The sequence below is a fragment of the Oryza sativa genome, chromosome 1 (assembly GCF_034140825.1).
Source record: "Oryza sativa Japonica Group chromosome 1, ASM3414082v1".
In the NCBI taxonomy this organism is placed as follows: domain Eukaryota; kingdom Viridiplantae; phylum Streptophyta; class Magnoliopsida; order Poales; family Poaceae; genus Oryza; species Oryza sativa.
In genome coordinates this window covers 23,177,153-23,238,320 of record NC_089035.1, presented here as the reverse complement: position 1 = coordinate 23,238,320, position 61,168 = coordinate 23,177,153, and the positions used below count along the sequence as shown (strand labels likewise).

General features: G+C 45.0%; 5 protein-coding genes, 1 long non-coding RNA gene and 3 pseudogenes across 7 annotated transcripts; 4 read left to right on the top strand and 5 right to left on the bottom strand.

The window, feature by feature from the left end:
- Positions 1 to 2,265: 2,265 nt before the first annotated feature.
- On the bottom strand, positions 2,266 to 8,222 carry LOC107277592 (eukaryotic translation initiation factor 5B-like; annotated as a pseudogene).
- Positions 8,223 to 10,812: 2,590 nt separating this feature from the next.
- Positions 10,813 to 13,668, top strand: LOC112937947 (putative FBD-associated F-box protein At5g56390). Its single transcript, XM_066306963.1, has 4 exons — positions 10,813 to 10,860; positions 10,980 to 11,927; positions 12,644 to 12,796; positions 13,082 to 13,668. Exons 1-4 carry the CDS (start codon positions 10,813 to 10,815, stop codon positions 13,445 to 13,447), a joined length of 1,515 nt encoding a protein of 504 aa, XP_066163060.1. The 3' UTR covers positions 13,448 to 13,668.
- Positions 13,669 to 14,034: 366 nt separating this feature from the next.
- On the bottom strand, positions 14,035 to 19,344 carry LOC107280887 (eukaryotic translation initiation factor 5B-like; annotated as a pseudogene).
- A 2,526-nt stretch (positions 19,345 to 21,870) lies between these two features.
- LOC112939551 (AAA-ATPase At5g17760-like) lies at positions 21,871 to 23,083 on the top strand (annotated as a pseudogene).
- A 648-nt stretch (positions 23,084 to 23,731) lies between these two features.
- On the bottom strand, positions 23,732 to 25,735 carry LOC112939552 (uncharacterized). Its single transcript, XR_010738980.1, has 2 exons — positions 24,104 to 25,735; positions 23,732 to 24,030 (listed from the first exon to the last, which is right to left on the bottom strand). It is a non-coding gene; the product is annotated as an uncharacterized lncRNA (long non-coding RNA).
- A 1,587-nt stretch (positions 25,736 to 27,322) lies between these two features.
- LOC9271063 (uncharacterized) lies at positions 27,323 to 31,825 on the top strand. 2 transcript variants are annotated; one of them, XM_066309014.1, is made up of 5 exons: positions 27,323 to 27,524; positions 27,643 to 27,717; positions 28,509 to 28,882; positions 29,132 to 29,755; positions 31,318 to 31,825. In XM_066309014.1, exons 1-3 carry the CDS (start codon positions 27,325 to 27,327, stop codon positions 28,756 to 28,758), a joined length of 525 nt encoding a protein of 174 aa, XP_066165111.1. In that variant the 5' UTR covers positions 27,323 to 27,324; the 3' UTR covers positions 28,759 to 28,882; positions 29,132 to 29,755; positions 31,318 to 31,825. The 2 variants fall into 2 exon arrangements, with proteins under 2 accessions (XP_066165111.1, XP_015634199.2); XM_015778713.3 differs by having other exon boundaries at positions 28,509 to 29,755.
- A 4,669-nt stretch (positions 31,826 to 36,494) lies between these two features.
- Positions 36,495 to 39,312, top strand: LOC4324202 (UBP1-associated proteins 1C). The gene is made up of 6 exons (NM_001428071.1): positions 36,495 to 36,689; positions 36,822 to 36,896; positions 37,464 to 37,591; positions 38,190 to 38,637; positions 38,732 to 38,845; positions 38,967 to 39,312. Exons 1-6 carry the CDS (start codon positions 36,603 to 36,605, stop codon positions 39,027 to 39,029), a joined length of 915 nt encoding a protein of 304 aa, NP_001415000.1. The 5' UTR covers positions 36,495 to 36,602; the 3' UTR covers positions 39,030 to 39,312.
- Positions 39,313 to 40,402: 1,090 nt separating this feature from the next.
- LOC4324201 (probable protein phosphatase 2C 6) lies at positions 40,403 to 46,335 on the bottom strand. Its single transcript, NM_001428072.1, has 4 exons — positions 45,914 to 46,335; positions 45,461 to 45,784; positions 45,247 to 45,352; positions 40,403 to 41,149 (listed from the first exon to the last, which is right to left on the bottom strand). Exons 1-4 carry the CDS (start codon positions 46,199 to 46,201, stop codon positions 40,809 to 40,811), a joined length of 1,059 nt encoding a protein of 352 aa, NP_001415001.1. The 5' UTR covers positions 46,202 to 46,335; the 3' UTR covers positions 40,403 to 40,808.
- Positions 46,336 to 57,961: 11,626 nt separating this feature from the next.
- LOC4324200 (protein ANTAGONIST OF LIKE HETEROCHROMATIN PROTEIN 1) lies at positions 57,962 to 60,014 on the bottom strand. Its single transcript, XM_015766812.3, has one exon. It carries the CDS (start codon positions 59,818 to 59,820, stop codon positions 58,165 to 58,167), a length of 1,656 nt encoding a protein of 551 aa, XP_015622298.1. The 5' UTR covers positions 59,821 to 60,014; the 3' UTR covers positions 57,962 to 58,164.
- Between the last annotated feature and the right edge of the window lie 1,154 nt (positions 60,015 to 61,168).

Sequence of the window (61,168 nt, the reverse complement as noted above, 5' to 3'; positions counted from 1 at the left end):
GGAGTAGCCTCCTCTTGGTTTCATCTTCAACTCTTCATCAAAGTAGCATGAATGCTTCTGGACCTATAATCAACCACACCACAGCTAGCTTATGTCAGGAAATGAAGTATATGATAACCTATTTGGACAATAAATTAAAAGAACATAGTATCCATTTTGTGAACTAGATTGCCCAATTAAAATATTTTTATATCGTACGTCCCAAACTAAAAAGACATGGATGCATCATATAAGAAGACCGCATTACCCAATACCAGATAATGTATATGTAGAGGAGAGGTTTTACGGTGTTTGCATTCCAAAAATAGTAAAAATCCAACGGTTCTTAATAAAAGGTACTATCTAAAAGGTATTTAAGTATTCACATAGGTACTTAGGTAGAGAGGGTAAATAGATAATTTTGCTAGGAGATGAAAAGGGATAGAATTGTCTTTACTGTTAGCTGTAGGTACATAGGCATCGTGTCGGTAGTTTATCTCTATCTCTAATTTTGTTTTACGCTATTTGCATAGTTTCTCTTATATTTACAATTTGTTCATAACAAACATGATCGGTTAAAATATCACCGGATGTTTGCATGGTTGTTTGAAGATTTATATTTTATCCAAACAACGTGAAATCTTGATAAAATATCACTTCTTGAAAAACCATAATTAATAAACTGAAATAAGAAAAATATCACTTCTTTAAAAACCATAATTAATAAACTGAAATAAGAATATTTTTGTGTTGGACGGCAAGACCGTTTTTAATCCTCAATAAAGCCATCTTGCCATCTTTCCGCACATAAATACGGAAACAACCCCCTAATTAAGGCCTATTTTATCGGCTGCTATTTGCATGCATACAATGGTTGAGAAGATTTACATTGTTTGCTGTGCTATCCGACCTCGCATGGCAGCTCTCCGCGCTCAGCAAGCTCGTCCTTGCCATCCTTCTCGGCGCCGGCAAACAAGTAAAACCCGCAAATCAAATATTCGATTAGTCATATACAACTTGTCTCTCATGGTGCATTCGCGTACATCTACCTTGGTATTAGTTGGTTCAATCCATGGCTGGATATCCTAAGTGCCACGATGACGATGACATTATACAGCGCGTGATTCCGTCGGTGATCAAACATGCCTGGTGATATGACGAAGTAGAGCGATTTAGCTTTGTGTCAAGTGTAATCTGATCCAATTCCAATCAATGCCTACTTTTTACTAGCTAATTACTCCACCGCCATCGGTTACAATAATTTTATTCCGTACCTTACCCCTCTCTCGATCAACGGTCCACAGAACTCTACCTCTCAATACCTCTACGTACCTCGTAAACACTATAAAACTTCTCTATGTAGAGAGAACAAAACTGGGTCTCAAATTGGAACTCTTCAGACGCAATATAATTTCGAATGATCGATGGCTGAACATAGAAACCTATATGAAATTTCTATGTCTGAACATAGAGGACGGTGGTTGCTACTGCTTGCTGCGTGTCTTCCAGCTTGTGCAGGATGGGTACCAGGACGTCGTCAGCCTCAGGTAACGAGCTTAACATAACCTCATCTGCAATTTCCTGTGACAATATTCAGATAAGTGAATACAATCAAAATTCAAAAAAATAATGTTATTTTTTAACGTGAATAAAATTTATACATTTTTAAATTGAATTAAAAAAAGAAAACATATTTTTAGGATGCTTCGTCCCTTATAAATATTTATATATTTTCTTTTTTTTTAATAAAACGAGTGATCAAAGTTTAAAGGTGATAGTATGTGGCGCCAAGTATTCAAAGATGAAGGGAGTATAAATTGATCTGCCATTTCGCTCCGCTTTATCCCCGTCACCAACACCAGCCTACCACCCGTTGGTGCCCCCGCGGCTCCGGTGATGCTGCTGCCGCCGCCTCCTCGTCCGCCACTTCCCAACCATCCCTCTTCAGCCTACGAATCCCTCCGCCTCCCTCTCCGGCCCTCCCCAGCACCCCATGCCCGAACCCTAACCCAACAGCTTTGTCACGGAGCGGAGTGGTCGTGTGCGTGTTCGTGAATTAGCCTTCTTGGACCTATCCTAAACCGAAGCCACCTCGCTAAGCTCGCTCCTCCCCTCACCGGTCCGTGAAAAGTACAGAGGAACAATTGGAAAACTACAAGGACATGGGATCGGCTATTCTGGCGGCGGCATTGAAAAACAGCCAACAATAGTACATACAGTACTTGCTTCTCAACAGAACTGGTACCATAAACATGTTTTCAGCGTAGAATGGATAAACTTAAAACATTTAAGGAGCAATCATGGGTCATCCAGATTAAGATTGCAAGTAGACATGGCCATACTTCGTCTCATACATACTTCTTCCAAAGTTTAATCGCAAGGGCGCACTGTGTTCTGCAAGTACAACTAAACACAACCGTAAACACAATGGGAGCTCATGTAGCATTCGCACAAGACTAAAGGTGTTCCATGCCAAATCGTCAACACCTTACCAACGTTACATGTAGTTATGTGAAATAACAAAGATATTGCTGGCGTAACCCTCACGGTATCTTGAACATGCTCTTCAGTGCTCGTAAAACAGCCCAGTCTTTCGTTGTCAGGTCATGCTACACAAATCGAAATTACAGATCAGTGGCAAGTTATAGCAGCACACAGGTAAAACAAAATTAATGATACAACATAAGCTACCAACTTACCCGATGATGTTCTTTAAGAACATCAATCGACTCCTTTGTTATGTAGCTAACAAGCTCATCATCAAGTCCAAATGTTCTACCAAAACTATTGTTTGCCTCGTCTTGGTTGCTCCCTACAATCTGTTCCGATACTTAAGACAATACTCTAGCATTTCTTCAAACACGTATTAGTTGCTTTCAAACATAGATGTCACCATACCTTTATCGCAACCTTCTCTCCCTCTCTTGCCACATCAACTTGCTTATGGCTATTCTGGATTGAAGCAATTTTCCCAATGCGGATGAAGCCTTTGGAAGGGATGCAAAGAGGGGTTCCGACCTGGAATAAAGGAAACAATCAAATAGTTTTTATAGTGAGATTGATGGAAATCAAGCTACTTCATACCAAAAAAATCTGGATGACAACTTCTAAACAAATCCACAACTACTGCGCTTCATGTGAAAGACATGAGCAAACATTACCCACTGAACTGCATGCAGGTAACACTTCAAATCTACTGAAAGAAAAAAAAATGGGAAACAAACATTTTCGCAATCAGCTGCAAGTAAATACCTTGGCTACTCCATACAGCATGTCGACACCTAGAACAATTGGGCCTTTTCTGTTGAATACGCAGTCTGGAATGATCTTCAGAACACAGGGGAATACAACTTCTTCAGTTTTCTCATTTCTTGGGAAAATGTATTTTCTGAATTGCTCGAATAAATGATCGATTACATCTGCAAGAATGATCTTCACACCATCTTGACTGGCCAATTTTTGGGCATCAGGAGATACTTTTACGTTGAAAGCCAAAATAGTAGCATATTGTGTCTTCTTTCTGACCATAAATCTGGCCTTCATGACATCTTTCCGAAGGACTGGCCCAAGCCTGAAGTCACAGACAGGTATGTTCATAGCAGGGCTCTTCAGAAATTCAGTTATAGCTTTCAATGATCCAAGGGAAGAAGCTTGCACATAAACACCCTCCTTGCTCTTGTCAATCCAGTTCGATGATGTAGCAATATCTGACAATACATTGTTCACTACATCTTGCTGATCATCACCAGGCCGTACAACATAGAGACAAGTACCTGCAATCGAATACTCTAGCCCCTAAAAGTACATGTTCATTAGTTTATTCATATAGAGTTCTGAAACATGCAAGATGGAATTGAGTCTCACCGGTGCAGATATTGTTATGCCTCGAGCACACTTGATCTCCTTATGATGTTGGTATGGGCTCTGAGACATTAATAATAGAAGTACATCAGTTACATGGTTCAGATAACACAAGGTAACCAAGCCATCCGCATATTTAGTAGATGAGGAATCTTCAGTATTTGCCTATCTGGTAAACCAGCCAAACTAGTTAAGAGTTGATGATGATGAGATTTATTATCCTATTCACTACTGGGTCGCTGACTTCAATATATGTACGTAGCAATCTAAGAATAAAACCAGAACTAATATCACTCATAAATCATAATCAGTAATACAATGTTATCTGATCTCAAAGTAGAAACACAGTTAAAAGTAAAAAAAGAGATGTGCTTCTATACTTCTAAAAAAAAAAGGTTGCACGAAAATCAAAGCACATAAGTGGCTGAGATTAAAAGAGAGATTAACACTCTAATCCTCATTAGCGAGGGGTATTTTCGTCCATGGAATTTTGAGCCCCGGTCCAACTCTGCAGCGATACCAAATTACCAATGGCGACGCCGATTCCTCCACGACTACGACCGCTAGTCCGGGATGTTCTCTCCTTGGGTAGCGCCGCTCCTCAGCCTCGCAAGCACCGCCCGCGCTTCCCTTGCCTCGCCACCTCCCCTCCCTCTTCCTCCCCTCGTTGCCCGGCTTCCTCTTGCAAACAGCGCCGCCGCTCCGCCCTCTTCTTCCTCTCGACGCGCGGTGCAACACGACGCTCCATTTTGTCCATCTCACAGCCAGTAGTCATAAAACAAGTATCTGCATGCCATTATGTCAACCCCGTTCATTTACAACTCACCACCATCACAAGTCACATCGAACTTGCCGTTGCAGATTGCAGACAGACAAATATCAAACAAGCCAAAGCACGAAGGGCACAAGCTTATTTTGTGTTATTTCTTATGTTTAAACTTTGGTTCAATCGAATTGCGACTTGGCCTTAAATGAGGTATAGATCATGGCACTGGAGAAGCTGCTGCAGCTGTCGCTGGGGTGGCCTGACTACTGCCGGCACGGCGGCATGCTCAATGTGGCAGTGGCGGCGGCACGAGGTGGTGGCCCTTGATGAGGACGTCGACGTTGCTATATATAGTCCTCGTGCTCGAGGCTGATCATGTTGAGCATGGCGGCGACGATCTTCATTGTGGGGCAGCATATTATTCACTGGAGCTCCCGCTCATCGTGTTGCGAGCGAACTACCGACTCAAATCACCGCAAATCCATCGATCCATTGATGGGATCTAGTTAGGGTGGTCTAGCAGGGCAGGGAGGGGAAGCGGGTGGCGCTTACGTTGCAGAGGAAACCAGCGGGCAGTGGCGTTGCCTGACGAGGAGAGAACGATATCATTGTGGGCTGAAATTTCTATGGACGAAAATACCCCTCACTAATGAGGATTAAACTGTTAACCCACTTTTAATCACAGCCACTGATGTGCTTCGATTTTTGTGCAACTTTTTTTTAAGAACTAATATCACTCATAAATCATAATCAGTAATACAATGTTATCTGATCTCAAAGTAGAAACACAGTTAAAAGTAAAAAAAATAAAAAGATAATTATATGCTGCGAGTGCAAAGGAACAGATGAATAAGTCATACTAGAATAAAAGATATACTACTGCCAAAACATAACATACAACTTCCACTATTCCGATTAGGAGTTTTTCGTCTTTAACATGAGAAAGGGACTATAGTTTATTCCAATGAATCAAAGGGTTAATTAAGCATACGAAGTTCAGAACCTCGGTGACACACCTTAACTTGAAGTTCTTTCATCTTATTGGGTGTTAACAAAGCCCTGATATGAGTCTTAATGGGCCCCTACAAAGAATAAAATGTTTCAAGCATCAAAAACACAATAGACATTTCACAAACAATTGGAAAAGGGAGTGAAATAGCTCAGACCTGTGAGCCACACATAATTATTTGATCTCTTAGATGAAGAACACCACTAGACAACACAACATCAATGGTAGTGCCATGACCTTCAATGAACTTAACATCCAGAATGGTACACTGAAATAAAAACAAGATAAAAGTATTTCACAACAATGATTGCAAATTTTAGCTGAAAACATAAGGTAAGAAGGTAAGATTAGGTATTTAGCTCCATGTTACCTCAATTTTGTCCCGTATGGTAAGCCGTTCATTCATCTTTTGTGCCCTATCTGATAACAAGAGCAACAAATCTGAAATGCCTTCACAACTGGGGAAGGGAATTGCGTATGTGTCAGGGAAGGCATGCATAATATTAATGTAATTGGCAGAAATCAAAATTTATACACAGCAGTCTAGGGATGTATTATACCTGATTGAACTGGTAGGCACAATGTTCTTAAATTTGTCATCCTTGTCCTTGTTGATGTAGTATAGACCAGAAACAATGCCTTGAGCATTGAGTTGGCTCACAATCTATAGGGGCATAGTCATGGAGATATCAAGTTGGCATACCAGAAAAGTGGAATAAACAAAATCTAAAGAATTGTGCTCACATACATCAGACAATCTCTTCTCAAATCCCATCCTAACAGATTCACTTTGAAGTGCAAGAGCCTTCTCGAAAGATGCATTTGGATATTGTTTCCAGCCATCGATATTATCAACCTTCAGAAAGAAGGGGCAAGAATATTGAAACTTGAGAAGGAGGAACTCAGGACAATAAGCAAGTTAGTGCAGGTTTAGGAGCATATTTTTCATGAATGCAAATCAAACCTTATTTAAAGCAATGATGAAATCAATCTTATGCTTCTTCAGAAGATCCAATGACTCTAATGTCTGCATTTGAAGCCCAAGGATAACATCAACCACCAGGATAGCAATATCACAGAGGCGAGAACCTATACAACGAAAGTTCCTGAAGGTCTCATGACCAGGAGTATCAATTAACAGCAATCCTGGAATATGAAAGAACTGCATCAGCTTTCAACTCCTTGATTCTCTCTCTGATGTTTTCCATGGGAAAAAATGTTACTCCGAACTGTTGGGTGATCCCCCCAGCTTCTGATTCTGGTACATTGGTGCGCAAAATACAATCCAACAGTTTAGTCTTCCCAGTACCACTGTGGCCAAGAAAGCAGCAGACTGGTGAGCGGAGGCCCATATCTTTCCTAGCCTGTTCCACTTTAGCAGGATGAGCTAAACCTCTGGTACCCATATCGTTTTTATCACTGGCCTCCACGCCTTCCACTTCACACTTGTTTTCTACAGTCAGAAATTTACTTCCACCATCATCAAAGAACAGATCATCCCACTCATATTGATCTTCGTTGGCAAGTATTGCTCCTTTGGTCAGCTGATCAATTTCACTTTTCTCCTTGGTATTCACATCCGACAACTTGGGTACCTTTTCAGCACTGGAACATTCTTTGATCTTATCATTGTTAAGTCTGTGGAATCGATCATTGCTGCTGGATTGCACTCTATTCTTTTCCTTAGCGGCCTCAGAATTATACATTGGTCTCTTCTTCCTCTCATGATTACTACTGCTGATAAGAACATGATTGTTGCCAACTGAATCTCCGCTCTGATCAAGCAAACCATGCCCCTTCTGATTTCCAGGCCTCTTCACCTCCACCTCCGATGCTTCCACTGCCGCCTTCCTCTCCTTCCTCCTCCAACCATTGGCTCTTTCAGCTTGCATTTCGACATTCTCCCGATGGAAATTACCATCCTCCGACAGACACGAAGGAGCCAACGCTGGCGACGAAACGCCCGATGTGGGCGAAACGCCCGATGGGTCTTGCTTACCCAAATCCACCGCGTCGGGCCGGGCAGCCCTCCCGCTCTTCTCCTTCCTCGGATTCCTTCCCGCGACATCCACCGAACGGGCGCCGGTGGCCGCAGCAGCATCCCTCGCAATCCGATGCCCCGCTTCGTCGTGGCCATCGCCGCGGATGTCATCCTTGGGTGGCGGCCAAGTGAGGCTCAGATTGTGGCCTTGGGTGTGCGTGCCATCTTCTCTTCCCTTGTTATCGTTCTCCGTGAAGACCATCACCACCTGCGGCGTGTACGAGAGCACGGCATCCAGACCGAACGCAGAGCGAACCCTGCCCGAGTCCTCCTCGTACGGCGCCTCCCTCCCGCTCGTCCCCTTCCTCCTCCATTTGCTCCCTGCCGCACCCACCGCGCGTGCCGCGGCGCAGCCGGGGATGACGGTGGTTGCCGCAGGAGCCCCCGTACTCCCATCCTCCGCAACCCCGTCCTCTCGGCCGGCGTCTCTGCGGCTGGGCGGCACCCGCGGGACGCCCTGACGGTGGCCTCCTCCGGCGCCGGCGTTCGCGTTCGTCGTGCGGGCCATCGCCGGGGAGGGGAATTTTGAGGGAGGGTTTTGGCTTGGGGTTTTGGACGAACACCTTGAGAGGAGAAGCGTGAGTGGTTAGCGTGGTAAAGAAGAAGGGAAGGGAGGCGTGTCTTCTTGTCTTTTTCCACGAACACTTTGGGAATGACCCAGAAAAAGGTTGCTAATTCGAAATAAGTGCTCGCTGGGTAGGAGAATAGGAGATTGAATCGCAGCGATGAAATAAAAAAGGGAATAGCAGCGATGAAAAAAAAAAGGGAATAAGTTCACTTTAGTTCCCTCAATTTGTCTTCGAGTCTAAAATTCATCCGCCTAGTTCAACATGAGCGCCGGCCAGCGGGTGTGGCTAATGGGCGATCGATCGCCGATCCCCATCCCCCTATATGCTCTCTCCCCTCTTCCTCCTCCACTTCTTCTCTTCCTACTACACCATAAATTTAAAAAAATATATATATAAAACAAAATTGAAAAAAATATGTATAGAAATACTATATATAAAAAAAAATAAATTTAAATCTAAATTTGAAATGGGTACATAAACTTTTGAATTAGGCTGCCATCGGAGGGCTTGCTTGGGCCTTTTCTTTTCAGCCGAAGTCCAGCCGAAGCCCATCGTTTGGCTTATAAGGCTGTGGCTTTTCAGCCAAAATTGTGGGTCCAGCACTACATGCATATTTGTCCGTGGAAACTAATCATGTGACCTTTCCTTCTGCATCCCTAATTCCTAAACCCATTATAAGTGTATGCTACTATCAATTGAGAGCTACAATTATGTAAGCCACAGAAGATCCTGCTTCCAGCAATAAGCCAATCCATGGAAATTCTTTGGCTGAAATAGGAAGTTCTAGTTTGGCCGATAAGCCAAATCACTTGCTTTCGGATGGCAACCTTATAAACTTTGGGTTTATAAAATAATATTTGAATTCAAATTTAAATTTGAATCGGTATGTAAACTTTTGACTTATAAACTTTGGGTCTATACACTAATATTTGAATTCAAATTTAAATTTGAATCGAGTATGTAAACTTTTGATTTATAAACTTTAGGTCTATAAACTTTAGGTGTATAAACTTTAGATGTATAGAAATACTATATTAAAAAATATTTGAATTCAAATTTAAATTTAAATCGGATATAATTCAAATTCAAATTTGAATCGGGTATGTAAACTTTTGACTTATAAACTTTGGGTCTATAAACTTTAGGTCTATAAACTTTAGATGTATAGAAATACTATATATAAAAAATTTGAATTCAAATTCAAATTTGAATCGGGTATATAAACTTTTGACTTGTAAACTTTGGGTCTCTAAACTTTAGGTGTATAAACTTTAGATTTGTAAACGTGAGGTGTACAAACTTTAGGTGTATAAATATACTAAAATAGAAAAATAATGCGGTGCCAAAAAAGAAAACCAGGTGGAAGGAGGAGGGAGAGGGATCTGTTACCTGATCGCTAGGGGTGATCGATCGCCCCTTAGCAATCTCACCCGCCAGCCGGCCGCTGGATGCTGGGAAGGAGAAGCAAGATAAGATAAAAGAGAAAGAAAAAAAGTAGAATCCGCTGCATTTTTTTTACTTTTAACCACACACTCCCTAATAGGTGGGTTCCACGGTTTTTTTCTCACTTTTAAGTGCCACGTCAATGCCACGTATGCGCCACGTCAGCCGAAACCACTACCCAAACCGTCTTGGGACTTTATTTACGCTGGTTTTGAAAGTTGGGGGATGCGTCATATTTGGTATTGCGTTCGGGGACGAATTTTAAACTCGGCGACGAATTAAGGGACCCCAACTGAACTTATTCCAAAATAATAAATAGAGAGCAAAACATAGGATTTCCAACAATAATGTAACGACTATTTAACACGACTCCAATTCTACTGCAACTAAATACCAGCCAAATGGTTTCAACTCCACCTAAAATAAGAGTGGAGCTAACTGAAACTCTCTCATAAAATAAACCAGAGTGGTGAAGTTGGGTTTAGGCTGCTCCACGACACCACTCTAGAATAAACTCCTTAAGTTAAATTTAAGAGTTGGAACTCTACCAAACAGGTGGTAAAATAAATGATTGCAAAACACAAAGAAAATACACAAAAACACACTGATAGGATGAGAGAGATAGATTTAAAGGAAATTAGGATTATTCTCTATGTTCCTTCTTACTTCTTCCTCTTCAATAGATAACCCTAGCCTGGTAGGATTAGGATTTCTGAAACTAAGCTAAGCGGTATGGGAGTAGTAATTTGTTCCTAATCCGAATAAGTCGCGGAAATCATTAGCGTTCTCCGATTTTATTTCAGTTACCCTTCCGTTCATGTTTCCTCATTATTAGTAACTAGAAAAAATGTGTTATTTTAATTTTATCATTGTTATACGGTTTAACTAGGTCGAAATTTATCGTGGGAATTCACCTAGATAATTAGGAGTCCGACTCTCGTCCCAAGTTAACGTGCGAGTTTTTAAAATTGATTCCTTATTCGACTCCTTTTGTATTTCCAAAAGTGAAGGGACTTAAAAATCGACTCAAATATGGATGTATCAAAATACCGATATAAATATCTTTAATTGTCAACGAAGAGATAAATATTTATTTACACAGATGATGCAAGCTTGGGTGCAGCCGCGCAGGTGACGATTAACGATGTTGCATCCAATGGAGCTCCTTCCACGCCCAAGCAATCAACGAGTGGTAATTAATCCTCACTTAATTAAGCGCTTTAACTCTCTCTTTTTTTGTCACATATATACTCTTATTAATTCCTTCACTAAAATAAGGTTAATTAATTATAATTATTCATGATGCTGCAGGCGATTGCAGGGGAGGATAGAATCAGCGAGTTGCCGGACGATGTGCTGGTGTCCATCTTGGAGAAGCTGGGCAACACGCGCCAAGCGGTGGCAACCAGCGTGCTGTCGAGGCGATGGCTGCACCTCCCATGGTGGATACGCCGGCCCTTCCTCAGCATCTTCCAGTTCCTCCCCAGATCAGCCAGAGCCGGAGGAGAAGACGGTTTCAAGAACTTGCAGCAGCGAGACCTCGACCGAGCCATACCTCCCTTCGTCAGGGCAGCCATGGCGTTCTTGGCCTCCCCCACGGCCACCCACTGCCTCGCGCTGAGGTTCCTCCTCACGGACGAGGAGGACGACGAGCTCGTCTACGCCGTGCGCCACCTCCTTCTCGCCGCGGGCGCGGCGGCTGACGCCGGCGGCGGCGGCGCACGATGCAGCTCGGTGCAGCTCGATGTCCGCGCGACGGCGGACACCACCGAGGCGCAGATGCGCGACGGCGCGCGGCGGCGCCTCCTCCTCACCGGCCTCGTGGCGCGGCCGCGCGGCCTGCTGATCACGAAGCTCCGGCTGGAGAGGCTATGGCTCACCGCGGCGGACGTGGCCGCTGTGCTGGGCGCGTGCGCGCGGCTGGTCCACCTCACGCTGCACGGCTGCCGCGCCGGCCGAGGCGAGGGCGCGGCGCTGGCGATCGACGGCGCGCCGGAGCTGCGGGAGCTGGTGGTCAGGGGGTGCGGCTACCGGCGGGTCGAGCTGCGACGCGCGCCGAAGCTTGTCCGGCTCACCCTTGAGAGCTGGAGCTCGACGACCACGACTGCTCCGCTCCGCCTCGCCGCGGCTCCGTGCCTCCGCGAGATTTCTCTCGTCAATTCTTGTACACGGCGTTCTTCACAAAGATTCAGGCTGAGCGAGCTCTTGGCTAGCGCCACCAACCTGGATTGCCTATCTCTCAATTTCAGAAATGAGGAGGTAAGTTGGGTGGACATCTTGGAAAAAAACTTCAGTTAGTTCCTACTACCTCCATCCCAAATTACTCCCTCCGTTTCGAAATGTTTAACACCGTTAACTTTTTAGCACATGTTTGACCGTTTGTCTTATTCAAAAACTTTTGTGAAATATGTAAAATTATATGCCTATATAAAAATATATTTAACAATGAATCAAATGATAGGAAAAGAATTAATAATTACTTAAATTTTTTGAATAAGATGAACAGTCAAACATGTGCTAAAAAGTCAATGGCGTCAAACATTTCGAAACGAAGGGAGTACTTGTTTTCTAGATTGTTTGGTATATGCTAAAGTTTAAAATAAAAGACAAAACTACTCTTATCGAATAATGCATGATTGAGAATAGAAGGGTGTTTGAGGGTAGAATGAGGATAAATTCAAATGATACGTGATTAATGGGTCAAGTAGTATTTTGGAGCGACAACTACTGTGAGAAAAAATTTAAATGATAAAGAGAGAACTAATTTGGGACAGATGGAGTACTGTAATTTTATATAAAATATAACAATCAGTATCGGCTAAGGGATATTCTAGTTTTATCCAAATTTATGTTGTACTAATATGTGACTCTTCTGATATTAGATTGCTATATTTTAAGATAGAACTTGTAGTCCCATAGATTTATGTTTGATACTGTTGATGCCTAATTGTTTCTCTTTTTTGTTTTCTCCTTAGATTTGGATACAACCTGAGGATTCAAACCGATTTGTTGCTGCGTTTGGCAGGCTGACTACCTTGTCTCTCTGCCGGATATTTGACGAGTGTGACCTTCTATGGACGTTGTACCTCCTTAAAGCTGCACCGTCCCTCCGAAAATTTAGTATTGGGGTAAGTGGCTCAACACAAATTAATCCATTTTTGTATTTTTCTAGCAATTCGCGTAACTGTTAACTTTGAAATCTTCCAATGGCACAAAGGGTTTAGCTGTCTCTACTCCATGCTTCATACTGAGATGGATTAGATATTTAGATTCTTTGTCCTTGACGCATGTAGTAGTCCTCAAACTATAGTTATAAATGTGGATTAGATCTCTCTCTCTCTCTCTCTCTCTCTCTCTCTCTCTCTCTAAATTTATTGATTCCCACCATTTTGACAAGGTATGTTTGATTACAGGTCCAGAAACATTCTTGCCAGTATGGAGGAAGTGAAGTCAAGCAGAGGCAAATCCTCTTCCCAGAGAAAAGGAACATGTTCTGGATAGATTTTAATTTCCAGCACTACCATTTGGCACAACTAGAGATTTGTGGATTTGAGGCAAATGACAAATATATGATATTTACAAGATTAATCATGGAGCAAGCTAAAAATCTAAAGGTTGTCATTCTGTCAGATGAGAAGACTTGTGATGAGTGTGATTTTCAGGATGATGGAACCTCCTCAACAGGATCAAGTTACCCGAAGAACAAAGAAGAGAAACGTTTGATACAGAAGCAACTGACAGAAGGAATTTCTTCACCTGTCAGAGTATTGGTACTATGATAGTAGTAGAATGTTTCACAGAGTGAACAGAAAGATCTTGAACCATACATTTTGTATTTTCACCACTTCGATGTTAAATCACTACTTTAGCGGTTTTGAGAAAAAAATGTAGTTTTCTAACTCATTATAAGTATTTGTTTTAATATTTCTAAGTACCTCACAATCACTGTAAAAGCTCATGCTTTATGTGGGCCTTGGTACGTACATATAAGAACAACACTTGCCCATCATCTCTTTGGGCAAATGAGTTAAAAGCTAGAACTTCTACGGTATTGAGAGATGGAGCAATATAGATCAATATAGATCAAGAGAGGGGCAAGGTATGAAATAAAAATTATCGTAACCAATGGTTGTATGGAATAAAAATTATCATAACCAATGGTTGTGGAGTATGGGCATTTAAAAAATTATAATATGGGCATTTTGAATAGATCGAGTACCTGTCTCTGTCTACATTGATCGGTATTGTTCAGTAGGAAACATGTAAACCAGGCGTTGATTTAGGCATCCAATAGATCTCAAGATCCATTTCCAAGAGGAACAGAGCATTTCCAGCCTTCTAACCCAGGCCGGCAGACAATGACGAGTGTAGCCACGCAGGCCAAATTCAGCACTTCTTTGGGCAACCAGATACACATAAACTCTGCGTATAGACTAGCATACCAAAGTATTAACCCAACAAAGTTCACAAGGTATACTTCAGCCAAAACATGAAAAACCTTGAACACCTTAAGCTACCCTAAATAGGAACAGCCAACAGGCCAACAACAATGGGCCATCAAGATTCAAGATAGAAGCTGCAGCTGTGCATGGTCATTAGCCATTATCAGTTTCACCGAGAAGAGTAGCAGCCGAGTAAACAGAGGTCATGGGCATACACCCCATGCCTGGCAAGTAGCAACAGCGTATGGTACTATGTACAAATATGGGAGTTTAATCCTCAAGGTATACGGAAGATGTGCTTTAGCGTCCTCACAAGCTCCCACTCTTTCAACGTGAGGTCACCCTGCATGAATCAGTAAACAAAACCATTTTACAATTTCCGTAATCAGTATACAAAGTGAACACAAAATGGTAACAAAACTGAAGTTACCCGATGATTTTCTTTAAGAAGGTCGATCGATTTCCTTGTCATAAAACTAACCAGTTCATCGTCAATTCCAAAGTTCCTACCGAAACATTTCTTTTGCTCATCTGGAGTGCTTCCTGTGATCTGTCGAAAACGCCCAAGACTATATTCTGTGATTTCATCAAAATCATACAAGTTTAATTCAAATATAGAAGTCATTATACCTTTATAGCAACCTTCTCTCCTTTTCTTGCCACATCAACTTGCTTACTGCTATTCTGGATAGAGGCAATGTTCCCAATACGAGCGAAACCATTGGAAGGGAGACACAGAGGAGTTCCCACCTAAATTGGAGACATTTAGATAAGGTTCCGTTCAACTGATAATGATTGAGACAGAGCTAGTGCAGACCACAAAATCAGAATGAAAGCTCCTAAATGAATATCATAGAAGTATTTCACAAGAATGACAGAACTGAAAGTCAATTGGTTAAACAAATGATTCCAACATTTGAAAAACTTGCAGCAGAAAGGAGAGCAAAAAGCAGGCATATGCTAGAGTGGTAGGTTAGTACAATACCTTAGCTACTCCTTCAAGGACATCAACGCCTAAGACAATTGGGTCCTTCAAGTTGAACACATAGTCTGGAATGATCTTGAGAACACAAGGGAACACAGCCTCTACAATCTTTTCATCCTTCTCTATTTCCCTCAAACCCTCAATGTATGTGGTAAATTGGTCGAAAAGGTGATATATTACATCTGCCACAAAGATTTTTACACCAGATTCATTGGCAATCTCACGGGCATCAGGCATCACTTTGACATCAAAAGCAAAGATAGCTGCATATTCTTTCTTCTTCTCAAGCATCACACTGGCTTTCATAACATCTTTTCTGTGGACAGGCCCTATATTGAAATCATAAATAGGGATATTGACAGCTGGGCTCTTTAGAAACTCTATGAGAGCTTCCAATGACCCGAGAGAAGAAGCTTACACATAAACACCATCACTGTTCTTGTCAATCCTGTTCATTAAAACAACCATCTCTGCCATGGCTTTGTTCACTGACTTTTCCTGATCATCACCTGGCTGCACTACAAAGAGACTTGTGCCTGCAACCGAATGTTCTAGGCCCTAAAAGGGAGAGGATGTTCATCAGTTTGTTGTGCCAAATTTCAAATGCAGAAATGTGGAATTGAGACTCACTGGCGCAGATATCTTGATGCCTTGAGAAGCTTTGATCTCCTTATGATGTTGATATGGGCACTGAAACATTATCATGGCAGTACATTAGTTGCATGCATCAGAAAAAGATCATAAACAGGCAATCACTACATTCAACAGTACTTTGATTAGCAAACCCACAGAAAAATTGACTTCATCCCGATTTTTATTATATAGCCTTTGTTGTTGCAATATTGGTTAGTTTGCTTTGTCTACTCAAACCTACCAAATAGGCTGTCTATATTTCCTGATTCCTTTATTACTAGATTACCCAGTCCATTGAGCTGTCTATCATTGGATTAGAAACCTGCCCACTTCACACCTCCCTACACCTACATAGAGCGACAGCCTTGCTCTTCCCACTCATTCACATGACTGCCTGTCCCTCTCTTCCACTCTCCCCCCTCAGCCCGTCTTGTTTCGATTGAATTTCAGGCTAATCATTTTGGTGTTACCTATAAGTTAGTAGTTTAGAATAGATTAAACCAACTGAACCAACCGCATCTCGTTTGGACTTGCACACAGCTTCTCAGATGGGATTGGTTTTAGTGATCATATCTACTGAAGCAAAGTTTGTTTATCAGCTGATATATTCCCTAAAACCAACAGAGCCAGCGAGCAATCAACCTCACATATAATGGTAGGTAGTGGTTAAAGAGTTCAAGCAGGGAAGGGAAACAAATTCTCACTCCTTTTGTTACTTAAACACCCAATAGACTAGAGTAGTACTTCCTCCGTTTCACAATGTAAGTCATTCTATCATTTCCCACATTCATATTGATGTTAATGAATCTAGATAGATATATATGTCTAGATTCATTAACATCAATATAAATGTGGGAAATACTAGAATGACTTACATTGTGAAACGGAGGGAGTACTGTCTAAACATAATGAATCCAATTGCTCGAACAAATTCATACTAGAGGTATTTCATCCTTAAAACGGTGAAAAGATATTATGGCTCACTTAATGAATCCAGGATTCCAGGTGTTAACAAATAATAATAACAAGAAACTAAGAAAGCATCAAAAATCACCACTTACACACCTTAATTCGAAGCTCTTTCATAGGATGAGGTGTTAACAGAGCCCTGATATGAGTCACAATGGGTCCCTAGGAAGCACAAAAGCAATATGATCAGTAATGTATCGGAAAGACCATAAACATTTTAAATTAGTTAATAAAGGAATGGAATAACTCATACCTGCATGCCACATGTAACTATTTGATCTCCTTCACGGAGGAAACCATTGGCCAACACAACATCAATTGTAGTGCAGTGGCCTTCAGTAACCTTAACCTCTAGGACAGTACACTGAAAACATAACGTGGCATAGCTATTTCATCACAAGTGAAATGGACCCATGCAGTAAATTATCTATTAGAACATGATAGAAATGCAACATCATGGATGGTCTATGAAGATTAGCTCTAGATGTGTACCTCAATGTTGTTAGAAAAGATAAGCCGCTCTTTCATCTTCTTTTGGGCCCATTGCATTGATAGTAGCAACAGATCTGGAATACCTTCACCACTGGAGAAGGTGTTGCATTACATGTCAAGAAAAGCAAATAAAGTTCTAACACTACTTACAGAAACCAAAATAATGAAGCAGAAAGGTTGGTGACAGATTATACCTTATTGCACAGGTAGGTACAATGTTCTTATAAGTACAATCCATTTCCTTATTTCTGTAGTACAAAATAGTATTGATGCCTTGCATCTTGAACTACATCACAATCTACAAGGCAAAGTTATGGAGAAACAAAGCCAACTTGAGCCACAAGAATATTCACATAAATAACATGCAAATTTCAATTTCACATACATCTGTTAGCCTTGCATCAAACTCCATCTTCACACCTTCAGCTTGCTGTTTAAGAGCCTTCTTTATTGGAGCATTCGGACATCTTTTCCAGCCAAAGAGTCGATCAACCTGTTGGACAACAGGAAAAAGAAAGAAAACTGAGGACAATAAGCAAGCTAAGACAAGACATCAGCAGAAATTCTTCAATGTTAATGCAAAGCTTAACCTTATTTAAAACAATGATGAAGTCTGCCTTATGTCTCTTCAAAATATTCAAAGACTCAATTGTTTGTGCTTGAATACCACGCATGATGTCAACAACTAAAATCGCGATATCACACAAACTGGAACCTCTAGTACGCAAGTTAGAGAAGGACTGATGACCAGGAGTATCAATAACAAGAAATCCTGGAACATGAAGAGCAGCACCAGCTTTCAACTCCTTGGTTCTTTCTCTAATGTTTTCAATTGGAAAGAATGTTGCACCAATCTGTTGGGTAATACCCCCCGCTTCCCCTCCTTGCACGTTGGTGCATCGAATACAATCCAACAATTTAGTCTTTCCAGTATCAACATGACCAAGAATGCAGCAGATCGGTGAGCGGAGGTCCGTATATTTCTCAGCTTTGTCCACCTTAGCAGGATCTCTCTTTGGAGTAAGTTTTCTAGTGTCCTTATCATTTTCATCAACATCAACATCCCATTCTTCAATTCTATTCTTCCAGCCTGTGACTAGAGAAACAACCTCCTCATTGGAGGATTTCATAGCTTCATTCTTCTCTTCCTTTGTGATTCTCTCCTCAAAGTTAATTCTCTCAAACAAATTCACATCAGCATTGACATCGTTACTAAATATCTTATCATCCCATTGATACTCCTAGCTTTCTTCATCATCTTCTTTGCTCACTTCTACTGATTCAGCCCCTTTAATCTCCTCAAGTTTGATTTTCTCCCCATCCTCCTCCACACGGTAGTGGGGTTGCTCTTCCATAATGGCACATTCTTCTTCTTCCTTGTTAACCTTATGAAGCTCCTGCATGTGACCGCCATCTCCATTAGCAGCCTCATCAGCCTTTGATTGCACTTTCTTTCTCTTGGAATCATATATGGGCCTCTTCTTTCTCTCATTGGCACCACCATCATTGCCAAGGTCGCTGCGAGCAAGAATTCTACTCTGCCCAAGGAACTGTCGCCTCATGGCATCAAGCCTCCTAGCCTCCTCCTTCTGCTTCCCAGTCAAGGTCTTCCCATCCTGCCTCTTCTTCATCGTTTTGCCCTTATCTCTCTCCTTCTGCTGCATCTTCATCTCTTCCACCATCCTCTCGTCCTCCTCCCTCTGTAGCCGCTCCTCCTCTGCCTTCCTCTTCCTCAGCTCCTCCTCGCGCTTCCTCAGCTCCTCCGCCTCTTTCCTCTTGGCGAGCACCTCCAGCATCACCCGCACGTGCCTAGGTGGCTTCTTCGCGTCGGCCTCCGCCACCTTCGAGGTAGTTTTCCTCTCCTTCTCCTTCTCCTTCTTCCGCTTCCTCCTCTTAGGAGCGGCCGACTCCGCCTCCATTTCGTCATCCTTCACCTCGGCACCAACATCGTTCACGGTAGCAGCCACATCCATCGCCGTGGACGCCGAAGCCTGGGCCAGATTCATCTCCGGCATGGAATCGAGCGCCGCACTGGCCATATTTTGGTCGATCTCGGCGAGGATCGTGTCGAGGTCCTCTTCGTCTGGCGCGGCCGCTCTCCTGCCCGCCTTCCTCCTCCTCCTCGATCCCCTCCCCGCGGCACCCACCGCGCCGGCGGTTGGATCCTCGTCGGCGGCGGCCGCAGGAACACCCACATTCCCGCCCCCCGCCTCCTCACCGCCGTCGCCGTCATTTTTGGGCGGCCGCTGGACGCCGGCCTGATGGTGGGGTTCGGGCGGCGGCTCGTCGCCACCGGTGGCGGCACTCGCCGTGCGGGCCATCGCCGGAGACATCGGGAGAAGAATTTGGGGGAGGGTTTGGTTAGGGTTTTGCCGTTTTGGAGGAAGCAGGTGAGGAGAGAGAGAGAGAGAGAGAGAGGCGGGAGAAGAACACAGCGACGGAACGTGCAAAAGAAGGAAGAAGAGGGTTTTGTGCCGTCTTGTCTTCTTCATTCCCGGAACATTTTCTAGATGACCCAGAAAATTGCTACTAATTCGAAGAAAACCCTCTCAAATGATGTACTGTGATCACAAATTGCCTAGTATTATTTGATTTTGGAGATTAATAAAATACTTTAGAAAATGAACTTGCCAGCGGTAGCTTAAAAGGAGGAGTCTAAACAATGCAGTACAATAGATTCTTTACAAAAATGTTTTTAGAATATTTCAAATCATAGTCAAGGGCAGAGTAATTGTTTTATTTAGTTTATTAATTTCGTCACTTTGCGGTTACTTGTTCACCTGGACACCTGGTCCTTTGAAGACTTAATTTGAAGCACATATCAATCTTTAAAAAAAAACCATCTATTGTGGTCCCGAAAATAAACTGCAATCGATGACAAGCACGAATATTACAACATTTAGTTGCCGATAATTCTTCGTGTCGGTCGCTTGGGGGAGGGAAAAAAATCGGGCGCTCCCTACCCTCACGGCGCGCACTGCCTTTTGGGCCCCCTACGTGCCCCTGCCCATCTGCTACGCGTCTTTACCACATACTCCATTGCAACAAATCACACATATATTATAGAAACTCTCTATTAAGGTAATGCGTTTTACTTTTTTTTCAAAAAAAATGTTTCACCTAGTGTACTCGTGACGTTTTACTATGTATAGATTAAATGTTGCAGTGAATTGAAACATTACTTCGCTATTTGCTGAAACATTGTTTTTATATAAAGTGAAACAACGTCCGATTTAAATGATTGATTCAATCTACTCAGTGAAACAATTCTGATATATTTAGTGGAACAACGTACAGCATTTAAAAATAATTCAATAATGAGCTTAAAAAATTCATTGGAATATATCCATGTGTGATCTTATTTTAAAGATTTAATTGCAATGAATATAATGGTGCAATCGGATCATGATTTAGATAAATAATTTAAGAAAAAATTGTTTAAAGTAGTTTTGCATGCATGTATGCTGAAGTCAGCTGACGTGGGTGCCCGACGTGTAGTGCCCTCCTTTAGTTGCAGAAACGGTGGTGTTCGGGAGGACCTCACCTCCCGCATATACAAAACAGAGTGACGTATTTTCTTATGATTAATTAAGTATTTATTATTTTTTTAAAAAAAGGATTAATATAGTTTTTTAAAGATACTTTCGTATAGCAAAATTTTTGAAAAATATAAACAGTTTAGCTGTTTGAAAGCGTGTGCACGAAAAACGAGAAAGGTAAGTAGCGAACTCAACAGAAAGAACTCGCTAGTAAAGATTTACTAGTTTACAAGTGATAACAAAACCTTCAAAAGTATAAGCCATAAAAAGATTTGGGCATTGGCCCTGTTTGGAAAACTAGTCAAGAGTTATTTTGAGAGCTATTTTTTAGCACAAGGAAGTAGCCCTCTAATAAAATAGCCCTAAATTATTTGGATCCAAGGGTTATTTTGAGAGCTATTTGTCATTTAGTGTACCTTTCCATAGAGAGAGATATAGAGAAAAGACACTTTTCAGTGGGCCTCACCTGAAATAGCCCCAATTAGCACCCCTTGGGTGGGATAGTTTTTTTGGGTGGGTTATTTCCAAATAGCCCTCAAATAGTTCACCCTTTTGGATTTTTTAGGCTATTTTAACTATTTTAGCTATTTGAGGGAGGGCGAAAAAATATCCCTTGGATCCAAAAAGGGAGGTCTACATTTAGTAAGTAGTAGTATGTCGTTTTGGATTTGTCCGCCAAAATGAAGTGTTGTTCTTCCTTTATTTTAACAAAGAAAAAAAGCATAATATAAATCTATATTTTCTATATAATTGGTACCCACTAACAATTATTAGAAGCTAAACCTCAACATACAAGAATGTCATATCATCACCACTAACAATTACTATTCGAGCCCATTCAAAATCTCATGCAAGCATGCCACATCTTCACTCACTAGCAATTACTATTCTGGCCTATTTTAAATCACATGCAAGCATGACACATCATCTACAATATTATATTATAGAGATCAACAAGTATATGTCAAATCATCTTTCTCGTATTATTTTCTCAACATTTCAACTTTCATCATTCCGATAATATTTAGCATATACTCATCAATGAATACCAAAGTAAAACGCGGGGTATCACCTAGTGGAATCTATATATTCCTCCCCTCTATGGTTCGGTCCCACCTCCGTAAAAGGAATCTACCTCCAATTCTGTGGCGACGCCACGCCTACGTCATGTAGCCCTCAAGCCGAACAGTTGGTGGGCATGGACCTCTCGTCGGCGGCGGGGGTGTCGCCGTCGTACGCCAAGGCGGTGGAGACCTACAGGCTACAGGAGGGCGGTGGCCACGGCTACCACGATGACCGCCTACGCGGTGCTGGCGCGCGGCATGGCGAGGGAGCTCGTCGTGCCGCACGACCTATGCGCGGTGGTGAGCTGGGCCACGACACTCGTCCACGCCCGCCTCGGGCCTCGCCCGGCGGAGCGCCGCACCGCCATCATCAACCGCGTCGATGAGGACGGCCGCCACGACAGCTGCTTCGCGGACGCCCACGCGTACCTCGCCACCAAGATCGATCCCCGTGCCCTGGGCCGGTTCCGCCTCAGCGGCGTCGGGGGCGGGGGCGAGCGCGGCCGATGGAATTCGCTGTCCATGGTGCCGGCTACTCGATGTCCGACGTCTTCGAGGGCGTGGAGTTCAGGTGGACTTCCGTCCCCGCGGAAGGCGGTGGGAGGTTGCGCGAATCGTGGTCGCTGGAGCTCAGCTTCGACGCGGAGCACACGGACATGGCGCTGGGCAGGCGCGGCGGCGGGAGCGCGAGCTCAAGATCTACATGAACGAGAGCTGGTCGTGGCGCGGCATCGTCCACCACCACCCCGCCACGTTCGACACGGTCGCCATGGACCCGGGGCTGAAGCGATCCATCGTCGCCGACCTCGACCCGGGGCAGGGCGTGGAAGCGAGGGTACCTCCTCTACGGCCCGCCCGGGACAGGCAAGTCCAGCCTCGTCGCCGCCATTGCCAACCACCTCCGCTTCAACCTCTACGACCTCGACCTCTTCCAGGTGCACGACAACTCTGTTCTCCATCCTCGTCGTCGAGGACATCGATTGCTGCTTCACCTCCAGGTCGAGGGAAGACGATGGCAAAGAGCACAACATGATTTGTCAGACAAGATACAACTGCCACATCCGACCAATAACGCAATCTTTCTTGTTCTTGATCGAATATTATTATTGTTTTTTTTGTGATTTCAGATTGAGCAGCAGAGCCTGACGCTGTCCGGGCTGCTCAACTTCATCGACGGGCTGTGGTCGACGAGCGGCGAGGAGCGGGTGGTCGTCTTCACTCTTCACCACCAACTACAAGGAACGCCTCGACGCGGCGCTGCTCCGGCCGGGGCGGATGGACATGCATGCTCGCCGGCGTGGACGCCACGCCGGCCGAGGTGTCGGAGATGCTGCTGCGCAGCTAGCGACGACGTCGACGCCGCGCTCAGGGCCCTCGTGGAGTTCCTCCAGGAGAAGAAGCGAGCCATGTGTCGATCGCATCAAGAACAGTCAAGTTTGAAAGTCCAATCCTTAAGATGATTCAGTTTCTTGTTCCTAATTTCGTGTCAAGTGCCACTGCTTTGTGAATCTCTGATTGTTCTAGTACTCTCATGGAATCATAGGAACTGATCTCGGATGATTGGTTTGTTTCTACTCCGTAGATGATTTGATTCACATTTTTTTGGGGCCGGTGATTGGGGATAATCTAGTCCTAACTTGTTACTCTTCTGTTCCTTCACTTGAGGGCATCATGTTTCAATTTTTCATGGTGATGTTCGTTAAGTACTTCCTGATATCACAAGTTCAGAATAGGCAAGTCTAGTCCAGGTCGATACTACATCTTAAATGGTCCTTTTCTTTTTCGTGAGCAAACTGGCCGAACAGTAATCATTAATCAATCTTGTGTTATTGGGCCAGCAGTCAAGTCTGAGGTTGTTTTTGTAACTGTGTTGTGATGGTCTGGCATGCCAAATTGTCAACATCCACTCGGGCTGGTTTCTAAAGTTGGGACTGGGATTTGAACTGAAAAATATTCATCATGAGCAGGCGATTGTCACTCTATTTTGTTGCCAATAACTATGCCATTGCAAGACAAACAGGAAGAACCATGAGGACCTGGCATATTTGCAACAGAATTAATATAGAGAGGATGCATCCTAATTAACATAGAGAGGATTGAACATGCATGTCACAAAATGATGACTCCGCTATCTGTTTTTATGGCTGAAACTTGATTGAGAACAGCAGAAAGAGGTACTCATTTTGTCTGACAAAGTGCAGTGCCGGTGACATTAGAGTGGTTTCAGTCTTTAGTTATCTGGAATGCATAGTAGTTTCATTATTGATAACAAACCGAATGAACGTGTTGCAGGTAAGAATAAAAGGCATACCGAAAGGTCGAATTCCGGGAGGAGGAAGATCGTCCAAGAGAGCTCACGCCCGGCTAAGATTCCACCAAAATTAAGCACGGTCAGCTTGCTGAAGGCACCCTGCTATGTCCTTGGATCCTCATGTTCTATCCAAATCTGAACCCAAAAAAAAAAACTGTCAGTCAACACCCGCGCGGGCATCACCGTTCAACCAAAGCACGTCCGGGCCATCAGCAGCGTGGGCTCGTCGTCGTCCTCCGCTGCGATGTGGCCTTCGGCATTCTTGGCCTTTGAGCGACAATCTTTAGCCCAGTGGCCTATCTTATTGCAATTCCGACACTTGTCATCAGGGTGCTCCTGGTGCCGCACCCGCATCCGCACCGATTCCTACGTTTCTAGTCGTTGTATTTGCTTTAATATTTAAGTTCCTAGTACAATCATAAAAGCTGCCAAGTTGTTAGCAGCAAAAACACCCTCTCGCAAACTCTGTTCTTGATTGGAATTTCGTCGAACACCTTGCGGTAGCTAGGTTGTTCGCCAACAATTGGTATACGAGCCTCGTTGGCTCGCTGGTGCCATGTCGCAGCGCTCGCCACCGCTGCGGCTGTCGCGTACACCGCCGCACCGGCCGTCGTGCACGCCACCACGCGCCGACCTGCAGAATCCCCGCCGCGCCATGGGCGCGGGCGTGGCGAGCGATAGCCTCAAGGCGTCCAGCCACGCGTTGTCAGGGAGTCGAGCGCCTCCGTCTACTACCCGGTTCTGACGAGGACCAACTACGAGGAATGGGCGCTCCTCATAACCGTCAACCTCGGCATTGGAGGCAATCGAGACGGTGCGCGTCGGCACACGACTCGTGCAGGTGGGGAACGAGCAGCTGTTTCGCTGGGAGTTCGCCGATGCAAGGTTCAAGGATGGTGAAAACGTGGAAGATTTCTCCGTTCGCCTCACCGGTCTCACCAACAGCAGAGTCACGCAACATCTACCTCAGGGAGATCACCTCCAAAGCCGCGAATGCTGTTGGCGAGACCGGTGAGGCGAACGGAGAAATCTTCCACGTTTTCACCATCCTTGAACCTTGCATCGGCGAACTCCTGGCGAAACAGCTGCTCGTTCACCTCCTGCACGTGCCGTGTGCCGATGCGCACCGTCTTGATTGCTTCCCATGCCGACTGCCCCGTGCGCTTGGAGGAGAGGGGGCGCAGCATCTCTGGCGGCACTGTGTGTAAAATTGGGCCAACGCCAGCCTGTCATCGCGGTACTCGATCCCCTCGTCGTCGAAGGGCTCCACGGCATGCCAGAGACCCTGTGCCTGCAGGTTGATGGTTATGAGGAGCGCCCATTCCTCATAGTTGGCCCTCGTCGGAACCGGGTAGTAGACGGAGGCGCTCTACTCCTTGGCGTCGCGTGGCTGGACGGCCAGAGGTTGTCGATCAACACCCCGTGCCCACGGCGCGACAGGGATTTTGCAAGTCGGCGGCGTGGTGGCGTGCGTGACGACCGGTGCGGCGGTGTGCGCAATGGCCGTAGCAGTGGGGGCGAGCGTTGCGACATGGCACCAGCAAGCCAATGAGGTTCTGATACCAATTGTTGGCGAACAACCTAGCTACCACAAGGTGTTTGACGAAATTCCAATCAAGAACAGAGTTTGCGAGACAGTGTTTTTGTGTTGCTAAGAACTTGGCAGCTTTTCTAATTGTATTAGGAACTTAAATAGCAAGCAAATACACGGTTGTTGATAACCTCCGACTGGATCATGACATCCCACGATCGAGGTCGTCCACCATGCGTTCCTACAACCCCGGCGTTCACCATGCGTGCATGCGTTCCCGACTGGGCCGCGCCATCCTAAGACCGAAAGCATGCAAACGCACGCACTCCCCAAGACTCGACGTGCTCCCGCATGAACACAGCATGCGTCGGAGCGCTACATGCGCACGACCTCCACAAACAACCACAAACTCGAAGACATGTGTAGCGGCCCGCCTCTCCCGGGCCGGGCCCTCTTACATCTGGCAGCTTTTATAGGTCATAGACTGCCCTCACAAACCAACACAAGTCTTTTCTGCACACTTTGTCCTCACTCATGCGCACTCGGGAAGAATTTCCCGATCAGGCCAAGCACGCTTAACCTCAGAGTTCGCCCTCTTACATCTGGCAGCTTTGTGAGGGCAGGCAGCTTTTATAGGTCATAGACTGCCCTCACAAAGCAATACAAGTCTTTTCTGCACACTTTGTCCTCACTCATGCGCACTCGGGAAGAATTTCCCGATCAGGCCAAGCACGCCTAACCTCAGAGTTCTTTAGAGATCGGAGTTCTTTAGAGATCGGCTTCCGGAAAAGAAGTTGCAATTTGTTGATACGAGTATTCTATTAATCCTATTAAGTAGGCCGGGATGTTACATCCTCACCCTAATCCTATTAAGTAGGCCGGGATGTTACATCCTCACCCCCTTAAGAGAGATGTGTCCAGTGCGCTGACCCTCACAAAGCAATACAAGTCTTTTCTGGAACTCACAAAGCAATACAAGTCTTTTCTACACACTTTTTCCTCACTCAGCGCATGTGCCATGCTGTGGACCATCGGTCACTCACGCACTCGGGAACTCACAAAGCAATACAAGTCTTTTCTGCACACTTTGTCCTCACTCAGCGCATGTGCCATGCTGTGGACCATCGGTCACTCACGCACTCGGGAAGAATTTCCCGATCAGTCACTCATCCCTAAATTACTCCAGGCCAAGCACGCTTAACCTTAGAATTCTTTAGAGATCGGCTTCCGAAAAAGAAGTTACAACTTGTTGATATGAGTATTCTATTAATTCTATTAAGCTCTAGGTCGGGACGTTACAACATGCGCGTAGAGGAATGAGTGGAGCGGAAATAGAAGATGGCGCTAGGATTATCTTCAACACAGCTCCCTGAGCGCCGACGACGACCCCGGCGCGACGTCGATCACCAGCGCCTCGCCGGGGACGGCGGCGTCGCAGTCGTACATCGCCAGGTGCTCCAGCCGCGTGCACGCGCCGAGGACTCGTGGTGCCGTTGCCGAATCGGGCTGCAGCGCGCATGGGCTGGATGCAACCTGAGAAACACTGGGCCGAAATCTCTATTGCAACTTATCAACATGGGCCGCAATCAGGTCACGTGGCTAGGCCTTGGGCCTCAAGTTTTAGCAATTCTTTCTCCCCTCGGGCCTCCGCTCCACTACGGCAAGTCGGCAACCATTCCACGGGCCTTGCATGCAGAAGCTTCCGCCTTCCAGTCCTTCGCCTCGCCGACCCGCAGCCAAAAACCCTAGCGAGAGACGCGTCGGAGGTGAAGCAAGAGAGCTCGCGGCGGCGTCGACAATGGCGCGGTTCCAGTGCGAGGACTGCGGCGGCGACGACCTCAAGAAGCCCAAGCTCGCCGGCCACTTCCGCTCCTGCGCTCAGCCTACAGGGTTTGCTCTTCCCTCCCCCCTCTCTGTAGCTTCGGTTAATTTGGTCTTGCTCGTCTCGAGGTGAGAGAAAGTGGTGGATTGTGATTGATTTGTTTCGGTTTTTGTGTTGCGGCGGCAGCTCTCCTGCATCGACTGCGGCGAGTCCTTCAGCCAGGAGACCGTCCAGGGCCACGCCCAGTGCATCTCCGGGGCTGTGAGTACACCTGCCCCCTCCACCCATATCTTGATTGCTCGTGCAGTTCTAGTGAAATGTGATTCGTTTGTTTTTCCCATGTAACCTGTGTTTGAATTGGCGTCGAATCGAATGGTATTGGATGGAAATGTTTCGTGCTTGTATGGTGAGGCCAGGTCGAATTGCTTTCAGTTTTTCGTTCATTTTAGTTGATAGGGATTAGGGTGGAATTCGTAAGTTTTCATTATGTTCTTATTAGTGAACCAACTGCAGAGATGGGGATGATTTGGTGATCTGATTATTGTGAAACTGACCAGTGAAGCGCTTTCAAAGCCTTAAAGTAATCCACTGAATAGGGTGAAACGCTTTCAAAGCCTTAAAGTAATCCACTAAATAGGTCTCTACTGCGTTCATTAGCCTGTGTTCCCTACACTAACCGTGCGCACGGAAAACGGAACAGTCCATTAGCACGTGATTAATTAAGTATTAGATATTTGTTTTTAAAAATGGATCAATATGATTTTTGTAAGCAACTTTTGTATATAAAATTTTTGTAAAAAACGCACAGTTTAGCAGTTTAGGAAGCGTGCGCGCGGAAAACAAGGCGGAGGGAGCTGGAACGAAGGAAGCCTATGTTCCATCAAAATTTACTGAGCAGTCGAACTCCACATAACATAGGTCTTCTCTGAATTCTTTGAGGGATGTTTAACTCTCTAAGGTTATTCTATTCGTTTAGGTTGGCTATAGATTCATGGTAAATTGTGGTTTGAATCTTATTATCTTAATCATTACCATGCTGCATCCCTTTTCAGGAGAAGTATGGTCCTCCCAAGGGACAGAACAAAGCATCCATGGAGATCTTCCCTTCGTGCGCAGGCAACCACCTTGCATCTGCAGCTACATCCAGGCAAGCTGAAGGGGAAGACAGGATTAGCCCTCTCCCGGACGACATCCTTCTGCTCATCTTGCAGGAGTTGGCAGCACGCGTGGAGGCGATCAGGACGTGCAGCCTGTCGAGGCGGTGGCGGTGGCTCCCATGGCTGCTGCTGGAGCCAAGGATAAGCGTCAAGAAGTTCATCCCGAGTGGAGTCGAGCTATGGATGGTGGACAAACGCGCGCTGGACCGGGTTGCGGGTCGCTTCTGCCGCGCGGTATCCAGGTTCTTGGCGATCTCCGACGCAACCAGGTGGTTGAAGCTCATGTTAGAATTTTTCAAAAATTGCATGGTTTTGAGCTAATCCAAAGGAAATTCATATGATTTTTTTATAGTTATTCTTTTGATTCAAATGACCACATAACAAAATGTTTTATAAGATTGAATTCCTCTAAAATTACTCTAAAGAATCCTTTGTTCGAAACCCTTTCGTTTGGAATTGCGGTGGACTCGCCACGCGTGTTCGGCGCGCTTACCAAGCTCGAGCTGCGGCACCTGCAGCTGAGAAGCGCCGACGTCGCCGTCCTCCTCAGCGCGTGCACGCGCGCGGCTGGAGCACCTGGCGGTGTTCGACTGCGACGGGCGTCGTCCCCGGCGAGGAGCTGGTGATCGACGTCGCACCGGGGTCGTCGGCGCTCAGGGTGCTGGAGCTTGAGTGCTGGTTGTGCTGCGCAGCATCCCCAAGCTCACGCGGCTCTCCGTCGACAGCTGGTTCCCCGATGGTGCTCCGGTGTCCCTCGGCTCTGTACCGATCCTTGCCGACCTCAGCCTCATCCACGGGGCAGACATCCGTACGCGCCCGGGGGGGGGGGGGGGGTAAGCTCTTGGTCAATGCCAGAAGCGTCAGCCAACTTTCTCTGCGTTTCTTGAACGGCGGAAAATCGATCTTTATTCTTTAATCCATCTTGCTCATGTTCGTAAGCGAGGAGTGGCAGTTGACTGACAGTTTCTTGTTTTTGAATTTTTTTTTTCGTTCAGATTTGGATAGAACTTGAGGATCCAAGGCCATTGCAGGGTTCCTTCAGCAAGCTGACCGTGCTTAATCTTGGTGATGGCCAATATGAGTTGTTATGGATGATCTTCTTCCTTCAGGCAGCACCATTCCTCCAGAACTTCAACCTTTCGGTATGCCTTTTTTTAATTCTTACCTGCAAGTTCATTCAGTTTGTTATCAATGAAACTAATACGCATTCCACAGAACTAAAAACTGAAACCACTCTAATAGTGTCACCTAGTCTTTAGGGCACTGCATTTTGTCTGACACAAAATGAGTACCTCTTTCTCTTGATCTCCATCAAGTTTCAGCCTCAAAAACATATTTTTTTTAGATAATGGAATATAATATCCCGGCCTTTGTTCAAAAAGAACTACAACCAATTATTACAAAGATCCACTCCAGAAGAGAGTGTAGTTCAAGACAAGTTAAACACACCAAACAAGAGAAGAGAGGACCCAAACTGAGAAAAGCAAAACAAAATGTGAAGCTAGAAGGCCTCGACAAAGCCTAGGACTGAAGTTCGAAGCCAATGCATAGACCAATGACAATATCCTTGCACGAAGAGGTTTCTCTAAAGCGGTGCCCCCAAGGAGGATGCGACGTGGATCACCGCCACCGCTCGTTCGGAACCGAGGCAAGGTTTTCACCCGGAGAATATGGTAGGGAAAGGAAAGGGGTATGCTAAAACAACGTCTCTAAGGAGGGGAACGATGCCAAACGGCGTCGCCGTTATCAGCCAGCCAAATGGCTCGGCAAGGCTTTCGCTCGCGATTCCCTGTCCAAACCCACACCACCAATCCGCACAAGAAGGATCGTCATCGGTCAACAACATTGTCCCTTCAGCGATTTGGCCAAGGCCACCGCCCACAGTTGTTCCCGCCGTCGACGGCGCGCCCGCACCTGGACTCCTCCTTCCCCGCCGCCAGACCCCTTCCCCGCCTCCACATACCGCCGCCGCCGACGATGCACCGTCAGCCGGATGATGGCCTTCAACCATCGCCGCCATAGGTACCATCGTCGACAGCCGCCACCGCCACTGCCACAGCGACCACCGTCGCCAGCCGCCACCGTCAACCACCATCGCCACCGCCACCGCCACGGACACCCCCGTCCAGCCACCACCGTCTAGCCGCCACCGTCAGCCGCCACTGTCGCTAGCCAGCGCCGCCAGACGCCAGCCGTCCAGATCCGGCCGGGGTGGCGCGGATCGGAGGTGCAGCGCGGAGCGCGGGTCGCCGGCATCGTGGAGGAAGGCGTCACGGGAACGGCGTTCACAGCCGGAGCATTGACGAGGGCGCCACGCCTCCCTCGTGGCAACGAGGTTCTTGACGAGGGCCGGCGTCACGGCACGCGCCGCAGTCCGCCGCCGTCGTCGCCAACTTCATCGCCGCCACACCCGCCACCATCGCCGCCGCTAGCCACCCCCCTGCCAGGTCCGTGGAGCGGCGCCGGCGACGACCGAGCCCGTCGCCGGTCACCCCGGCCAAGCGGGGAGACCAGATCTGGCGACGCCGTCGCCCGTCGCTGGAGCCGCGGAGAGCCGACACCGTGGCGCCCCACCGCCACGCCCAACTCCGCGCCGTCGCCGTGCCGTCCCCGTCGCCACGGCCTCAAAAACATATATAGCAGAGTCATCGTTTTGTGACATGCGTGTTCAATCCTAACAAAGTTATGACCTTGCTGATCACAGATACAGAAGGACATGCGCAGTCGACACGGTAGGCAGCAAGAGACGCCGTATTGCGAGACGACCTGTTCAGAATTCAAGCACAAGCATCTGAAGAGCCTGAAGATTGCTGGCTTCAAAGTAGAGGAGAAATACATGGAGTTTGTAAGAATGGTCATGGAGCTAGCTATGGCTTTACAGACGATCATTTTGACTGACGAAGAGAGTTGCAATTACTATCGACCCACCCCGACAGGATCAAGGTATCCCAAGGGCGACAGGGAGAAATCCTCCATAGTCAAGCAACTCATGGATGGGATCACCTCAAAAGTGCAAATATTCATAGAGTGATTTTGGATAATATTGTGCACAATGTTTTAGTAGCTCTTTATGCTGAAATTTAGATTATGAAATATCCGGATATGCACAGCAGTTTCACAGTGTAGTGGTGTGCTGAGAGGCTGTTACGCTAATAAAATTCATTACTAAACGTATATTACGTGATGTCAGAAATTGTTATTCCTGACCGATCGATCTAAATTGCGCCGAAGTTGTAATTGCCCACGTATACTGATTGAGATTATTGGTTCAGAATCAGAGAGTTAAATTCGTCAATGAATAAAAGTTCAGCAAATCCTTCACAATGGTAGTTCAGATTTAAAATCCACATCATTTAGCCTTTAACTTATAAGCATAAACAAAAATTTTAATTTTGAGTTGACTTTAGGATTTTTTTTTCCATCTTAGTTTATTTTTAAGCATTTGCTTTTAACAGTACAATCGTTTACAAGCGAAACGATGAGTCCACTAGATATGTCTCTTACAAGAGCAACTAGATGGGTGACCCGCGCAATTGCGTGGCTAGCACCCAAACAAAATCATATATTTTTTATAGTATGATTTTACTTAAAATTTATTAAATAGCTATCTTATTGTCTTAAGACTTTGAAAGACCAAACTTTATCATCCCCGTGTTTCTAATTATATAATTTTTTAAAAGTCATACCAGTTGCTACCCCTTATGTCATCTCCTTCTTTATTTGCTTGCTTGATCTACCACTATTTCTATTCATTCTCCTTGGAACCTTTAAAAATTGGATTTTGTTTATTGTCACGTTGGGTTTTGTTTTTATAATTTCTAGACGTCCCGTCAAACGTTTCCATTATACTCCTCTATGGCTCGTCCACTGTCTCTTCTCTTTATTGTCATTGAGATTTTAAAAATCGAGCATAATTATCGTTTGAGTTCATTTTTACTTTCGAAAAGTCCTGCCAAACCGTCAGCGGCTTTGCAATTGTACTTCTCTACGGCTCGTCCGCTGCCTCCCTTCTTTATTATCATTGAGATTTTAAAATCGAACATGATTATCATTGTTTTTTTTTACTTTTTAGAAGTCCCGAACCTTTAAAATTTGGACCTAGTAGTTTTTAGAGTTTATTGTCTTGTTATGTTTTATTTTTTATAATTTTCAGAAGTCTCGTCAAACGATGACATTATACTCCTCTACGGCCCATCCGCCGCCTACTCTTTTATTGTCATTGTGATTCTAAAAATCGAACATAACTATCGTTGGAATTCATTTTTTATTTTCTAGAAGTTCTGTCAACCGTCGGTGGCTCTGCAACTATACTCTTATACACCCCGCCCGCTGCTTCTCCTTTTCATTGTCATTGAGATTTTAAAAATCGAATATAATTATCAATGGGGGGTTACTTTCTAGAAGTCCCGGCAACCGCCTTGCTCGTTTGCTTCACGGTCTGTCTGTCGTCCCTCCTTTTAATCGTAATTAAGATTCTATTTGGTGTTTCATTAACAGTTTTTATATGTCGTATCAACCGCCACCACTCTATTCCTTTATAGGCCTATTACTTAATTTATCTTGTCATGTGTTTTAGATGATCTTTCCTTTCAATAGTCTTTATTTTTATCACAAATTTTAGTTATTTATAAATTGCATTCCTAATTGAAATCTTATTTTTCTTTTTCTAATTTCAGAATTTTTTTTTCAAATTTTAATTAATATTTTATTGTATTCTTTTAGTATTTTTATTTTTTATTTTCAATTTCAGTTGTTTCAATATTATATTCCTATATGAACTCTCTTTTAATATTTCTAATATTTAATAATATTTTATTTTTTAATTCTTCTTTCAATATTATTTATTTTTTTATTCTGAATTTCAGCTAATTTTAAATTGTATTCTTACTTGAACTCTTCTTCTTCTTTTTTTTTTGCTAATTTCCGATTTTATTTTTATTCCCAATTTTAATTAATCTCGTATTGGGTTCTTATATGGACTCTTCTTTTAATATTTCTTATTTTTAATTTAGAATTTCAGATATTTTACAATTGTATTCCTACTTGGACTATCATTTTCTTTTCAAATTTTGGATTTTATTTTATTTTTATTTTGAATTTTTTATTAATCTTGTATTGGGTTCTTATATGGAAACTTCTTTCAATATTTCTTATTTTTAGTTCCGAATTTCAGCTATTTTAAAATTGAATTTCTACTTGGACTCTCTTTTTTTTCTAATTTTGGATTTTATTTTATTTTTATTTCGAATTTTGATTAATCTCGTATTGGGTTCTTATACGGAAACTTCTTTCAATATTGCTTATTTTTAATTCTGAATTTCAGCTATTTTTAGATTGTATTTCTACTTGGACTCTCCTTTTCTTTTTTTTTCTTTTTCGCCGATTAATGTAGAAATTTCTAGCCCCCACAACAAACGTGGTGCCTCCTTTCAAAGCTGTTTTAATAATATAACTAGCATGGTGGCCCGCGCAGATTGCGCGGCTGGCATCATTATATTTTCTCTCATATAATAGCATATATGTTTTCTCATTATATTATTCAAATATATTAAAATGACAACATAATTTTAAATTTTTCAATAACTTTACAAAACTACTAATGTGTAATATTTATATTGTATTTTATATACGTGTTAGTTATTAATTATTTTAATATCAAATTTTAGTTATTTGTAAATTATATATATTCCTATATGGACTCTAGACTCATCTTTTAATATTTCTTTTTTCTAATTCCGAATTTTCTGTAAATTGTATTTCTATATAGACTCTATGCTCTTCTTCCAATATTATTTATTCTTATTTTTGAATTTTTATTATTTATAATTGTATTTCTATGTGGACTCTAAACTCATCTATCAATATTCTTTAATTTTTAATTTTAAATTTCAGTTACTTCTAAATTGTATTCCTATATTGACTTTAAACTCTTATTCCCATGTTTTTCTTAATTTCGAATTTTAGTTATTTATAAATTGTATTTTTATACGGACTTTAAACTCTACTTTTAATTTTATTTTGTTTATTCCAAATTTTAGTTAGTTTTAAATTCCTATATGGACTCTATACTCTACTTCTAATATTCCTTATTTTTTAATTCCGAATTTCTTTTTTTTTCTTAATTGTATTTCCATATGGAATCTATACTCTACTTCTAACATTCCTTATTTTTAATTCCGAATTTCCATTATTTCCTAATTGTATTTCTATATGGACTCTATAGTCTACTTCTAATATTCCTTATTTTTAATTCTGAATTTCAGTTATTTCCTAATTGTATTTCTATATGGACTCTATACTCTACTTCTAATATTCCTTATTTTTTAATTCTGAATTTCAATTATTTCCTAATTGTATTTCTATATGGACTCTATACTTTACTTCTAATATTCCTTATTTTTAATTCCGAATTTCAATTATTTCCTAATTGTATTTCTATATGGACTCTAGTCTCCTCTTCTAATATTCTTTATTTTTTAATTCCGAATTTCAAGTATTTCTTTTTTTAGAACAGAATTTCAACTATTTCTAAATTGTATTTCTATATGAACTCTAGTCTCCTCTTCTAATATTCCTTATTTTTTTAATTTCGAATTTCAGCTATTTCTAAATTGTAATTCTATATGGACTCTGTTTTTTCTTTTTCTCCGATTAATGTGAGAATTTCTAGGCTATGAGAGCGAACGTGGAGGCTTCTTTTTCTATTCCTTTAATAATATCTATACCTAATTAAAAAATAAGTAAGATTTCCGGTTAATCTTTTTGTCCGTCATTAAGCGTGGGCCCACACGAAATTTTATCGCTAATCCACAATCTAAAAGCGTGACCGCGAGATCTCTTACGCCTGCAAATGAAAGAGAAAAGAAAAAAAAAAGAGAAAGCCTTATTTGTGGAGCAGCCCATCCAAAGCAGCCCGGATTCGTTGATTAATGACAATCGCAGCCCATCCAAAGCAACAGCAGGCCGGCCCAGAAAAAAGAAGCCGCAGCCCACCAGCGACCCCACAGAGCAGAGGAGCAGCAACCCAACACAGTACCGCGCGACACTGTAGCACAGTACCGCGCGACACTGTAGCACAGAGCAGGAATGAAGTTTGGAGTCATGCCTACCAGGAACCGGATAAAAAAATCAATTTTATTACTTAAAAGCATGTAATAACCAACAAAATGAATTATTTACCAACAAAAAAATCTTTTTAAAAAAACATGTAATCACCGATAGAATGAATCGTGTTTATATCCGGCTTTTTTACCCTCGTCAATTTCTCATTCGCCGTAGGACACCTAAGCACATCACTTTTTTTTCCATTCATTGTATGATTTCTTCTATTATTTAAAGTGCAAGTTATTCTGCGATACACCACCTTTTTTTTCTTTCCATTCATTTACCATTTCCTTCTAATTTTTTGAGTGAGCGATTATGCAATTGGATTGCAGTGAGGTTGATCTGATAGCTAGCGAAAAATATTTCTTGTACTATGGCTACTCTTTACAATATGAAAAATATGTGTTTATCAATATCGAGTACCAAAAAATAACCATGTATTGCAATTGACTCATAATAATACATGACAAAAAAAGTATTTTTTTGTGGTTTCAAACTTTAGTATTCATGTAAGTGGATTTGTGGCTTTATGCTCCCACACACTAATTACTATTTTTTTTTGCTTCACCCATTGCAACGCATGGGCATTTTGCTAGTAATAGATAGATTTTAAGATGAACAAATCTTGTTCGTTTCTGGCTTTTTCGTCGTGTTCCGATTTCAATCTCAAAGGGAGCCACCATGTGGGTAGTGGGCCGTATGGTGCGATGGCCCATGCAAAAGAGGTCAAATGGGCTTGGGCCTCCGTTAAGTCCACGGTCGCGTGTCTTGCGAGGGACAAATCCCAATTGCCGCTGCGTCCTTCGCCTCGCCTCGCACCCAAAACCCTAGCGCCGCCCGCTCGTCGGAGGTGAAGAGGCGGCGGCGGCGGCGGCAGCGTCGACAATGGTGTGGTTCCAGTGCGAGGACTGCGGGGACGACCTCAAGAAGCCCAAGCTCGCCGGCCACTTCCGCTCCTGCTCCGCCTACAGGGTTTGCTCTCCCTCCCCCCCTCTCTCTGATCTTGCTCGTCTCCGAAGTGAGCAGAGTCTCTTGATCGTCTCGAGGTGAGAGAAGTGGTGGATTGTGATTGATTTGTTTGCGATTTTTGTGTTGCGGCGGCAGCTCTCCTGCATCGACTGCGGCGAGTTCTTCACCCAGGAGACCGTCCAGGGCCACACCCAGTGCATCTCCGAGGCTGTGAGTACACCTTCCCCATATGCCCGTTTCTTGATTGCTCATTAAGTACTAGTGAAACGTGATTCGTTTGGTTTGCACATGTAACCTGTGTTTGAATTAGTGTCGAATTGAATGGTATTGGATTGGAAATGTTTCATGCTATTGCTTATATGGTGAGGCCAGGTCGAATTGCTTTCATTTCTTTCATTCGATTTAGTGGATAGTAGGGATTAAGGTGGAATTTGTGAATTCTGACAATTTCATTATGTTCTAATTAGTAAACTACAGAGATCAGGGTGATTTGGTTCTATTTGGTTGGGATTGGATCTGATTATTGTGAAATCGATCGGTCAAACACTGTCTTATGCTTTGAAAGTCTATTAATGTAATCCACTCAGACACTGAGTAGGTCTGTACTAAGAGTATGTTCCGTCAAAATTTACTGAGCAGTTGAGCTCCACATCACACAGGTCTTATCTGAATTCTTTGAGGGATGTTTAACTCTCGGAGATGATTCTATTTGTTCAGATTGGCTATAGATTCATGTGTAAATTGTGCTTTGAATCTTAATGCTGCATTCCCTTTCAGGAGAAGTATGGTCCCAAGGGACAGAACAAAGCATCCAACAATGCACAGGGCAAGCAAGACAAGCCAAAGCCAAATGCTGATGTTGATATCAATGTCGGGCTGTCGACATATCCCCCTTGGTTCTGCAGGTTTGCTAATTTCACCGTGCAACATATTAATAGTTACATTTGCAGATGGTTCTGTAGTGGAACTGTGGAAACAGCGGAAGCCATGTCCCATCATGTTAGCTCTGGACATTCTATATTTTAAAATGTTAAGGTGTAGAGTATGATTAATGTTTGTACCTTGTGTTTTACGTGCATTGGTGCAACCATAGAGAAACACCTTGCTTTGTTATTAAGGTGATTCTTTAGTATGTGAGGTGTGATTGTGTCTATAACACTAATGAAACAAATGTGATGTTTTTTTAAGCTGCAATTGTCTACGCTTAACATCATTTTTGTCCTTGTTTTTTCTACTGGTTGTAGCTACAACCGTATAACACTTACTCTTAGAGCTAGTATTGGTCATCCAATTATTTTGGAAAGACAATGTCAGAGTTACAAAAAAAATAGGTCATCATTCTTTAGATAAACAATCTCGTGTTTGTCCTTGTAGCCAGGCCATATCAGCTGAAGCAGCATTCACTAGTATTCATTGTTCTGGGTCGATATTTATTAGGTCTTAATTCAAATACTCTGTGGAAACGTTTAAAAACTTTGCACTTATTGTGGATTTGTATCACAGCCTTTGCAAGACGACAACCACTAGCAAGCAAACACTCTTATCACATGCAGATGGCAAGAAGCACAGGGCAAAAGCAAAAGCCTATCATGCTTCTCAGAAGCAAGCAAATGGAGTTGAACAAACTCCCAAGGAAACTGTTGGTGCACCTGTGACAGAATCAGCACAAGTAAACAATGAGAGGAGTACTGAAAATGAAAGAGGTGTGGACAACGATGCAGCAAAGAGAAAGAGAGCAAATGATACGACCTCAGAAGAGCCAGATAACACGAAAAGACAGAACAACTTGAGCGTGAACAGTGGAGAAGTGGTACAATCTTCAAATGAAGAGGCAGAAACCAAAGCAAAGAGCAAGGGTACTAAAGATGAATTAGTTAGTAGTGCCAACCTTAAAGGCAGTAAAAAGCAGAAAATCAAGTGGAAGAAAATTATTACCAAAGTACTTCAGACGGTAGGACTTCTATACAACAAACACTGCTCTATTTTTGTTTTGTGTTTGTGCTTAAATTATCCGGCGGTTGACAGTTCTCCTTTTACCCTTTCAGAATCCAGATGGAGTTCTGAAGTTAAAGAAGCTACAAAAGCTAGTAACTAAGGAACTTCTGGAATGTGGTCTGACAGAAGATAAGGAGCAGATGCACGCTATCTTGATGGATAAGGTAGTACAATGTCAAAAAAATTGTAGCTTACTTGCCTGTAATTAACTTGTTCTCCTTCAGTATTTGTCAAGATGTGCTGTTGATAAGTGACAGAAAATGATGAACTATTACTATGTCGCAGATTTCTTCAAGCTCCAGGTTTTCTGTTGATGGCAAGCGCATTAGATTGGTTGCAAAGGATTGAGAGTAATGGATCATGCCCCCTGACAGCTGATTCCTTGTCGACAGATCAATGATGGTCTTACAGTTTGTTATGGCGTAAAGCCGAGTTTTGGTTCTATTATTTATACACTGTACTGCCTGGATCATCCATACGATCCGTGGAACTGATGTGAATTTTGCATTTGATTGTTTTGGGAGCAACAGCCGATCTGATCGCAAACTGATCTTGGCAACACGGCTTGCTATCAATGACATCAATATTTCATGGCCTTGTTTTGTGTATTTTAAATTAAATAAGCTGATACATCTTTCATCCGTAAGCAAATGAAAGCAATGGTGGCATCGCACAACTCTGAACAAATGGGAGGAGCCGATGTGGGCATAAACAATGGTAAGATGTCAAGATAATCTAAGCATGTACTTTCTCTGTTTTTTAATATATGTCACTATTGATTTTTCCAGATACATTTGATCATTCATCTTATTAAAAAAATGTAATTATCATTTATTTCATTGTGATTTTATTTATTATCAAATGTTTTTTAAGCATGATTTTTTTTATATATTTACATAAAAATTTTGAATAAGTCAAATGGCCAAACGTTTGTCGAAAAATCAATGGCATCATCATATATTACAAAACGAAGATTGTACTTGTTTTGAGAATAAGGTGGGACGGAATAAGTCCACCCCTGATTTTTTGGGTTATGGTGATTTTATTTGTTTGTTTGGTTTATGGGGTAGGATGATTTTAATTTTTTTTGTTTGGTTGATGAAGGATGGAATAGACAGCTCTTGTATCTCCCCGGTGGCCAGCCTCAAGGCTCAAGCTACCGCGGCTTCGCGTTCCCGTCATCCTCTGTCCTGCCCTCACGCTGATTCATCGATTCATCCGAGTGACTATTTGGATCGAGGGACTAAATTATCCTATCATATCGGATATTTGACACTAATTAGAAATATTAAAAGTAGACTAATGATAAAACTCATTTCATAACTCTAGACTAATTCGCGAAACGAATCTATTCATTCTTAATTAGTCGAAACTAAAACATAAAAGGAATTAGGATCGGATCGTATATGATTTGTGTTGATTATCCCTTATCCTTCTGCTGCTGTACATTTCGACATGTAAAAGAAAAAAGGAACGATGGAATTGCCTGAACCGCATCTAGAGCTTTCTAGGCGGTATATCTCCTGCTCGTCATTGTTCGGCATTGCGCGTGATATACGATCATTTAGCGGTGATACTGAAGGGAATAATATACTTTTTGGCGTGCCGTTGCTTCACATTTTTGCTATGCCCAATGATATGACGGCAAGACATCGCGGAACTATCATTAGAGGGGTATTTTAGTTGTGTTTGTGTACAAATTAATTGTTGCTTCTTCTTAGTTTGGAAACAGAAGTTAATCCGGACCCCAGTTCATAGTTGAGAAGGCAGTACATCATCCTTTATACCACTCAGTTTCTTTGTACCTTACAGGCTCAAATATACATTTGCCAGATACATGATGGCCCAGCTTAACAAAAAGAATAAGGGGGCAACAACGAAAGAAGAACAGAAAACGGGGATGATCCACCGCCATCAGGAAACATAGACCCCGGTGCGGATTTTGCAATCTGTACCGTATACATGAATACAGCCCTTGGGAGGGTCAAATGGTAAAAGAAAATAAGAGGGAGAACTGGGCTAAGTAATGTACTAAAAAGGAGTCCTCTAAATCGATCGAATTTGGATTCTCCAAATCTCTGTAGATCCCTAGAAATTCTGTCACTGTTGCTGTTCATCAAGAAGATGTTAGCTTTTGCTCTTGAACTTCCTATGTGCCTTGAGGTCAACGACAATGACGCTAATGTTGTCCTTGCTCCCCTTCTGGAGAGCAAGCTTCGACAAGCACTCAGCAGCTGCTTCAGCTGCCGGATCTGACGAGTCACCGCTTCGCGGGGCTGATGCTGGGTTTGTGCCATTCTTCTTGTGCCACAGCAGTATTCGCTTGCGAGCAACATCGCATACCTCTTCGTTTGACATGACGTCCCAGAGACCATCACTAGCAAGAACGAGACATTCGTCATCCTTTGCTCGAGGAACAATAGTGATCTCGGGGACTGGAATTATCCATGGCTTGAGATATCTGTCACCTGTAACAGACACAGCGCAGGAAGTGAGGCTGAAATGTTTTTGTATCGTGTATTCTTGATCAGAGAAAAATATTGCATGATAAAAGCTATTGGCTGATGTAAGAGCAGAATGAACAGTGACTGTTATTCTATAACAAGAAATTGTATTTCCTAAAAAAATAGCGGACAAAAGCTCTTAGCAGTTATTGCATGCTCGATAACAGAGGTGCATCAACCATCATTAGATGCAAAGGAGGAGGTATGTAGGTTCAGAAGGTGAATCTTTAATTGAACTGGTCAGGTAGACCACAGATCCAAAGAGGTTAATGAAAAATATCCTACAAAATCACAAAATAAGAGAATATCATGGGGCACATGATTTCCATTTATTTACCCAGTCTAATCATATATTGTTCAACTTAGCAGTTCTTGTGCCTCTAGGAACAAATAAGTATCTGATTTGCGCATGCGTGAGGCTTATAGTTGTTACAGAGTACCATTAAGTCCTAACAATTGCATCCCCATTTTTTTCTCTCGGATATGCAGGAGAAACACATATTAGCCCCCCCCAAAACACACACACACACACACACACACACACACAAACCACCACCACTTCCTCACAACGATTTTTTAAAAATCCACCACAAAGAAACAACATAACGGAAATTCCCAACAAAAGAAATTCTGTTGTCATGTTCTTATGTTCATACCTGAATTGCTTGCACTAACTCCCAATACATTTTAGTCCATTTTCATTAACATTTGTTCAAAGTTAGAAGAGCTGTGTATCATTATATTAAGAAGAAAGGGTAGAAAACCCTGAGCATACACAGTTGGTGAATTTTCTTTTCTGATTAAGATATATATTCTATCTCTGCTTCCGTTAGCACCCTTTTTAAACTGCTAAACAATATGTTTCGTGCGAAAACTTTCTATATAGAAGTTGCTTTAAAATATCAAATAAATATATTTTTCAAGTCTGTAATAATTAAAACTTAATCAATCACATGCTAATGGCTTTCTTATTTTCCGTGCCCTAACTTCATCTTCATTAGAAGAGCATACATGCGTGCTTATAATAGATTAAATTGGACCACGACCTGGATCTAACCACCAAGCTCTATGGCTGTCAAGAAGGGAAACCCTCTAACCCCCAGCCAAACACCAAATCACGCCTCTTCCTGACAAGTTTGGGACAACACAATCAAAAAACAGATTTCGATGTTTCCAAAGCGTCCAAGCACCAAGAGTGACGAGAGAGTTGAGGCCCTGTTGTACTTGGCCACTAGTTACCTCATTGTGAATAAGAACACATTCGTTCAAAGTGAATAAGAACCTGACCATTTGTGTTGTGATTTCTCCTCTCCTTTTTTTTTGTACAAAAGCGGGTGTCGTTCTTGTGTAGTTCTACAGTTTCTAGTAATGGAAAACGAAAAGTTATGAGCATCCTCATGTACATCGTATTGTTTTAGCCAACTGCGAAAACAGTGTTTTTATAATATAGAACATGACTAATTATCCTTTTCTGTGTGTTTTGTCAACCTTGTATTGAGCAGGAGAGTTGCTGGAAAATCAGACCAGCTAATGCAAACGGAAGTGAAAACTCAAACTAAGGTTTTTGCTTAGCAGTTTTTGATTTCTCTTGTGTTAAGTGCAACTTACCTGGTTGAATATGAATTTTGTTTGGTCTCCATACAGCATAATTTTGCCTTATTATTGGTACTATTCTTGCACCAATTGGTGATTATTGTGCAAGGTGTATTTCATACAGGTGATATAATGCGGTTTTGATTATATGTAGCAAATTTTAATTATGACCTACTTACCTAGTCATTTGTTCATGATCTATTGCATTGGAATGACACAGCTAGTGAGATATCCCCTGTGTCGAGAAATGCAAGTCACCGTGGGATCAGTAGTCAATATTTCCAAACTTTATTCATAACTATATATTTCCAGTAATAAACGTGGACTGAGAATATATATTTCCATAAGATTTATCTCTTGTTATCTTTTGGTAGAGTAAAATGATAAAGAAGCACAAATATGTGGAGGACGGGGTTGTACAAATGATGAACAGGAGCTTTTGGCAAAAAAAAAAAAGGCACTCTATAGTGGTAACAAGTACAATTTTACAAAAGCAACTAGAAAGTGTCAAGAAACATGTACTGGTTGTGACTTGTCTCTTAAAATGCAATAGTGACAGCTGTAAAACACAAGACTGCTTTGGTATGACATACAAAACCATATAGGCTACGTGGATTAGGAAAAAACATGTTGTGGATGAAACAAAACTTGGCATACCAAAGTAGCCATCTCATAGGAGTATAGGGTCGTATGATTGGTTACTACATGCATGTGCAACGCTCAGTACTTAGCATTGCAATAGAAAGGAAACAAACAGCAAAAACACATGATGCTCACCCAAAAAGAACAAAAGAAAGGTTGGCAGGAACTTTACAAATAGACAAGCTTTTTTTTATGAAAAAGATTCAACATGAACACTTCAGGAAAGAATACCAGAAGATCGATACACATGACAATGAGTTGTTACAAGGACAAAGTGTTGATATTTCTACCTCGCTCCTACACTCCCTAACAAGCCTCATCCACCCAAACAAAAAACAAACAAAATGATTAACTAATTAAAAAGCAAACAGTTACATAGAAATCAAAAGCTCACAGCCTCAAGGAACATCAGAGAGCAAGGAAAATGCTCCAAACACATGCTGCTACTCTTTGACATCCAAGGAAAATCAGACACCAAAACTTGCACTATTAATTACAGATCTAGCAAAATGCTTCTAAAACATGTTGCTACCTTTTGGCTTGTAAGGGAAGTCGAATAACAAACCCATATATTGTCAATTAGAGATCTAGGAAATGTTCCTAACACATGCTGCTAATCTTTGTCATCTAAGGAAAGTGAGTGCCAAATATCTACACAATTACTGCTGGAACTGCTCCAAATATAAATTTTTAAATGGCAGATGGGCCACAAGACCTTGAAACCTCACTTTAATGTATACTGTTGAATACACACAACTGTTTGAGCAGGCACTTGGGATTTGGAAGGTATATTTAACTTATGCACCTGAAAATAAAGGGCTAAACCAAAATTAAAAAATCGATTTGTAATGCAGTGACTTTTTTTCTCCGTTTGCTTATTAAATATCAGGGCAATCCTCATAGTCAAATAATGTTTCCTTGAAACAGAAGTTCCACATGCTATTAGGTTAATTAGCTTTTTAAAATTATGTTAGTGCTACAATAATAGGCAACAAAATATCGACAGTGGGACCACTATCTTTCTTAGACAGCAGAAGCTTGTGATGGAACCGAATAAGTGGTACAAGAATAAGAATCACTTAAGCACAAGCAACTTTGTGAATTGAAGTTTTTTAACAAGACCGTTTCTTGGACGCTTAAGAAATTATGACTATCTTTATGGGATGCTTATTCCATAATCAATAGAAAGTTCTAGCATACAGTAAACAGTGCAATTCTCTTGTGGTCCATCCTGATGGTGTTGAATTCCAAGAATACCAGGTCATGTGGAGCATCAGACATGATCAAGACCATATGGTACATAAATGACAAGGTGGCCAGTAAAATTGTTCAGTCCTGAAGAACAAACACAAGTGGTGTCTAATCCAAAAACCGTGAAAGCTGTTTGGTAAAGAAATCACTTTTCATGAACTAGTCCTTATTGAACTTTTGCGCTCAGTTAGGCAAAAGTCATGTTTGGCAGCCTTGCCGCCCAATAGCATTTTGACAAAGACAGACAAAACAAGTAGCATATTTTCTGCAGTACTGATGGTTCATTTATAGTAGTCCTTAAATTCATTCCTTCATTTCCTTCACTTTGACAGACCAGAAAACCTCTAAGAATTGCAAAATAGTAGTGTAACAAAGTAGCAAAGATTAACATCAAGCAGCATTGCAACTGGTATATCAGCCAACCCAGAAGGTATAAAGCTGTTGGTCAAGAACTAAATGCAATAACACACATAAATTGCTGGAACATGTCAAAAGCATCCAACGACAATATTAAACCATGGTGGTTTCCACTATATCAACAAAACGTGTTCTAAAGAAGAGAATGGTATGTGTACCTATTGATCGCGACATGGCAAGAACACCAAAAACTCGATAGCCATTCCACTGTATAACCTTGCCACCTTCTGCCTCGATCCTTGCATATTCATCCTCCCTGTTAGGCTGAAGCACGTACAAAGAGAAAGCCAATCAACATCAAGTTAACATGTGAACCAAAGTTCAGTGCAAGCAATGAAAAGCCCATCAATCTCACGGGGCATGGAAGCATACTTTATGATCCACTGATAGCGGCACAGGCTGCTTGCCACGACAGAGCACTGCCCGTGAGTCTCCACAATTAGCAACGATGATGTGCGAGGAGCAGATCACAGCGACTACAGCCGTAGATCCCACGGTCTCGGGTGCTACAGCTTCTCCCCTGCTCGCATTGCCTCCCACCTCCTCGTCCACCCTCGAGAAGCAGTCCACAAACGCCTGTTCCCACTTCTTCTTGAACTCCACAGATCCCAAGTTAGCACCGGACACAGACCCCTCTATCCTGCTCAGCTCCTCCACCAACGCAGCGTGGAGCCGCTCCCGACAGTAATTTGCAACCTGAACATGAATCAACCGAAATCTACTGTAATTGTACGGAAATCGGTTGGTTCGTGCACATAGCTTTCACTTGCAAGCAAAAATTAATTGCGGAATTCGTAGAGATGCGTCATTAATGGCGGCCTTTACCTGCGCGCCACCGTGGCCGTCGTAGACACCGAAGAAGTGTGCTGGGAGGCGGAACGACATGGGGTCGAGGCCGTCGACGACGGAGTTGCCGGTGAGCATCCATAGCGGGATGTCGAAGAATCTGGACACGGCGACGACGGCGTCCTCCATTTCTGGCCGGCGGCCACAAATCGACTTGTGCCCCCACAGGGGCACGCACTCGACGGCGAAGACGCTCCTCGCCCCGGCCGCGACGCGTGCCTCTGCCTCGACCGTGGCCGCCGACGCCGCCGAATCCTCGAACACCATAGCGGCGCCGCCATCCGCCGCCGCCCCGAAGAATCCCAGGCCAACCCCCTCGAAGTCCGCGCTGGCCACGCTGCTGCAGTCGCTGGTCACCGAGCACGGGCTCCCCACCGCCGACGCCTCCCCCCCTTCCTCCCCCCTCCCCGGTGCCACCGCATCGTCCTCCACCGCCGACGCCGTCCTGACCGGCGGCACGGTCACCACCCCGTCCATGGCCCCCGCCACCACGGCCGCGATCGGGTCCGCGGCCGCGGCGGCGATCAGCGTGAGCCCCGCCGCGGCGGGGCTAAAAACCGGAGCCGTCGCCGGCGCAGGAGCGAGCGCCGCCGCCACCGCCACGTCCTCCATCCCAGCCCCCTCCTCCCCCACCCCCACCACCACCACCGCCGCCGCCTCACTCGCCACCACAGCCTCCAGGATCACCACCCCGTCGACGCCCCATCTCGGCCGCTCCCACTACACCACCCTCTCCCTCCTCCTCCTCCTCCTCCTCCTCTCCGGCGCCGCCTCCTCATGCGCCCTCCAGATCTGCGCCCCCGATCCACCTCACCTCCCTCAAGGCCACGCCAACGCACCACCCGCAGGCACAGCCTCGCGGATCCAAATCCACGCCCCCCCCCCCCCCCCTCCCCCTCCTCCAAACAGCGCGCCGCGCGGCGCGGCGTGGCGTGGCGCGTCGCGTGCCCCCGCGAGGAAGCAACCCCGCGTCGCGCGCGCGAGAGCGAGCAGAGAGAGCACGCAGCGAGGCAAAGGCAAAACACGCGCGCGCGCACGCACAGACACGAGGGCAGTTGCGGTTACAAGCTTTTTACTCTCGTATAGTAGTACTAGCAGCAGAAGTGGAGACGGGGTGGGAAAGCTACGTCCACTTTTGCGTGCGCGCCGCGTGTGTTGGGGACAGGTGTCGAGCGACGGCAGCGTGGGCGTGGTGGGGGCCACGGAGGGGATCGCCGGATCGGGTGCGGCGCCGCGAGCAGCGGGCAGCGGCGGGGGGCACGTGTTGTCTTCCCCGTGGTGGGGGGTGTGAACACGTGATGATTCGGAAGGGCTGCAGATGTAGCACCCGTGCTAGGATCTGTTTGGGAAGCTTGGAGCAAAGACTAATAATACAGCCCCGATCTGTTGATTATAAGATTCTTTTAATCTATCTATATAATTAGCTAGCTCTTTATAATTAATACAGGACCCACTTATCTCTCTCACAGAGTTTCTGGTTTTTTTTTCAAGCCGGCTGTAAGTTTATAGCCTGCTTCTCCTTTCTCTCCTCTCCTCTCCTCTCCTCTCTCCTCCACCTCAGCATTTAGCCAGTTTATAGCTTACTATTATACTTGCACTTAGGCCGAGTTTAGTTCCAAACTTTTTCTTCAAACTTCTAACTTTTCCATCACATCAAACCTTTCCTACACACATAAATTTCCAACTTTTCCGACACATCGTTCTAATTTCAACCAAACTTCCAATTTTAGCGTGAACTAAATACACTCTAACATTCTGAGAAGCAACTGATTGATAGCGAGTTTCTCAAAATATAGAAAAGCTAGGTTTTTCAAGTTGTGGCTTCTAGTTTATTTTCTGGATTTTACAATTATAGCCTTTTAGAATCTGGACTAAAATTTAAACGAAACTTTTGATTTTGAGAAAAGTTACCGCAGTTAAAAGCTCCCTAATCAGGTTCCTAGTACTATAGTACTAGTAGGCGACTGTGGTGTAGCTTGCCGTGGCCGTCCATGTCCATGTCTCGCTCGCTTGTCGCGCCTTCACTGGTGTGTGTGCGCTGCGATGGACAAATGTCCTCTGTTGGATGAGGTCACAGTCGCTGCCTTTTAGCTACTCATATATTTTTTTCCAATAATAGTATTTTCCCTAGGATTTTTATCAGGCTATTGCTTACTTCCTGGTTTCTTTTCTTGAGTATAATAAACTATTAATTTACACGAAAAAAAAGAATAATGAAGTCTGTGATAGCAGCAGGTGGGCGTGTCGTGCTTGCGTGAAGATGCGAGCATCTCTCAAAAGCTAAGCGCCAGAAAAGGGAGGGAAAAAAAAAGAAACCGGGAAAATGACACACGCCCACCCCCTGTGTCCGCCCGCCACGTGGAGGGCGGCAGCTGGACAACGTGACGAGCAGGGCAACAGTGCGACACGCGCTGCGCCGCTGCTCCCCCCCTCTCTCTCACTTGTACGGCGCACAGATCGGAAGCCGCACAAGGATGGATGGGTGGATGGATCAGACGGCGATGCGGCCGCACAGCAAACACGGTCGGGTCCGTCCGGTTGCGCGGCCCGCCCACGCCGTCGTGCTCGTGCCGCCATGTGCGCCGTGCAGCTGGTGCCACCCAGAGAAAAAAAAAACAGAAGAAGATTTTTTTTGGGGGGGTGCAATGACGTAAACACCCCTCTCGTGCAGGGCTTGTCAGTACGTGGAGCCCACCTGTCAGTGATGGTGGCATCCCCGCATGAGGGTGTTTTTGTTGCGGGGGGAATAACCGAGGGTTATTTGGTAAGTAGGGGGGTGGTCCCAGCGGCACGATGGGGTGATCAAGACCGTCCATCCGATCACGTGGTGAAATCAGTCTGGGGGAGGCGCAGGGAGGAGGGCCCCACCGTGGCGGTGGGGCCGGCAGAGCCCCCGGCATGGTGTTTGGAGAACACGTGGCCAAGGAACACACGCGTCTCCATCGGACGGGGGACGGGATATGCTACGTGTACACTTTACACCGAATCGGTCCGTCCGGGTACTCGAGTGCCTCATCAAGTTCGTTGAATCCGTACGTTCTGCGATTCGTTTTTTCTGACGAATTCTGAACAGAACAACGTCCATTTGATCGCATCGGTATTCAGATTTGATTTCTTTTAAAAATTTTATTATACTAGTACTTCATACTACATCCATCTTAAATTAGTGGTCATTTTAATTTTTATAACATTTAACTATTCACCTAATTTAAAAAATTAGTGTAAATATAGAAAATGATAAATCAACTTATAGTAATTTTGATAATAAAGTAAATTACAAATAAAATAAATAATAATTATATATTTTTTTTAATAAACGAATGATTAAACGTTACAAATAAAAACTCAAAGCGACGACTACTTTGAAATGAGGGTAGTAGTACTTCTACTACCGTGTGCTTCAACCTGCACCGTGGTTAAAAGCGTACAGTAGTTTCTTTTTCTCTACTAACATTTAAAGTTGATTTTGGCTCTTATCGAATAGCCTAATCAACCAAATAAAAAACAATTTTTTTAAATTTTTAAACTTAATTTTAAGATAATTTCAATGTAGTTTCTTTTTCAGTATTGATTTTAAATCACCAAGAACACGCATATAAAAGTTTTACATATAAATTTATTTTTATTTTTTAATAAACCGTTTTGACTTATTAGGGAAAAAGTCATACGATGGGCCCTTTTTCTTTTTCTTTTTGCGCATCGGGCATATAACTTTTGTGGCTTGTGAAGAAACCTGATGTTTAGCTGCCTCGTCATATGCTAAAGTGAATGACAAGGATGTTCAGTTTCTTTTTCGGTTGATGAACTACGCAAGTGGGGAGAAATGATTAGTTGATCCTACAGACCTAAGTTGTAAAACAAAAATCATATGAAAGTTCTAAATCGGCGCAAATTAATCATGTAATTAAGGGCCTGTTTGGTACTACGTAGATATAGCTGATCTAGCTCTAGCTTTATATCTTTTAAAGCTAGGATTCATCTAAAATAGGAGCGAAGTTAGCTAGAGATACCAATAGGGACCCGATCATTGATTCCCCACGGTGAATTCACATATTATTAGATGAGGATGGTTGATATATCTACTTAGAAAATCTAATGGTCCAAAAATCATCACCATCGAGGATGGTGGGGGCGGTGATGACACTCCACTCCTTGTCCCCGCCCCTCCGCGGTGACTCACGTTCGCTGTACCTGTAGACCAATTCTATAATTTATCAACCGTTTTGGTCCATAAAATTAAGGCCCAATGACCATGTATATAACTTCCTAACCCTATACCTTAGTCTCATCCCCATATTTTAGGAATGGCAGTTTTACCCGTGGGTCCGGGTATCTGTGAATAACCGATCCGATGGGCATGGGCATGGGTGTAATATTTTGCCCGTGGGCACGCTCGTCCGAGACCCAAGAACGCAGTGGGCAACAACTGGGTAATACTTTTTGCCCTTGGTAACCCATGCCCGACCCGATACCTATTTTTAGCTAATTTTGGCCCATCTCTTAATTCCCATACCTCTTTCTCTTGGTCCATTTGGCCCATTAACCAAGGGCATATATATACTCAACTAGAAACCCTAATCTAATTCCCCACTCCCCTCTCCTACCCCAATCACACAACGACGGCAGGCGGCGACGCAGGCAGTCGATGGCGGCGGCGCGGGCTGGCATGGGTTGGTGAGGGCAGGTGACAACGGTGGCGGCTCAGGGTGACGACGGCGACGGCGAAGCCATGACCTGAGCCAGCCTCGCGGATGCCGCCTAGGGAGGAGGAGCCCGTGTTGCTGCCACCCGTATATGGAGCTCCCAGCGCGGAGGCGGTCCATGGCGGTGGCGCTCGTCGGAGGGAGCTAGACTGCGGTGTGGCGCCGACGACGCACGGGCGAAGGACGGAAGGAGATGGCGGCGCACACGCACAGTGGGTACCCATTGGGCATGCCTGTGACCGACGGGCATGGGGTTTTGCCCGATTGGCTTCTCGGGCGTGGGTCGGGCACGGTCACGGGTACGTAGGTCTCCAGCCGGGCATGGATTCGCTATGCCTATACCCGACTCGACCCACTGCCATACCTACCATATTCACCTAGTCCACCGAGAGGCACCGAGCCACTGCTCTACAACGCCGCCGCCGCCGGACCAGACGAGCGTGCCGCCGCTCCAGTCCACTCATCCTCAACGCGCATGTGCGGCGGCGCACGACACCATCTCGTATATCACCACGTCATGTTGTACAATAACATGTGATGGGTTGCTTCCGATGTGGTGCATGGGCTAGGGGGCAAAAGGATACATTTGCCCCCCTGTCTTCGAATTACAGTGCCATAATATAACTATTTAGCTGGGCAATAAAAAAAGTTGTACAAGCTAACCAAGCTAACCAAGAACACAATATTCTGGAAGATGCTGACGCAGCGATGCAGAATAGTAACAATATTGTGTTGGTAACTTCTAAATTGTTCTTGAAATCCTCTACTACCTCACATCAGGGAATAGATCCCCTAACTTTGTGCAGTTTACAGTTATGCCACTGACATGTGGGCCCCACGCACACTTGCAAACTGCACAAAATCAGAGGATCCTCGTTCTCACGTCAGCGACAAGAAAGAGCACTGGAAGCAAATTACTTGTACGTAATTAATCTCATGAACCATGGCCATCCGTAGCCAAATATCGAGGGGGAAGATGACGTCGTCTCCTGCGCAGGGTGGTGACGGAGCTTTTGCCCTTGTTAACTAATCGGATTCGCGTTGACGCTTGTTAGCGGACAGATTCACAAAGGCTGCGTAACGAAACTAACGATGGGTCGTTGCCCGTCGCGCATCAGGAAGGGAAAGTCCGTGCATAACAGACAACGGAGATAAGATTAATAACGTTTTAAGTAGTAGTGATAGATATACTTATAGTAAATAAGATTCAAAGTATTTATAAGAGGGAATAATATAATAAATAACTATAGTAAATCGTTGAGGTGAGTTGTTGAGCGCAAAGGCTTTGCATCGACTCTACGAACCACACGGCAGATACCACCTCCCCCAGGAGCATGGCAGGAACAGTGGCAGTGCCACCACAACGAAGGGAAGCAAATCAAGCACAATACTCCGGAAGAGGCCGGCGCAGCGACACGGCGATTGGCGAGAGATTGCGAGATCCCCGCGCCCATTTTGGCGAGAGGGGCTTCGCGAGCCAACGGAGCGCGGACAGCGCGGACGCCTGGGGCGCCCGCACGGTCCCCATGCGATTTTTGGGCAGATCTCCCATGAGAAAGACCTGTCCGTGTCCGTGTCCGCGCGCGGCTTGGCTTCCGTTTCCCAATCGACTCCATCACCGAGCCGTACGTCTTACGTACGCGCGCCATATGGTTCGTCATCATCGATGGACGATGCGGCCGGGGGAGCATGAGCATCTCCGGTCGCAAGCCGATCGCTCTGCGGCTGGCCATGACGAGCCAAGAAGCATCTTTACAACACGGTGGCTTAAGGGATGTACAATGGTGGACACAACCACCTGTGGTCTCAGGTTGCCACATAGGATAAGACCACACAGAAACTATGATGTCTATAATAGAGACCACTGCTAAGTGTATTTTGTGTTTTATCCTCTATTTATTTGTGTTAGTCCCTATGATATTTGTTATTATAAAATTATCTATTTTAGACCTTCTAATAACAAAAAGAAATAGATGGATACCCCTAATCTCTATATGGACCCACTGTCAACCGCTCCAATCCTCTCTGTCATTTATTTTCTCTATCTTATCCTCTTCCTCTCCACCCGTTCGCGTTCCTCAGTCTCGCCGCCTCCGCTTCCTCTCAAAGTCGACGCTCCTCCTCCCCTCAACGCCGCCTCCACCTCTGGCCTCTCCCCCGCGGCGGAGCCCCATGGCGGCGGTGCTGGATTTGGCCGCCGTCTTCTTCCCTCCACCCCTCCTCTTCTCGCGCGGGCGACGGACCACCGGCGGCGGCGGATGCCCTCCCATCCCCATGTCGCGACGGTGAGGTCACCGGCGGCGGGGAGGAGGAGTTCTTGACGGCGCGGGCTCGCCGGATCTGATGGCGAGAGCCACAACGACGGCGGTTCCTCTCCTCCTCCCTTCTTCGCAAGTGTCGGCGGCGGGGAGTAGCGGTGGCGGTGGATCTGGTGACCGGACGAGGCAACTCACGGGGCTTCGGCTCCGCCAACGCGTGGCCTTGGACCGTGGCTTCGCCCTTCCCGAGCCCAGGCGTGGCGCTTTGGGCGGTTCTTCTGCAAGCGCGGAATCGGCCTGCGGAGCCACGGTCGCCACTACCACGGGTGCACGTATCCGACGTGGAGGTTTGAGACCACAAGCCAGGGTCATGCGTTGTACATGACCTAAGGTCGCAGTCCTAGGAATCTAGGACAGTGAAGATGGTGCTTTGAGATTAGTAGGAGTAGTAAACAGGTGGCATCACTGGCACGTGAGACCCGTCCTGTGTGTGTACCAACCTATGAATGATCCTAACACGTACAAGATGGGTTCAGGGGCATATACGGTAACACCGGGACGGGCCCAGCCCATGGATAGGACTTGGATTGGCCACGACTAATTCGGCCCACAAAAGTTTTATCATTGATCTAGGTGGCCCAGAACGTGGCTCACCTAGTGACGGTTCGCTAAGTGCTACTAGTACTGTTTAGGGAAAATTGGGCACAAAACGTTTTTCATAATGTTAAAAAAAAACGTTTTTCATGATATGTTCAGAGTTTGGGTTCAGTAGTACTGATAGTTATATTTCATCTTGACACACAAACTAAAGATAAATAATTCTACTTAGGCTGAGTTCGGTAGAACCGGTTGGGAACTAATCTCCTCCGCACGGAAAACGGAGCAATCCATTAGCGCGTGATTAATTAAGTATTTGCTAAATTTTTTTCAAAAATGGATTAATTTGATTTTTAAGCAACTTTCGTATAGAAACTTTTTGTAAAAAATGCACCGTTTAACAGTTTGAAAAGCGTGCGCGCGGAAAACGAGAGAGATGTAATGGGAAAAGGTGGATTCGAACACAACCTTATCATCTATTTAAACATACTACTAGTCATTCCTCGTAAACAAGCGATTCATTGATATTTACATTTCTCGATGCCTAAATAGCCAATCTTATGTGGAAGAATGGAGAGTCACGCATTAAATCCGAGAAAGTCATTAAGATGATAGGTTGTTGGATTGAAATATGCTTATCAAAAATAAAATTTTCAGATTTGAAAATATGACTATCAAAAGTACATGAAGGGAGTATCTTCGTAAGAAAGCTACTCCACTACCAGCAACGTGTTAATTTTGAAAACATGTCTCATAAAATAGAATAATTTTGTTTGCAAACTGGTGGATCGATAATATCTATAAAATATTGCTGCCATTCCACTACCAACAGTGTGAAATTAAAGTTTACTTTTGAAATGGCATAAGAAGGACTAGTTTTATTATTATTATTATTATGACATATACTGAAAATAAAGTATGGCCGTTTTAGCACTAGTCCCACATCCACCATGTACATAACTCGTGAGATCAATTAGTTTTATATATACTACTTAAAAAGAAGCTATCATGTGATTCACAAGTTCCTTTTTTTTTAAGAAAAAAGAAGAGTGTGTTAAGAGGATCGAGATCCTCCAACATAAGTAAGATAACTTTAGATTGACTCACATATGAGTCATATTAAAGAGAACTCATATGTCAATGACTCAAAGTCAGGTAACTTAAGTTAAGAGGATCTTCTGAATCCATGTCATAAGGCCTATCTATCATAAACGGTACTCACTCCAATTAACAGTATTTGACATTTGTACTAAGATTTTCCAACATCAATTATTATTGAGTGGAGGGAGTACAGAAATTAAAAGAAAATGAATATGATATATATAGAAAGTAGTGATAAAAGGGTTGACAAGAATGTTATGTTCGAAAATTCCATTGCAACTCTAACTAGACAATATTGTTATTGTATTTGCATAAAAATATTTAGATTATTACTTGTTTCATCTTAAAATAACTTTATCTTTCACCATCTTATTTGTCATAAAATAACTATATGCTTCAAGCAATCTTTTTATTGGAGTTTATAAAATAACTATATGTTTCAAGCAATCTTTTATTGGAGTTTGTAAAAGTAGGTAAAGAGTATATTGGAGCTAGATAGAGTGGAGAAAATTGGATTGGGATTTGATAGAGTGAAGAGTATATTGCTCTTTCTTTTATTTGTATGTATAGGATGAGTGCAAACACAAAGTTATTTTAAGATATAGTTAGTAAAAGAAAAGACAAAGTAGAGTTAAGGGGCCACACAAACTGAATCAATTGAAACACGAGTTCCTGACAGGTGAAAAACATCCTCGTATGCCCTTATATCAGAGGCACACATCCCTGATATGTGGGGACCAGACAACGATCACGATGGTGGTGACGGGGTGCAGTGGCTGCGACGGAGTGCAACGACGACCTCGGTGGCAACAACGGGTTGTGGTTGCGGTGGGTTATGCATGCAGCGGTAGCAGCGACGACCTCGGTGTAGGCACGTCTTGCTTCTCTCCTGAACCACAGAAACCCCTCTTCTCTCTTCTAAAGCCACCATAAAACCATAATTACCTCTGCAGGCTCCTCTGCCACCCTGTGAGACCACTCCAAACCTCTAGCGTGAATCTCGCTGGTACTTGAGACCATATGTCTAAGACACCATGTTGTACATGGCCTAATATTACAGGAGCTCCATCACGTGCAAACAGTACCCAGATGTGCCGGGCACAAAACAAGCATGCCAGTTTCTTCGAAAATGAATATAGAATGGTAGTACAACTCCGTATCCAATTTAGGCGGGCCAGGAATCTGATGGCACAGTTGAATGGAGCCCTTTTCCTGGAAGCATCGGCCAGGAATCGCTTTGCGGCAGAAGCTGCTTTTGGGCTGCTTTTGATCCTCAAATCCCAGAACCAAAGCGAGCGCAAAATCAGTCAATCAACCGCCACAACCCCACCTGAAAAAGGGAGATTCTGCTGGCTGCCTGCTGTAGACGATGTGGCAAATGGAAGTGGTACTCCGGCTGCAAGCAGGCACACACATCTTGATTTGCCAGTTCTCTCTGTTCAGCTGTCCATGGCCCAAGGGAAGTCCTCTACCAGCAAGTACAGGAGGACGCCCTGTTTCGACTTTCGACTGCATGAATTTAACAGGAAAAACAGTTTAGCTCAAATTAGAATCTGGCAATTTTGCCGGTTTGGAAAGGGGTCTAAGGGTGAGTTCGCTGCTGGAGGTCCCAAACGGGGGAACGGTGCGTGCGGAAAACGGAGCAGTCCATTAGCGCGTGATTAATTAAGTATTAGCTAGTTTTTTTAAAAAAAATGGATCAATATGATTTTTTTAAGTAACTTTCATATAGAAATTTTTGCAAAAAATGCACCGTTTAGTAGTTTGAAAAACGTACGCGCGGAAAACGAGAGGGGAAAGTTGGGAACTGGTAGTGCTGAACACACCCTAATTGTAGCTGCACATGTGACATGTTAGTGTGAAAATGGTCACGGAAATTTCGGATCGACCGTTTCTGACCGTACTATTCTTGGTTATTTCTAAATTTTGTTTTTTTTAATTTCTTTCTGCATCATATTAATATATACACCGAATAATTTACATGATAAATTTGATCAATTAACGGTCGATCGAGCGTCATTTCCGAAGAGATAATATCCATTCCGACCGTTTTCACCCCGCCTTCCCAATGGTTCAATTGGGCCTCCCGTTCACTCTACTAGTCTAGTCCGGAAGCACAGAATATCCTTGTGTCAATCCATGCATCAAAACTTCCTATACATGGAACGAATCCAAGAGATACGCTGCAGTTTGTTAGTCCTCTCCTGTTCCTTTCTGGAAACTGTTTGTGTGCTTCAAACCAATGCACGTTAGCTGCGCATTGAAGAAGAGTCCGGCCATGCTATCAGCGGATAACATGAACTGCCCAGCCATCTTCTCCTTGAAACCTGGCGCTTTGACAAGAAGACGCACAAATGGCGGACGGACGGCACAAGCATCCAACCAACGGCGACGGTGGAAAGAAAACGGGTGATCGATCGAGATGTCATGGGGTCCAAGGCGGCGCCACACCTCACATGGAGAGGCAGCCGTTTTTTTTTTCTGCCGATCGTTTGACCAGCTAAACGCGATGGCCGGTTCGTCGCGTCGTCTGTGCCTCTGACAAACCTGCACCGACCCTCGATCTGCTCCCAACGCTTTCTTTCCCTCCCCAAAATTTGTCACGAGGCAACACACCGACGAATGCAACGCACCTTACGCGCCGCAAGAATGGACATTTGGGGGCAAAAGCTTATCTCTATTCTTCAGCTCTTGAGATCCTGTAGTACGGTGAAATCTAATTTGAGTACTGTATTGTACTACAAGTAGTAGTACCATTGTGCATGCACCCTGAAATTTTCATGTTTCCTGTCCAAGATTACATCGTTTGTCTGTTGGTGTACTGGTGTTCATCGCAGCCCATTCTGCCGAAAAGGATGTGAGGCTCTGATTTTGTGTTCAGTGGACTGAATTGATGAATTGCGATCAACAGAGAAACCACATCAGATAAGCCTAACTACAATCGAGTTTGGAGACGAGTACTCTACTACAACTACGGATCAATGATGAAGAATGACTGGCCAGAATGGTTGGAGAAGCTAGGATAAGGTTTAGGCTAAGATTGAGACAAGATAGGCTGCACGTACCATAGCCTTTGTCACATTTGCCACGACGAGTACCGTGGAGACGGCCCAAATTCGTTCGCAAATAGGTGTACGATCAACTGCAAAACTTCTGTACAACCTGTACTTCCAGCGAACGAAGATGCAATCAAGGAGTACTGGTAAACAATCAACCAGCCTTTGAGGCAATCAAACAATGAAGAGTTCACGCCGACGACAGAGCAAACAACTAAACTGCAGGTCTGCAGGACAATAACAAATCACAATAGTAATATGGAGATGCTGCAAGTGTTATTTGAATTCAATCATCTCCGGGAATCTGTATCCTAGTTGTAAATTGAACTGTATATATCTTGAATTTGAAAACAAACAGCTGCCCAAATTATGTTTTACACTCCATCGCATTGCACTGCTGACCCAAAAAAAAGAACTAGCAAAATCTTTCTATTCTAGCGGGGCTAAAAGAATCGCTACTTTGTCGGGGGATTTTGTACCAAGAAGCGGCGGTGGTGTGATCGATCGATCGATGGTCAGAAGAAGGTGGTTCCGGCGAAGCCGCGGTGGAGGAGGTTGTGGGCGATGTTGTCCCTGGCGCGCTTGGCGGCCTCGGAGCGGACGGGGGTCTCCGGCGAGGTCTCGTCGTCGACGAGCTCGAACCGGAGCTCCGGCTCGAGCTCCTCGCCGCGCGTCTCGCAGATGTTGTGGAGGACGCAGCAGGCGCCGAGCACGACGGGGAGGTCCTGGAGCTTCACCTCCGTCCGCTTCTGGAGGCACGCCCACCGCGCCTTGAGGCGGGCGAACGCGTCGACGGCGACGCGGCGGAGGTCGCCCACCTTCTCGTTGAAGGCGTGCTGCGTCCACGTCAGGTTCTGGTGCGTGTAGGGGACGAGCACCCAGTCCATGAGCGGGTAGCTGGCGCCGCCGACAAGGCAGGCGCTGTGCATCATCCCCGCCGCGGCGCGCTGGTGCAGCATGGACTTCTCCAGCACCTGGTCGTCCGGCATGGACCCCGGCCAGCCGATGCACACGTCGGTGAAGGCGCCGTCGGGGCCGACCACCCCCTGGAGCGTGATGGAGTAGGACGTCTTCTGGTTGCGCTCCGTGTGGCGGCGGTTGAAGTAGGCGGCGACCGAGATCTTGGGCGCGATGATGGGGATGTGGGTGGTGTACATGGCGCCGATCACGCCCGGGACGCCGTACGCCGCCTGGAACCTCTCCTTGAAGGCGGCGGCGGCGGCCTCGTCGGGCCACTGGAGGAAGCGCGGCATGAGGACGGACTTGATGGCGGCGCACACCTCGAGGACGAGCTTGTGGCAGGTGGAGATCCCGAGGCCGAAGCGCTTGGAGACGAGGCGGAGCGGCTCGCCCGTGGCGAGGCGCCAGATGCAGACGGCGACGCGCTGGCGCACGGGGATGGCGGCGCGGAGCATGGTGTCCTCCTTGGCCACCGCGGAGCCCAGCGCCTCGCAGATCATGTCGAACGTCTCGCGCCCCATCCGGAACGCGCGACGGAACTCCTCCTCCGGGTAGTCCGGGCTGTTGCATTTGTCCCACCACGCCCGCGACCGGTCCTTCACCCACAGCCGCCGCTGGTGGTGCCCCGCGCCCCCGCCGCCGCTCGCTCGCGACGGCGACGCCGACGCGGAGGCCGTCTCGGCGGCCCCCTCCTCGGTAGCCACGACCGCCGCCGTGGTGGCCGACGCGGCGAGGCGCGAGCGCTTGGACCGCGCGGTGGCGTCCGACTCCGCGGCGGCGTCGAAGCTCCCCTCCATCTTGGCGTAGTAGTCCATCATGGCCTGCGACTTGTGGTCGGCGTTGGACTCGAGCAGCGCGAGCTCCCGGCGGGAGGCGTCGGCGGCGCCGGCGCGGTCGGAGTGCTCCTCCGCCTCGAGCGCGGCGAGCGAGGTGAGTATCTTGGCGATGGACCGCTTCCTGCCGTTTCCCCCCTCACCGTCCCCTCCAGGCCCATCCTTCCTGGACGCGGCGGGGGCGCCGCCGTCCGCCCCATCCCCTCCTCCTCCCCTCTTCCGCTTCCGTCCACCGTTGGTCATAGCGGCGGCGTCGTCGAGGCCGAGCGGCGACGCGGCGGCGGCGGCGGCGTCCTGGAAGAAAGAGTAGTAGAAGGCGTAGTCGTCGTCCCCTCCTCCTCCACCGCTGCTGGGGCGGGCGCCGGATGTGGATCTCATATACGCACGCACGCGGGGTTTCGCCTCGAAAGTCCAAGGGCCACGCACCTCACCTCACCTCTCCTCTTTCCGCGCTCACGTTTGGCGCTCGCGTCGCGTCGCGTCGCGGTGTTGGTGGCGTGTGCGCGTCAGGAGACGGAAGGCGAGCGTCTCTCTTGCGATGGTGGTGGTGGATGAGAGGATCGGAGGAGACTGGTGTGAAATGGGGGGGAGGCATATATAAATACGGCGTGATCCGGTGATGTTGACGGGGAGGGGGAGGATGACGGCGAGGTGGGAACGCGGTGGGGGTGATGACGCGGGGTTGCTTTCGGGACAAGGAAGGGGGGGGGGGGGAAGGAAGGGGAGACCTGCTCTCTCTCTCTCTCTGTGCGTGCGTGTGCGCGCGGCGTTTGTGTGTGTGGTGCAGGAAACGGCGGGGAAGGTGACCGCGTGTGTTGTGTTGGGGTGGGTGGGGGCGTGGAGATGCGTGCCCTGGGGTTGGGGGTGACGCGGTTTCGGTCGCGCAGGTGGGGGATAGCGGTGGTGGTCTGGATAGGCTGGCCTGGCACGACACCGCGTGGACCGCGGGGGGGGGGGGGGGGGGGGCGGACGGACGTGGCGGGGCGTGGCGTGGCGTGGCTAGCGGTCAGGGGGAGCGGCGAGGGGAGGCCACCGCGCGCGCGCGCCGCACAGCAGCATATCATCCTCGCGCCGCGGGGGGGTGGTGGTGGGGACGCGACGCACGGGGATGACGGGATGCGACGCGCGGTCAAACCGGCGACAAATCGCCCATGCCCATGTCGGCGTGGCAGCGTAGGAAAAAAACGTTTTTACTGCTTCTTTGACGGTCGGGGACGCGACGCGAGAATGGACGAGGGCATACCCGTATTTTCTAATGAGACAAAATGTGTTATTAGTGAATAAAATTTAATTTATACGTAAAATTTTTATATTTGTGTGTAGCAGTTTAAAAGTAAACGTTGAAAGAATTTCAGTTTTTACTTTGATTTATTAGGCCAAGGGATGGGGGGCTATGAGGTGTCGTGGTAGACAACGGCATCACGGTAACAACAAGGAGAAACCACGGCGGCGCGTCGAGCACTTTTCTTGGGGCTCAGCCGACATGCCTCGTGCCGTCCGTTGGCGCTGACGTTTCGGGAGAGGCGGAGAAAGGCCACGTTGCTTGCCGTGCTGTAGATGTTCCGCTCTATCTGCTGCACAGCTATCTGCCGAGGCGGTGCCGGTGTACACAGCAAAACTACCCATGAACTAGTAGTACTATACTTGCGTCAATCAATTTGTTTTTTAGGTATAAATTAGTATTAAAAAATGGGTAACTGTCTGTTTCTAATCAAGGTCTCTGGCA

Bases quoted from the DNA above. Each gene is read 5' to 3' on its own strand.
- LOC4324202 (NM_001428071.1), top strand. From the start codon at position 36,603: ATGGTGTGGTTCCAGTGCGAGGACTGCGGGGACGACCTCAAGAAGCCC. The intron at 36,897-37,463 runs GTGAGTACACCT...ATTCCCTTTCAG, and splicing joins CCCAGTGCATCTCCGAGGCT to GAGAAGTATGGTCCCAAGGG. The intron at 37,592-38,189 runs GTTTGCTAATTT...TTTGTATCACAG, and splicing joins TATCCCCCTTGGTTCTGCAG to CCTTTGCAAGACGACAACCA.
- LOC4324200 (XM_015766812.3), bottom strand. From the start codon at position 59,820: ATGAGATCCACATCCGGCGCCCGCCCCAGCAGCGGTGGAGGAGGAGGG.
- LOC112937947 (XM_066306963.1), top strand. From the start codon at position 10,813: ATGTTGCATCCAATGGAGCTCCTTCCACGCCCAAGCAATCAACGAGTG. The intron at 11,928-12,643 runs GTAAGTTGGGTG...TTTTCTCCTTAG, and splicing joins TCAATTTCAGAAATGAGGAG to ATTTGGATACAACCTGAGGA. The intron at 12,797-13,081 runs GTAAGTGGCTCA...GTTTGATTACAG, and splicing joins TCCGAAAATTTAGTATTGGG to GTCCAGAAACATTCTTGCCA.
- LOC4324201 (NM_001428072.1), bottom strand. From the start codon at position 46,201: ATGGTGTTCGAGGATTCGGCGGCGTCGGCGGCCACGGTCGAGGCAGAG. The intron at 45,785-45,913 runs GTAAAGGCCGCC...ATTCATGTTCAG, and splicing joins ACGGCCACGGTGGCGCGCAG to GTTGCAAATTACTGTCGGGA. The intron at 41,150-45,246 runs GTACACATACCA...TGTCTGTTACAG, and splicing joins TGCCATGTCGCGATCAATAG to GTGACAGATATCTCAAGCCA.
- LOC9271063 (XM_066309014.1), top strand. From the start codon at position 27,325: ATGCAGAAGCTTCCGCCTTCCAGTCCTTCGCCTCGCCGACCCGCAGCC. The intron at 27,525-27,642 runs GTTTGCTCTTCC...TTGCGGCGGCAG, and splicing joins TCCTGCGCTCAGCCTACAGG to CTCTCCTGCATCGACTGCGG. The intron at 27,718-28,508 runs GTGAGTACACCT...ATCCCTTTTCAG, and splicing joins CCCAGTGCATCTCCGGGGCT to GAGAAGTATGGTCCTCCCAA.